General features: G+C 40.8%; 1 protein-coding gene across 1 annotated transcript; it reads right to left on the reverse strand.

Moving 5' to 3' along the window:
* Positions 1-2,455: 2,455 nt before the first annotated feature.
* Positions 2,456-5,673, reverse strand: LOC138593703 (transmembrane protein 100-like). Its single transcript, XM_069664789.1, has one exon. The coding sequence runs from the start codon at positions 5,671-5,673 to the stop codon at positions 5,200-5,202; it is 474 nt and encodes a 157-aa protein (XP_069520890.1). The 3' UTR covers positions 2,456-5,199.
* Positions 5,674-72,089: the final 66,416 nt, after the last annotated feature.

The raw sequence follows: 72,089 nt of genomic DNA on the forward strand, positions 1-72,089 counted from the left end.
TATCAACACCTTAGTTACATTCGCAATTGGTTTTAATATGTCCATTTACCTGCAATTATGCAGAGGAAAATTGTTAGGTGCAATTGAACTGTTCCCGCTTCCACTCTAACAGTCTTCTCTCAAGCAGACGCCCACCCCTTTCACTGCCTTCTCCCTTGCTTTCGACATCAGCCTGGGTTATTTTTAGCTCAGTCCGGGGGGAGCAGGAGAGGGAGAGAGAATGACACAATCCTTTATAAATGGGTGGATGAGAGGAGGAGTACGAGGAAGAGGAGAAAGCGTGGGCGCATTCAAGATGGGTGCTCATTTGAATATTCATAGAAACATCTGTGGTCACAAAGGTACAGAGATGGAGATGAGCTCGTATGCATCGGTGAAAATCAATAGAGGGCTCTGCTGCTGAGTGTTTTGGAAAATGGGCCTGACTAATAATTGCAGCATACTGATTTGAAGTTACATGGGACATGCTAATGGTTGGATGGAAGGATCCATGAAAATAAGTAACAGCAGAAAATATTGTGTTGTGATGTAAAAGTGAAAAACCGTATTGAAAGTTGTCAATATATTGTATAGTAGTATATCTCTTACGCCAGAGGCCTGCTCTGAAGCTGTCTTCATATGTCCTGAGACACCCGGAGCCTTTGTACACTGAACAAAAATATAAACGCAACACTTTTGTTTTTTGCTCCCATTTTTAATGAGCTGAACTCAAAGATCTAAGACTTTTTCTATGTACACAAAAGGCCTATTTCTCTCAAATATTGTTCACAAATGTGTCTAAATCTGTGTTAGTGAGCACTTCTCCTTTGCCGGGATAATCCATCCACCTCACAGGTGTGGCATATCAAGATGCTGATTAGACAGCATGAGTACTGCACAGGTGTGCCTTAGGCTGGCCACAATAAAAGGCCACTCTTAAATGTGCAGTTTTATCACACAGCTAACTGCCACAGATGTCGCAGGTTTTGAGGGAGCGTGCAATTGGCATGCTGACTGCAGGAATGTCCACCAGAGCTGCTAAGTATTATCTCTGATTCTTCTTGAGCTAAACGAGAAGGTTTGGCGGAGTTATGGTAAACAGTGACTCTAAACATTTCATTCTGTATAAGTGACAGATTGTTGGTCTGTCCATCATTTGGTCTGTCCTTCACTTTGGTCCAGACTGAAATATTTAAACTAGGCTTCTCCATTCATCTGGATTCTGGATCTGGATCTATTTTTACCTAAAGGATAAATCCTAATGCCTTACTTGACTATCTGAGTTTCCTTTTCGTGCCAACATAAGCTTAACGTTTGTGGTTTTGAGTGAAGTGTCACAACATTCATATGTTCCTTTAGGTGTATTGTAATGATTCTTGTGATCCTCTGTCAGTTGTTTTGTTCATTAGATCAAAGTTTGAATCTGTGTAATACCAAATACCTGCTAAATGACGGCCATTTGTCAGCCTCAGCTGTACTGTGTTAAATGCTACAATTGTTTTCATGCTTACATAATATTAGGATTGCAAAATTCAATGAGCTCAGACTTCAACGTGAGTCTGAAGCTATTGCAAAGAAGTCCAATGAACTTAAAAGATTTCTAACAATAATAAAAGTACATATTTTAATACTTTATTAATGTATTTGTGTGTTGTAGTGTATCTTTAATGTCAGGGGTCTCCAACCCTGCTCCTAAAGAGCTACCTTCCTGCATGTCTCAGGTTACTCCGAACTCTAACACACCTGATTCCAATGTTTTGCTCGTTATGGATCCCCTGAGATGCTTCAGTTGGTTGATAACGAGCAGATCGTTCAAATCAGGTGTGTCAGAGAGATACCTAAAACATGCAGGAAGGTAGCTCTACAGGAGCAGGATTGGAGATCTTAAATTTAATTCCAAATGCCATATGTGCCACATGATATTTAAGGAATGGAAGAGGTTTAACATTTCTGGAATTTGAAGTCCAAAAGGGGAGAAGCCAGTTTGAAGGACACTTCAATGTTATTTATCTTATCTATATATAATATTTAATCATACATCTACCTAATAGATTAACATAATATATAAATGAGAACAGTATTTTTCACTGTAAATACAATAAATAACTATGTTGCACAGTGAATTGTTAATGTTAACAAGTTTAGTCTTTGTTCCATTTGGTCCCCATTGCTGATCTGGAATACTCAACAAAAATCACTTCAACAACTGTACTGTATCTAATGCAGTGTATAGTAGTTAGCATGTAGTGCTGTAAGAGCATGATGGCACCAGCTGTGGCTTGCACTGCCCCTGCTCTTAACTAGAGAGGATGTTAAAAGGTCATCGAGTGAGAAATGGTCATACCATCAGGGCTGCTAACTCTTTCCAGCCTCTCTGCCTGAACGACCCTCCTAATGACACTAAACAAAAGCACTCTCCCGTCATAGTGAAAAGAAATGACGACTGGAGAGCTTGTTTCCAAAAGTGACATTTGCATTTAATCCAGTGCTTTAGCATCTTACAGTAAACAACAAAAATGTACACACATTTAAGAGACAAAAAATAAACTTCTGGATAAATATATTTGGTATTTCTGGTTATTTACAAAAGGAACCGTATCAAATCGTGACTTACAATTTCCATGCCCATTATAACACTCACACAAACTTGATTAAAATAAACATTTTTTCTCCTCTATTACCGGCATCAGTCGGCCCTGCACAGCTTACATCGACTGCACCTTACAGAGAAATATTGATGTTGCAAGTAAAAGGCACTCAGAGAAAAGCTGGGCCATGCCATTTAACTCAAAGCAAATTGACCACAACCACATAAGCAACTGAATAATTTCATTCCAAACCCATGTACATTTATCAAGTGTGGCTGAAAAAATACAACCTTAAATTAACCTGTTTGAAATGTTTAAAAACAGCATGTTTTGGTCTTTAAACTAACTATAATTATAACCCATCAAGTACTTGCCTTTAATTGGAAATTTCACTTTGTCTGTGTCAGTTCTTCAAATGGCAGATGTCTCATTTTGGAATGAAACGATTACAACACACACAGCAACTCACTTAAAATCATTACAACCAGAAAGCCATAACAGCTGACATAAAAATGGCAGTGTAAGCAACTGTGTGAAATAGATAAATACTGCACTGAAGGTCTAAATCTGCTCTGTCTACTCAAAATAGAAGATACTTAAATACTTTACAGTCTGTACAACGATGTTCATAAGACACTCACTGTTGGAGGTACATTCAGAAATGTGGCTACACTCTCGATAAGAATCTGTACCAACAGCATTTATGATATGTCTTTTAAAAGGAATACACAGTATTTCAGAACAAAAACGTGTGCGCATGAATGAACACATCAATACTGTGAGGGAGTCAGCTTGGGTTTTATGAGCAGACTGTGAAAGCTCCCCGTGAAACAGGATAATCGATATGGAGAAACCAAGAGAAACAGAATTAAGTGTAGCTTTGGTGTGCACGCTCCACATGGTAACAGTACTCGTAACTCCATGCAAGAGATTGGACTGTGTGTGATGCCCAGTAAACATTTTTACCAGAGATAGAAATCAAACATTATTATTTAAAAACAACAACTTTGCTACAGCGGACAAGAAGCTGCTGGGTCTTCCTTGAAACCACATTACCTGCTGCTATAGACCACACACTACTGTAGTGATTGTGGATGAGATACTGCTACATTTTGGCCCCACAACAATGATTTTAATCTTCCTTAAAGAAAAAAGTTACTAAAAGAAAAGAATTGCTTAAAGCTAGTTGATAAAAAAACCCCATCTCACTTGGCCTATAGTCTTCTGATTCTAGCGTATGGTGTTCAAGAAAGTACAATATCCAGGACAAATGCATACAGACAGGATTTTACAATAGCTACTACTCTGTTATATAGCTAACCTGATCCATTGGGAATGGCAGAGGAAAGATTTAACCTAATGTCCATTTCTCGCACCCTTCCTTGGAGAGCAGGGAATGAAGGGGAAAAAAGGAGGGAGAAATTAATGTCCAATGGTGTCGCCTCTGTTTGGTTCAAGGATCAGAGGAATCCAGTAGAGACGAGAAGAAGGCTGTTGTGTGCTTTTTCTTTGTTGGTATATGTTCGCTGAAGCATATCTCAAATTGGATTTCCTCGTCATACAATCAATGAGTGATTTTTGACAAGGCCAAGTGTGCTGGGGAAAGCTATTTCATCCATGGAGACTGAAAAATGTAGCCCATTACCTTCAAAGCTAAGTACTTCACGGAGTGGTGGTTTCTATTGATCCAGCACTGCTGGATTATGTTTTTCCACCACAAAGCTTGGTAGCAGGAAGGAGACGTGTTGACCTATGTGCCACAAAATTGGCACTACAGACAGAAACATAACAGAGAGAGTTTATTTGTGGAGTAGTTCACCAGGGGAAAATTGGCTTAGCATGCTAGCTTCTTTCGCATGATTTTTCCGTGTTTCCCTTTCAGATACAACCACTGACTGCTGCCGGGCACTTTCACCTAATGAGCAACAGCACTGGAGAAGTAAGAGACTGAGAGGTTTACGTCCAAAAGGGCACCTCAACAGTGGCTTTGTTGGGAGGGGAAATAATGTTTCATTTGCAAGCAAGGCCGGGTTTCACAACTTATGACACTGAGCTCCTCTATCAACACAAACACAAAAGTCTGACAATTCCTCCCAGACTGTTGCTCTGATCATGTCTACCAGACTCCTGACAGTCATATCTGATTATAGATAACACTTCCTGTCCCACACAGGCGCACCTCTTTAGGGAGACTGCGAACCGTCGAGCCGCAGATAGAAGATCAGGAAGTGTGAAATAACTATTCCTGAGGTGCCTTTCACTCGATCACTCTTCCCTGACACCAGAGGCCGGTCTCCAAGCAATCATTTAAAGTGTACTCTGAGCTCTTTGCAACACTTGATCCTCAAATAAATCGATTAGAGGAAAGAACAGGAGAGGCGAGAGGGAGTTTTCATGTGGCACTCCACTCTATGTGCTCAGGGTGGTGACGATGCCTAAACTAACCTGACATATTCTGACATATCTAACTTCTGGTCTTAGTCAACATTGTCATATTCAGCTCTTCTACCTGCTTAACTACTCTGTCATGATGCATAGAGGAAAAGCATGGATGTCCCTACATCTCATTCTTCTTCAGTTGTTCAAAAAGTCCCGTGACTAGACGGGAATCTGGCAGTAAGCCTTCCCTCCATCACAAAGTGCCCTGATCAGCGCTGAAGAATCCCCCTTCTTTCTTTTTCCTCCTTCTCAGTCTGTGGGCCCTCCAGCAAACAGCTGCCACTAACAGCATCACAACGCCCGCACACAGCAGTGCAACAGACACAACTTTGGTCTGGAGCAGCGTATTAAAGGTGAAAGTCACCCCCGTGCCCGCCATGCCAATCACTAGTGATATCACACCAAACGGGAACACGCAGCGGTACCAAGACTTTTCTGTCCCGCCTGTAGCCTGGGCAAGTCTCTCCAGCGTAGGGAGAGTTTCTGGAGGTTTGACTGGGTCTCGTCCAACACTTCCTTCCCCTTCTCCTCCTTCTGCACAGCCATTCAAACCCTGGTTCTGGTTCTCAGAGTCCTGTGGTAAGGTGTTGGCCTCGCTGCTGTTGCCGCAGTCCAAGTCCGGATGGAGTACCGGGGCCGGGGGCTGGCGGCCTGAGGAACAGCCCATCTCGGAGCTAGTGTCCTTGGGCAACAGTGTGAGAAAGGCGGGTTGTTGGCGGCGGTTCTCTCAGCGTGCGGCCGGTGATTGCTACTGGTGCTTATGATGCTACACGGGGGTTCTCCAACGCTGCTTCTAGTGCTGTCAACTCCAGTTAGGTTGCTGCGATTGTTGCTCTTTATACTTGCCAGCATGTGCCTGTATTTTGAGAGATGAAAAGAGAAAATCTGAAAATAGAGAGAGGGAGACGGGAAGAAAAATAACAGAATATACCAAAAACAGAAAGGAAAAAACAAAAACTGGGGACACATTTTACCCTGGCTACAGATTGAAACAATCATAGAGAGAATGGTTAAAATACAGAGGAAAAAGAGAACACATCACATAAATACTTTTTATTTTTAGCCTCTATCACACATACACACTCAAACACACAGCTGCAAAGAGGATGCACTCACCCTGTATTTTCAATGGACATCAATGGGTGACATGTTTCGGTGCAGGCTCGTCTCCCGAGCTGCTCACGGCAGCAGCAGCAGTGTGTGTGCCGTGATGCCGACGTCCATAGGCTATATAATCACACAGTGAAGGAGGCGGGGCCTATGACTAGTGGTAGACTGGATGCCATGCTCTGATTGGCTCCCTCAGCAGAGTGATTTCAGGAAGGAGGGGTGGGGGTGAGGTTAACTGTTCAGAGGACTCATTCAATGATATTAATTCATTATTTAGTGTGACGAGAAATTCGAGAGGTCCCTGAAGTAGTGCCTCGTTCTGTGGTCTGCAGGATGAAAACACTGCTGTGTATCTCAAAAGCAAAAGAGATCACGTGAAATTGAAAACATTGCAACATTAGAGCTAACGTTATTGTAGTTTTTATTACATCATGCTAACAGCACTGACTTGCTGGTTTGTCTGTATACACAGAATAGGCAGCATATACTGCAAATGTATGGTGTATCATTACTGTTAGGTGGTAATACTATCTCCAAAATGTCACTTTTTTAATGTGAAAACCAGGCTTGTTTCCAGACAGGCCATGAAACATTATACATAAATACATTTTCAAAGCTAATGATGTTTTTTTTTTGGAAAATTAAAAAACACCCACATAGGAATTAAGGGGTGTTCACATATTAAAAACAGTGTCATTCAGTATAGCAATATCTAATTCAGGATTCAAATGAAATCATTCACTCCACAGTAATTGAAAACACGGCTCTCCTGCATTGCCCTTCATCATGTGCGTCATCCGTGTTCCCCTTCAGAAAGGCACGACAGCCAGTCTTGTCACCATCGACAACCTCGTCACTGTTCGCTCCATGTCTCCATGTTGTCCACGCTCGCGTTTCTCCTTTCAGACAATGACATTGAGACACTTGAGCCAGCAGCATGCGTCCCTGGGGATGGCTCGTATCACCAGTACTGGAGCATAAGTGGCAATCATGCATGTGCATGTGCACTTCATGATTTTCTTCTCTCTGGAGGCGATGAATTCTCCCAATCCACAAGACAAGATCTGCACTTATCATCCCATTTCTGATTTTGGCAATAACGTTGGTTGAGCTTCTTTAGTCTGATAAATATAAACCTCCACAAATAGAATCTGTCTCTCCTTTGGGAACATGATGGTTAACTTTTCCAATCACCACCTAATGAAGAAGCCGCGGGCATAGACTTTAAAGCTTTGATAACTAAGCCTATGCCAACCCCTCTCTCCTATTCAGCACCACCCTTACGTCCAAACATACTCACGTTTGGCTCCAGAAACCCAACATGGCGATGACCAAAGTGCTTAAATTAATGCATCAAAAAGGCAGCTGACAAAGCAAAAGGTGTCACAGTATTATTTATGCAGTTTATGGAAATAATAAACAATCTGTTAAATAAGAGATTTTGTATTTTTCCAGCCTCAATAAACAGAGACAAATGAGGTTTGTGTACTGACCTTGAAAGCCGGGTGTCTTTCCCAAACAAACAAAATGCTAAAAGCACTTAAAAGCATGTCCTTTGAAGGAAGGAGAATCTTTAATGTCCCACCTACAGGGAACTGGTTTGGTACAATGGTTGGGTCGCGCGTCATATGTGCAGAGGCTCAGTCCTTGATGAAGCGGCCCCAGATTCGGCTCCCAGCCTTGGCAATTTACTGCATCCTCCCCACTCTCTCTTCCTCTGTTTTCGACTCTGTCAACCTTCCTCTCTGTCAATAAGGCATAAAAGGCCAAACAAATAAATAAAAAAGTCCCATCTGCTTTCAGTCTTAGGCTGTATAAAAAGATGGATGACATGACGGCTCCCTAACAGTGTAGCCAAAATATTTTGAGTGAACACAAGACAGAAGAAGCTGTTCTGCTGTTAAATACACAGATGTACGAGATCTTTGCCTTTTTTTCACTAAGTTAAGAATGTGTTTTGGTCACCGGAAATCATTGCTTTCAATCAGCACTGCAACAGGCCTTTTATTATAGTACATATTTTGACTTCAAGAAAAGCAGTGGTGTTATTAAGAGAAATAATGATAGTTTAGTTCTTTTGAAAGGTCCCAGCATGTGCTAGCACGAACAATGCAAGAGCACTGAAACTAACAGCTGTTATGATAATACGTCATTTACACCTGTGCTCTAGCTGTTGTGACATGCCAAATTGGTTGCGGAAAAGGCGCATTGGGGCCAATCAAGCTTTAATCCTGTGGTGCAGTTAATAGTTTAAAGCCAGGAAGAGATGATGTCATTTAAGAGGTTTTAACAGGTTGTACTGGACAGCACTTTATCTTAAAAGTCATCAAATATTTATCGACATCGGTCAATGTTCAAAGAATGGTGTGCATGGTATGTAGTGTAAAGTGCTTATAATGGTCAGCAGACTTGAAAAACACCATGTTTACAGAATAATTGTTCAATAACTTTTTCAATAATTTTCTCCTATGTATTATAAATATCCATATATCAAAAATTACATTATCATCCACTAAAAAATGAACATCCATCCTTTTCTAAAACTGTAGGCAAACACGTCACAACTCATGAACACACATAAACACTTAGGAGGTCAAAGACACTTAAAGAGAGGGTATTTATATATCAACTCCTTTCATGAACACAGCACTTATGACTGCATTAGAAGGCTCTTAGTGTTACGTACTTGCCCCTGCTCAAATCTCTGTCTCTGTAAGACTGGCTGGCTGACAAGTCTTGCTACTACACCCGTGCTATCTCTGTGACTGCAAATCGAAATATCCAGTTAGAGATGTCTGTGATTCTCATTTAGATTTTCTTGACTTGATACACACTGAAAATAGTCCCAAGTTGTTATTGGTGGGTTAATGGGCCAGGCCTCATTGTCACCGCACAATATCCAGCTAATGAATCTTGTAAGGCAGAAAGCTCATAGAGTAGGGGAGACCGGGGCATCTTGTCACATTGTCAATATTTTCACCATAAGAGGGCGCTACTTAAAAGTTGAATACTAGTTTTGTGCATCTACTTGGTCTGATGTCATATCTTTTCTGTGACAAGCAAAGCACACTGTTAACTGAGGTGAGGGCTGATTTACCAGTTTTCACATACTTTTGCTAATGACCTGCTTTAGGCTAGCTTATATAGATATAGCAAACAATAGCCAACATGGTGGTTTGGGGTAACTTGTCTCAGTGATTTTGAGACAAGTTAAAAATCACGATGACAAGTTGCCAGTAAACATAGACAGAGAGTCTGCTTGTCAAACTGTTGTCATATGTAATTTTGAATTTTGTGAATGTGTTTTTAAAAAAAGGAAGCAAGGAAGGAAGGAAGGAAGGGAGAAGAGATGGTCAGGAATTATATATTACACCAGTGAAGGAGGCACTTCTTGCCTGCCTTGCCTGTGCTTACCTTTTTACAAGGTAAAAAAGTAAAAGGCAGGCACAAGGTAGAGAGAAGAAGAATCTATTCCAAAAGAAATGTGGGGGGAACAAATCTAAAAATCTATAATCTATCTAAAAACAAATCTAAAACACCAAAGAAAGCAGTTACAAAAGGAAAGACTCCAGATGCATCTTCATCCAATGAAGATGAGTGCCTGTGCCTCTTTTGTTTGGAGCCATTTGCAAACAGCCGTCCAAGATAGACTTGGGTTGCTGTGCCACGGTTCTGTTCCAGGAAGTAAAAAAATAACCCAACAATGAATTGGTTCTTTTTTTATTTGTTGAAAAATCTAGTGTGACATCCTACCCCACATAGTGTGACAATAAGGTGTCACATGTGCACACTCACTATTTATAAGCCTATAACTCTGTACTGAAATAAGATATGAAAATGAAATGAATACATAATATATGCCTGAGACTTTGTTCTCTCATTTGGTATACAGTTTTTAAACACTATGATGTATTGATCCCAAGATATATAAAAGAGTATGAAAAGTGTGACAAGATGCCCCGGTCTCCCCTATCTAAGTCCCCTTGTACTCAAGAGGTCACCTTATCACATATTAATGTATGACAACAAGACAATGTGTGAGGCCTTGACAATATCAACTGATGTAATCAAAGCTCCATGTTCATCCGAAGGTACGACGGTACTTTTTCAGATTAACTTGAACTTAAAAGCTGCTGTGAGTAACTCTTGGTTTGTGTTGATTTTGGCGCCCCCTGTGGACAAAGCTGTACCTCTTATCTCTTTGCTGTTTTTGTCCTGTACATGTTTCAGTTGTGGTTTTTGACAAAAAATGTCATCCTGCTTTCTTTAACAGTCATATGTATCACTCACTTAAAATTTTTGCCGTGGAAATTGTCAACAAAGGCAGCGTGCAGTTAATCGTTTCGCCTGACACCTACCCCCCGCCAGCAGTTTCAGGCATCAAAAATAACTATATAGAAATGATCAATCTTTGCTTTTGTAAGTCATATAGAGTAATCAGAATTAATTTCAGTGTGTTTCATAACCAACAAAAAGCTCTAATTTTACTTATGTGTTGTTGTATGTGTCACAACATGACATATGCTTTATTTTAGAGCTGTAACTCATTACATTTTATCATTTAGTGAGTTTGGTTGCATGTAGATAGCTTCCTCATATTATTATTGCAGTCAGGATCTTAAGCTTTAAGTTTTAGCTTTGTTTATGTTCGCACTTTTACAGGAGATCTTGCTGGCCTTTGAACCATTATGGAATTATATAATTGCCGGTTTTAATAGTGCGTGTTTTAAGTAAGTATGTTTAAAGATATTTATTATAAGATAATACTGTTGTAATATTTGTTCATTAGCAATGTGTTTCAATCGTCTTAATGAAGTCTTATCTGGCGTATTGCTGAGGTATCCAGCCTCCATAGGTGTTGAGGGAGTTCAAACCAAATGCAGCCAATCTGCTGTAAAAATGCTGACAATGTTTTTAATGGGCCTTGTCTGACGCCTTAGGATATTTTACCACTGGTAACACTGTGGTAAATGTCCTGAAATGCCCTAACATCCTTTTCCAGAGAACAATTGTTCGATCCTGCCTTCCACACTGAATGAACTTAGGTGCTACAATGTAATGGGTGTCTGTGTCATAGATGCACAGCAGCCTTTAAGCAGCAAAGCGATAATTGAGCCATAACCTTAGCGTAAAGCATAAAAGCTTATATGCGCAGTGCTAGTTGTTTGCTATGTGTTTGTTACCATTTGCGAAAGAAGGTCAGTCAGATAGCAGCCTTCAAGAATGGATTGTGTGAGTGTTTCTACACATGGTGGGAAAAAACGTGGAGAGAGATGTAGGAGGAGGCGGGGGAGGAAAGGATGAAAGCTATAGAAAGATCTTACACGCTACTGGCCGCTGTGCTGCCATCACCCGTTCACGCTTGGTAACAATGGACAGCTTTGTGCAGGAGATAGGCATGAACAAAGACACATACCCACACACTCGCACACATAAAACCACCCACTGTACACACATAGACACATGAACGCAGATTCCTTGCGGGTCAGTGGAGCTTGTGATTGTTTATGAGAAGGTGAAGTGAACAAGGAAAGAACATCGCAGGGCAGGAAGTTAGCGCAGTTGTGCTCACAATGTGTTGTATGTATGAAAGCATGTGTTTGTGTGTTAATTAAATGAGTGGCTGACAGAAGTAATATACAGTATTTATAATCATTTATAATATATATTTTTGTAGATCATCTCATTTCAGTTTCAGTTCATATATGGGACATTTTTATTTATTTATTTGCACATACACACGCACACAAAACAGACGATAACAATATTAGTAAAAAAGATTAACATTGTGCCGGAGAGGTTAGAAGCCAAAAAAGGCTTGTGAAGATTCCTCCCCGAGTACATACCACTAAAAGATAAAAACAAAAATTTCCTGAGTGATCAAAATTTTGAGACTAGGCAGTAGTAATACAACATTATTGAAGATATATTGACTAGACTGAGGCTTATTTTTACAGAGTGGAATGCATTGAAATGGTATCTATATAGTGTTAAAAGTCTTGGCTAATTAGAGTCCTTTTCAGATGCTTTTGATGATGATAATGTTGATGTTGATTGTAGTGATGGAGGTAGGTTGTTCCAGAGAGATGCTCCTCTGTATTTCAAAGAAAATTGATTAAGAGAAGTCCGACAATACGGAAGATGAAAGTCATATGAGTGTCTTGAGGAATATGAGTGAATATCTGATGAAATCATAAAGAAAATTCTGGAAAGAGCTGGGCAGGTCATGCGTTAAGTGTACATATTTATACATAAATATACAAGTCTGGTATTTGTTCACATCAAAAATTGATAGAAGTTTGTATTTTCTGAAGAGAGGAGCAGATGAGTCACATCTTTTAGAAAAGCTAATCACTCTCAAAAATTTATTTTGGATTAGAAAGATCTTATTAAGATGAGTTGGACATGAGGCAGCCCAAGCAGTATTAGAGTACATAATATGAGGGTAAATCAAGCTGTAATAAAGGGTTAACATACAGGATTGAAGGTATTTGGTAATTGATTGAAGGTATTATATAATTTTTTTTGTAAACCACATTTTATATATATATATATTACATTTTGCAAGAAACAGTTGTGGAAGAAAAGTATTGAAATCACAGATATTTAGAGGAAATTTCAATGTTGAACAGCCTGACCAGAACTGATCATATTCTTAATCAGAATGTGAACTCAACAGACTAATATGGTGTCAACACAAGGAATATATGTCTATAATATAATATACTGTAAGTATTTGTCACATACAGACGAGAAGAGAAAAAAGGAAATGGAGGGACTTTTTTGTTGTCAGTGATTTAGCTGTAACAAATCCTAATCTTCATGCAGGATGAAAAACACAGGAAACCAGCCTTAACAGCCTTCATATGCGATGACTAATTAGGAAAATGGAAAAGGGCTGTGTAGGCTTTGGAGTTGGTGGTATCTATTTTTCATAACTTGATGACACCTCACTGTGATAATGATTATACAGTATGATAGTATTTGTGTGTAACTCCCATAGAATAGTGATAGGTATAGGGCATGTTGCTGCAACGGATACTTATGCATCATGTGAAGAGAGGATGATGTGCAACTGCTAGAGCCTTGTAAATTACTCCTGTATTCTCAAGTCAAATGTTGAGAGAAAGTTCGGATATGAATGTAATGTATGCCGCAATTTGCAGAGTGACCGCTGCAATATGCCTATAATCATTGAAACTTGCTACCGCAGGCGTGAGAGCGGCACGTGTTGCATAAAAGATGGGCTGGTCTTCTATTTATATTTTTTGTGCAAGTAATTTGTGGGTGTGTCACAACAAATGGGTCATATAGTGTACATGTATTTAAGTACCATCATCAAGGACCATCATACAGGAAATCACTCTTTAATATTAGAAGTTGGTCTTTAGGCGTTTTCATTCATTGTTATTATCTACTGTCACCTGCGTCCTTTGATAATAGTTAAAAAGACAGACTGAAATAGCAAACTGAATGAGGAAGGAAATACCTCAAATCACCGTGTCAGTTTAAAAACATGTATTAATTTTTGGCTGACGCCGGGGTCAGCCCTACACACGGGTCTGTATGTGACTGACTGACAGTTAGATAATAAGGTTATGAATGGGAGGTTATAGTTTCAATGGACACGGCATGTTGTTGTTGTTGTCAACTGCATTACCATTAGTAATTTTACTAAACATCTTGCTCATTGAATCTGTAATGAAAAACATCAGAAGAACATTATGGGGTGATTGAAGCATACGGTATGCCTGCACACTTTGTGTATGTGCATGCATGCATGCTTGGTTTGTATTTTGTCACAGGCAGACAAGCAGCTTGCTCTCTTGTCTGTTCCCTCTCTGTGCTGGGAACTAGCCAGTATACACTCTGTCCAAAAAAACAGATCATTTGTACTTGTGGTGGTGCTCCTGTGGCTCTGGGTCTTTCAGGAGGAAGCATTGGAGGGACACAGCATGTTCCTCGGCTGAAGACAGCAAGGCAATCTACACAATAATAAAAAGAATAATATTAACTGAGACTTATACAGGGACCCAAGGCCGGTAAATAACGAACAGACAACAAAACAAAACAAGCAAACAAGGAAGGCAGAAAGAGGTGAATAAAAATAGAACTGAAATCAAGGGAAGTAAAATTTATGGGTTTTGAGGGTTGTTGCGTGAAATGAGATTGCAGTTTTATTCGCCAAAGAATATCAAGAAAAAATTAGATAATCAGATTCTGCCACCAAGAAAAAAAGAACAATAATGACAGAGGATGTGGGAGACAAAAATAAAAAACTTATCTGACTATAATGAGAGAGGTAATAATCTGTAAAGAACTACAGCTGTAGCTAAATGCCCTCAATGAGGTTTATATCTACATTAAACAAGACAAATTAAATAGTTAAAGGAGCACATGTTCAATATGAACAGTTTTATTACTAAAGTATTAGTCCTTCTTAGGTTCGTTAACAATCTGCTGTCAGATTTTTTATAAATGATCTTGAAGATGAATGAATCCTAATTGAAGCCACTGAAAAGACAGTTTGAAATTAGTGGAAAAAACATAACGTTACCCTGTTGAAAAATGATTTAGTTTCCCCCCAAACTATTGTATTGTAAAGCTGTCCCCTGTGTAACACTGGTAAACTGAATAACACTGGGTTTTCTTCAGGTTAATTATAAACTTTATATTCTAAATTAATCACACCTTCAGGATGTGGGTAAAAGCAAGAGCACGGGGACAGCTAATGCTGTGTGTCTTGGTACAGCTTTAATGTCCATCTTGACCGGACACCTGTGATCACTGTCATAAGCAATAAAAGTAATAATCTAGAAGATTTTAGATTATTTAAATAAATGTCTGTTAAGCCACTATCTATAGCCTAATGAGGTAACACAATAGTGATTGAGCCTATGGCCCACTGATGAAAGCCTTTGCATTTGCATTATTACGGACAGGGTGTCGGTGGCGACTTTTGTGGAAAAAATTGCAAGCGTGCCCAGTTAGTGACGATTTCCATCACCCAGCAGTGGTTGGTCTGCTAGAGAGGGTAGGCGGAGCTAAAGCAACAAACACACTTTTCCTCTCTCTGTAAGTGTTGCGAGTAAACAGTAATCTACTATGGCTGAACAAACGAAGAAAAGATGGATGACTACAGATACAACTTCAACAATAAGTGAAAATCCAAAGAAAAAGAAACAAACTCGACGCTCAGATGAAGCAAACAGTCTAAAAAGGAAAGCGACCGTCAGGGAGGAAGTTCAAGAGTTACAACCGTTGCCAACCGTGGACATCACACATGCAACACTGTTTGAAAACTGGGAAGTGTGCTCCCGCAATTACCGTTTATCGCCACAGGTGCCGCCAAAGAGAACTAAACTGAGATCTTCGAAATACCACTTTAATCAACCGTAAAATTACAGGCAGGGTGCACCATGTCAAACAGTAACCTTTCTGAATTATGTTATAATACTGTTAAAATATATAAATGCAAATCTCCAAAATAAATCTTCACAATATAAATCTCATTGTACAGTGAAAAAATGTGGACCCTTTATTTAACCAGGAGAAGGCTCTTGAGATTAAAAATCTCTTTTTCAAGAGTGTCCTGGCCAAGACAGGCAGCAGCACATTAACAAAGTTTTAGACAAACAATGAGCAGCCATACAAACAAACATAACACAGAATATGATAAGACAATAAAAACATGAAATAAGAAGTAAAACCATTCACAGACTAGAAGAACTTGATTTTGACTTTGACAGTTATGGCTCAGAGACTACTGACTTGGACTTGATCTATTAAACTTGACAGATCTGCTAAACACAAAATGCAGCTCAAGCTAATGAAAACATTATTAGTTTGGTCACATATCAGAGTATCTGACGATGAAAATGTTTTACCAGATTTTAAGTTAAGGAATCCTAAATAACATAAAGTTATCAAAGTTTATCCTACGGGGGCATGAATGTCTGTTCCAGATTGCATGGAAATCCATTCAATAATTTTTGAGAAATGTCCCACTGCACCACAAATGTTCACCTCGTTGCGACGAAAGAGGAAAAGTCAGAAGGTCAGCAAAGTCAACAGAAATCATTCTCTGCGGACCCTGAATTTTAAGGTGACTGAATGACTTTTGGAACATGTTTTCAAAGGTCACCGGTGAATATTACTCCCAGGTTTCTGTCTGCAGGTTTGTGGACAGAAAAAAATCTTGTTGGATGTTTTAGTAACCTTGCTTCTTCAAACTCTCTATGCATTATGTATGCCCTATTTCCTTCAAGAACCTATAAAGCACAGAGCACACAGAACAGCTGTGGCAGATTCATACTGTTTTTTGCCTAAATACGGGCCAGCATCACATCATCTCAAACCTATTTGTGGGATTCAATCTCCCTCGCTATCTCTTGCTAGATAGAGATTTTTAATATATTCGGGACATAAATTGTAAACTCCAACATTCCTAAACATCTCTGGATGCCACCTTCATTCATTCATTCATGTATTCATCATCAGCTTGAGTGGTGTAAAGCATGCCACAGCTGGACTCAGGAGGACTGGACTCAAGGTTTCTCTTAACGCTACAAGATAAGAAGACATTTTAGCCCTTACCTTTTCCAGCATGGCTGTGTTCTGTGCACAAAGCAAGGTCCATAAAGATATCGGTTAGATGAGTTTGGTGTCGAGGAACTTAAATGGCCTGCATGGAGAGCTGACCTACACCCAATTGAACACCTTGTGGAGACACTACAACATGGCATTCTTTCATTAAGCATAATCAGCCCAGTAATCTTGTGGCTGAGTTGGCCAACAATTTAACTGACAATCTCCAGAATGTTGTTGAAGGATTAAGCTCATGCTCGTAGTTGTGAATTATTGTTATTTCATATTGTGTGTTTGAATGGAAAATAGCAAAATTTCCGGTCTGTTACTGTTAGATTAGCTGACAGGGATCTAAACAAACAAACCAACAGAATATTGGTGTGGTAGTTCTACTGGGATGGACCTTGGCATGTTGCCTTTTGCCTTGAGGTTCATGCTGCAAAGCCCATCTGGCAGCGACAGGTGCCAAATCCTGCCATGTCGGCCACTCCTATGCTGCCGCCCACTCACACCCTCATGGACACTCATGGATGTAACCTCTATTCTGTCCACTTCTTGTCCATTTCACTTCATGCAATGATTTTCTGCCCCTTTACGATAGTACAATGCCAGCATAAACTAATAACTGGTTTCTTAATTTCTTAAGAAGGTACCTAAATTCTTCAAAAAACTAATTTGTCTATCTTGTTGGAGTAGTATCTAGTAGGGCTAACATTGGGGACTCTTAGGTCTCCCTCTTGGTGTTTCTGTAGGATTTTAGGTTTTATCAAATCCCACATGTGGTTTGCATGCAATCTCAAGTACTGGAAATGCTCCATTTGAACCAACATTATGAGTCCAACGAATGTGCATTGGTATCTGCATATACACTCATCCTCTCTATGAAATGTATGTGTAATATCTACTCTGTATTATAACAAAAGCTGTATATTATGCTAAGGGGACAGGTGGCACCTGGGGTAAAGCATTTGGTGGAGGACTCTTCATTAATGGTGACTGCTTTTGCATTGATATCTTTACAGCATGATGTCAGATGTATCTGCAATATAAACGTCAGAGTGCGAAACATAATCCAGGCAACTGAGGCCAGAAGAAAAGAGTAAGAAGCAGAACGTGTGCAACGTAAAGATGTCATTAGCACGCCCACTGGCTAGCCGTGAATGGTCCCGAAAATTACTTACTTACTTACATTGGACATTTAACGAGCTTTGAATTAGGGGCTGACAAGTTTGGGTCCGTTTAATGTCCTGATCAACAGAGTCCAATATTTACATTCTCACATGCAGACCGCCACATTTTCAGGATTGCAGTTTGTGTTTGAAAGAGGCTAAAGAATACTCTGCTGCATCATCAGTAGTGGCTTTAGAAATACAACAATGATGGAAACAGAGATGAAATATACAAGGACATAAATGAGAAAAAGATGATATATAGAACAATAAATATATAGTAGGAGAGACCAGGGTTGGTTGTCTCACGGGTTGGTTGTCATAGTGCTTATTACAGCCAATAAATAGGCCACTGTTTCATCATGTTCATATCAAACATTTAGCCTGATGCAATGATCAGTTCTGTAGTCATTTTGTGGAGATCACACAAGACGTTGAGGTGAGAATTTTGTGTTTTTTTATGGGTCAGAGTAATTTTTCATGTAGATGTTTTTGTGTTACAAGATGAAAAGCAATTTTACAATCAAGCCTAGTTTCACTAGCTAGCGAAGGCCATGTGGTAGGTGGGGATGCTTGTCTCAGCTCTGGGGACTGGTTGTCACACAAATGTTGGACATGTTATGTAGGCTACTTGTAAGGCTGTCTTTTAACTTATCAATTATATCTTACTCTATGTATCTTACTTCTGGTCATCTTCTTCTGACAAATCAGTTCAGAAAGACAGCAAACACTTATGTCACAGTCCCTATGTTCTTTTTTTTTCTTCTTTTTTTCTCAAAACAGATGGTTTTGATTTTAAAACTTATTTGGTGTCTCTAGCTTAAAACTATAGGGACAACCAATCCCATACACTGTGACAACTGTTGGTTGTCTTTGATGGTTAATAACTTGCTGTTAAAATAATTTATAAAAATGAAAGGGACACCCATTTCAAGGCAAGACTTTAAGCTTCCATCTAATTTTGGAATGACCACTGTAAGATGTATTGATCATGAGTAATTCACACAAGAGTAAAAAGTGTGACAACCAACCCCAGTCTCCCCTAATGCATAATACTTAAGGAACGAAGTTGAAAGTAATGCCACAGGCTGAAATATAACAATTATAATAATTGTAATATAACATTTTAATAAAACATAATTGTAACCTCAATGTTACATTTCAAATGAAATCGCAAAGGATAATGAATAGAAATTATCATTTACATAATCAACTATAATCTCCACCTACAGAGACTCATAAATCATAGGAGGGGAACATCACAACACACCCCCACTGTGGAACAATTGTGAGGTGCAGAAACACAATGGAACTAAGCATGACGCAGAGAACAAAGTCTGTGGAGTATCTCTTAAAACCTGTCTGAACCCACCTCTTCATGCTCCACACTACAATCAATAAAACAAACTGAGGAGCTTTACAGTACAAAGTTTCCTGGAAAAGGCAAACAGAGATTAGACATTCAAACTGTGAGGGGGAGGCAAAGTAACCCTCTGAGACGTATAAAGAAGGCTCTACACCGAAACAGATAATTAGACATAAATGAAGCTGGCAACGAGAGAAATTACAAAATAGAGGGATGATGATCACACAAACCACTAATGAAGAAGCGGATCAAATACAATAAAGTTGACATAAAACAACCCTGATGCGGAGAAGAATAGTGACAGGGACGCTGTTGTCGGTAAGAGTGCAGCAAGAAAATGATTAGTTTGACATCCGGGTGTGGGCGTTGTGTTTCTCAGGCAAAAAGTTTTAATAAGTTTAAATCTGTATGTGAAGCTGATGAGAGCTGCTCTTTCATCGCCGTGGATTTCACATGGTTAGGTCAACTCTCAGATCTATAGCTCCTGTATGTTATGTAAGTGCCAACAACACCTACACATGACAAACAAGAAGGTACTGGAAGCTACTTCCTGCTTCACTTTCTGCACAGCAAATCAGAGGCAATTAAGATTTTCATTGATCATCTATTTACAAATATTTCTAAAGTCTTTAAGGGAGAAATAACCAAAGTTACTAAGTTGGACAAGATTTATTCTGACGCCATGCTTTCATGCTCTTCATATTTGCTACTTGAACTTGTCAACATATAATTTAATTGAAGTCTAACAGATTTAAGAAGGAAGCAGAAGCTGTGGAATTGCTGTCTTGGGGGACTTTCAGATGACAGGTGTTGCTGAACCATTGCGGCAAAATACAAAGGACAGGAAATGTTCCGGTGAGCAATAACCGTTGGTTGCAAATTTCAGATTATGTAAGCCAATTCCCACAATGCCATAATGAGTTAGTCAGCACATCAATACTCCAACACTTGTGAAGCAAAATAATTTTTAAGCAGCTGGGAGGCCCTTTTAGAAAAGATATGATCTGAGCTGCGCTTGCTGAATGGCTGTTGTGCTGCTGTTGTCCTCGTCAGACTCACTACTTTTATGTTTGCCAACATGGAACAAAATACTGTCCTTTAAAAACAGCTTTTCATACTGAGCTACACGTCAGAGGAAAATGACGTGAATATTGTGAACTGTTTCCTTTCTATGAGCAGTCAATACTCTTCGCTTCCCTGTGAAAAAAACTGTTTTAGACTAGTATTTAGTGACACTCTGGGCCTGCATTATAGTCGATAACCATTCAGGTCAGTTTATCATGCCTACCACTGGTTGTTTGTTGTGTCTTCCATGTGATAATTCTGCCCTTAATTTATTTGCCCTGCTACTCAAATAATCATTTATGTAATTTGCAATTTCATTGGGTTTCTATTAAATGTTCTGCCAAAACTTAATGCACATTAAGTTGTTGAGATGCATTTCTTACCAATATATTTAGCTTCCGCCAAAGATTTTCTCCATGTCATGCCTAACATTTTTTTTCTAATTAACTTTAGTACCATGATTCCTTAGTTTAAAATATTTTAAATATTTCAGTCTATTAGTTTTGCATCCACATTTTTGTCCTGTTTCCTTTCCTGAGAAAGTTCTTGTCAACCCAAGGCACTCTAGACAACTGTCAGTTTTCCAACAGGTGTTTCTTTGTCAATAGCTGGTTGAAACTTTTAAAGAAGAAGTTCTAGTGACCCATCTGGCTCTTTTGTATTGAAGATGTCCAATCTGGCCAATCCTAATATCCTCTAATAAAGCTTTGTGTAAACAAAACTAGACTTAGCCTTTGGTGCTTCACTTTGTCTTCAATAGTGATCACTACAACCTACTGGGACAGCTATACCGTTGGTATAACAATCAACTCTGGCAAACATGAACACCAATCAGCCTGTAGTTTGCAAAGGTGTGGCCTACAAAGTAGCTACTATATTTGAATGAGGACCAAAAGAATATATTTTTTAATAGTTAAACAGACCTTTGATTATCAAGTAAGTGCTTTTTTAAATGATTTTAATAAAAGTGCAAATCTAATCTTGACAATCTCCGTGCAGATATAGCCTCGTGCACCCCCAGTGATCTTTGGCACCCCCCTACGTGGTTGGGATTCACTGAACCAAGAGATCAAGATGATTTGTTCAAATCCTTGCAAGGGCTCAGTCTAGTTGGTTGAGTCACCATTTTGGTTCATTTGTTTCCATGATGGTTAAGATAACATGTAAAGGGGTTTAAAGGGGTATGTTTTGGCTGTTTTAGATTTAGTCTCAGTCTTAGTCTTCAGACGAAAAAGCTTTTACCATTAGTCACATTTTTACCCTTTATAATTTTAGTCTAGTTTTAGTCCACGAAAACTCAAAACATTTTAGTCCAGTTTAAGTCAATAAAAAGTCATCACATTTTAGTCTTTACTTTTAGTCAAGATGTTTTCTTGTCTCAATATGACCCCCCCTCCCGTCTCCCTCTTCATGTTTTTTCCAGTTTGCTTCAGGTAAAATTAAGACTTTAAATTTCAGCAGATCATCCATACAGTAAAAGAACGATGAAGACACCGCATCTAAAGATTACTTTTCATCATTGCTTCTTATTTAAACAGTCTGACTGAAGCAGACAGCCGGTGATCGCTCCTTTTTGTGCGGAGTCACATGACACATAAAACGCTGCTTTTTCTGTGAGCACGCACAGAGCCTGAAGCAGAAAGCCTGGATATACAGAGACAGTACCAGTCCAACCAGATTACCCAGTTACAGGAATTAATTATTAGATGCACAATTGGGGAAAATATGCCCGACAGCCCACCACTAACATTTTAGACCCGTCTTGTCTTGGTAATGAAAACAAAACATACGTGTCGCCAGAGTTGTAATTATCAACGATGTATTTTTAGCTCGTCAACGTCTTTGTCATGGAAAAAAGATTGTTGACGAGCATTTATATTCCTTATTTTCGTTAACAAAATTAACACTGTGTTTAAGTCTCTGATAAAAAATACTTACATATTCAGTTACACCCTTGTCACCGCCCCTCTACTTGGTACGCTCTACTGTTGTTTTGCTCTCTGTCTCCAGGGCTGCAGACTTGGTGGCAGGCTAATCAGGAGAATGGGACACACCTGGGCCAGAGAAGGAGCCAGTCTTGGGCAGACCTCCTATCACCACACACCTCTGCGTTGCTCTTTTGTTTGTTCCTCTTTGTTTTTGCACCACAACATCCATGCGACATCGTGACACCCTTCAGTCAACATCTCATCCATAGCTTTTGAATAGTAACAGTTTGAGCCTGGTGGCCTCGACAGCAGCCCACAAAAACAGATTTAATATGAGCTTGAGGCCATTCTACTTTAGCTACACATAATGTGTAATTAAATTCTTTCATCAGAGTATGATCTTGAAAAGAGGAAGCTACTCAGCCCCATACTTGTCTTATACAGCAAATCAGTTTCATTAACCTTTTGCCTTGAACTACAAACATTCAAATGAGCAATTTTTATACTTTTTTAGGAAGTGAAGAAGCAGTAGACGGATACATGAAACGTATTTCCCATCCTGCTTTTACCTTTATACTCTATATTGTATTGGTTCTATGAAAAGTTCTCTCTTTCTCAGTTAATGAGGATAAGCTCTCCTGCCTTTAAAACACAGTGGGCCTTCTTTCTCTGGCAGCTTTTATCTCAGGAAGCAGCTCCCTCCCCTGCTGTCAAAACTGACTGACAATAGTCAGAAGTTATCCTCCTTTTACTTTCTGCCCAAGACTTCAAATTTTCACCATCAGAGGTTGAGTTCTGCCAGATGTGCCATCTGCTGCTATTAGCATTTTAACAAGGTCGTTTATCCCAGCAGGTTGGGGAAGCAGGTGTAGTTCACCCTGTGACAGCACCCTCTCCTCTGGTTCTAAACACTTTTGTTTTCAGTCTCAGGGATATCATCCATAATCACATTGTGACACTTCTCCGCGGCTTTGGAATCTATTTTATCTCTGATTGATCCGCCTGTTTGTCTGTGTCGGCTTCCTTTGATGAAAAGGACCAGCAGCTTTCAGTTCACCCACCTCCTTTTGTGCAAACTGAAGGCTGACTTTAAGTCTTGCAGCTCTTTCAAAATGACATTGGTTATTTTGTTTGTATTGTTCATGAAGGGAGCACACAAACTTTAAATTGTAATTGTGCTGTTGAAGCATTTGTTCATGACAAACTTTCGGTTACTGCTGTTAATACAACCGTTCCTGTAAGAACGTTTGAACATTGTCGTGGCATCTTTGGTTCCCGGCAACGACTATTCTCTCCTTTGTTTCTCATCTTCTGTTTAACGCTTATGTGATATCTGATGTGAAGTTGGGTCCCAAAGACAATCTCCACATCTCCTTACCCAGAGTTCATGGTGAACTTGGTGACGTATACACACGTGATTGCCTAGCCCCCCACTTACTGTAAACAAATGTTTGTACATTGATGTTCCTATATTGAAGTAGTATTTAATAGTTTGTTAAAATGTGTAAACACTGTAAGATACACCATTTTATTTGTAGTTTTTATCCACTTGTTTTCCCCTGTTCTTTACTTTGAGCTGTTGTAACTAGTGAATTTTCCCCAGTGGGGGATCAATAAAGTCTCTCATGGTGGCAAAGGGGGGGCATTTGTGACAAATGGAAGTTTAACCAGCAACGCTACCTGGGGACTTGCACCAGGAAATTCTGAGTAAAACCTTGATAGCACACAGACTAAGACTGCAACATCTATTAACATCAGTCTTCCCCATAGTATCATTATTGTTGCTAATGCTAATAGTAGACCTGTTGACTTCAGATGTTATAATTACTATTATCAGCCTCTTATCATGATTATGCTGCTCTTGCTAATCCTTACACTTGTGTACCTTTATTATTGGTGATGGTTGATGTAGCAAGGACATATGTTGTTGCTCTCTTTGCCTGTCTCTATCCTGCACCTCCTTCCATCCCATTTTTCGGCCCTTCCAGTCGAGGCAGATGTTCAACATGAGTCTGGTTCTGCTCGACGTTTCTGCCTGTTCAAAGTTTTTCCTTGCCAATGTGCCGATTGTTGCCATGTGCTGGTCATGGTGATTCATGTTGGGTCTCTTTAAATAACAAGAGAGTATGGTGTTGTCCTGCTCTTTTTGTAAAGTGTCTCAAGGTAACTTATGATTTGGCACTATACAAATACAATCTGTTTGATTGATTCTCGTTACTAATGAGGCAGAGACTTGGAAAATAAATCAAACTAGGTACACTAAAATTGAGCTAAAATGATTCGTATTATAACAACAATTACAATTTAAGATGAAATGTAAAATGTTTGACCTAAAACGTACAGCTGCCAGTCCCAAACTAAACCAAACTGAGGCCACTAGGGGGGAGGCAGACACTAAGGAGGGTGCAGGGGTGCTACCACAGGGTCTGTTGCCGGTGACCAAAAGTATCATTGCAGAACACTGTATGGGATGCAACTTGAAAACCACAGTTTCCCCAACAGCATCATCTTTTTACACTTTTTAAATTGTAGAAACAACTTCATTAATAAAGGGGACTATGAGTCACATCATTATTGTGATCAAAGAGAGTTCATGTTTGCAAAGCTTGAAATAGCTCATCAAAACCCTGAAATATTTTAGAAATACCTTGAATATATGTGTACAGTTTTATGCATGACTCAATAACGGCACTTACTAACCCTATCCACTAACCCTGCAGAAATTGTGTGTGTCCATCTCAAGGCAGTGACCTCAAGCATCAGACAGTGTGGGAGAGGAGTGGAGAAACCAGCACACTGCTCTCAACTTCCCTCATTTATAATGAGTGATGGAGGAGCACGATTCCCCCTACTGGAGCTCAAAGGCATTACTTATAGATTGACAGATAACCAACCAACACAGACAAGGAGTGGTATCAACTATCTGGTTATGGTGTGTTTGGAAAATGTCAGAGCATGACTCTGAGAAGGGAAATAATCTTTCCGGAATGAAATGATTTTATGATATGATTTCTTTGCTGATATCTAAAGCACAAAAGTGGTTCCACACACTTCTACACGGGGTTCAATGATGACATTTTTAAATGTGTAATCTGCAGCCTTTCATGTTACCTCTCTCTTTGAATAAAAGGGCAGTCTTCTTTCGAGCTATTCGCAGGACGGACTAATAAGTCTACAAACGTATCTTCTGTACGAGACGGCGGCGGCACAAGGTAATAACGGATTAGTTATGGTGTCTTCATTTTATGAAAGGCTACTTATTGTTCCATTATGTATTATCTCGTTGACTTGGAAATGAGATTCAGTGAATTAAAATGAGGCTCGAGCAAACAAAACAAAGCACACATATCTCACAGACACGCACGCACGCACAAACACACTTGCAGAGACAGTGTCCCCATGAAATCAGCCATCTCTGTTTCTCTGTCCACACTGTGTCTGACACACACACACACATTCTCTATGACTCATTTAATACTTAGAATTTTAAGCACATGAGTGGTCACGACTAAGATAAGGAGAAGATGGGGGTGTCTGAGAGCAAGTGTCTGCAGCTGACACACACATTCACAGAGATGGAGTGTGTCCCTCACCACGCACATTTTGGGCACAGGGTTCAGGCAGCCTGTGAGTACCGTGATGCTAGGCCATTGCAGCCTGGATGCTGCTGCTTGTGCTGTAGACTAATTGGCTGGTTTTCTATTTTAGGCTTTCAGCCGACACTCACAGAGCAGTGGCTGGGTAAGTATCATTATCTGTGTCACAAACATCTCAAGCAGCATATGGGCGAGGAGTGTCAAAGTCATATGTGCTTCATTAGACCTCTTAATTTGAGGAGTGAGGAGAGGCTGTGGGGTAAACAAACACTTCAGTTAGTAGGGAGCTGAGAATAAACTAACTTCAAATAAATGTTGACTATTAACACATCTAAGCAAATGAGTCCAAACCAAAATCAGGTTCCAGAAGCAAAAGAGGAGGAAGCTTCCAAAACAGGCAGTTTCTGGCAAAAGGACAAAGCCACGTTGTTCCATTTAGCAAGAGCCAAATAGAGCATCGAATGCATCTGTGAAAATGGTGAGATAGAGGTGTGAGGGCGTGCTGTAGCAGGAGCCAATTGCCATTGCTGCTCTACATTAGGAACCTTGTCACATAGAACTGTTTCCTGTCAATCGTTGTATTCAGGGCTCTATATTAGCACCCACCCACCTGCCAAATACAGATAGAATTCAGCAGTGGCAGATACACTTAGACACTCAGACACATGCAATGATAGAAAATTATGATTCTAAATTTATGAGACAAAATTATTTTGAGGAGGACTGCGATGTTCGATGCTCAGATGAAACGACCTGCAGTGCCCTTGAGCAATAAGGCTTTTACCTTGTGGCTTTTAACATGTGACCTCTTGCCTTTCTCACTACTTCCCCCGTATGTACATTTACATATATCACATTAATTAATTAATTTAGCTTTGTTTGTGTGATCATTATGTTACAGGTCACATCAAAGCACTTGAATAAGTTAAAGCAAACACACAGTCATGAGTTAGTTTCAGTCACTTTTATTTAGTTGCAGGTTTAAAGGTAGTTTCTTTGTCCATACTTACCTGTGTTTGTTCCTTTGTTCAGGTCACTACGAGGTACTGCTGTTATAGGAAGGGGGCCGGCCCAGCATTTATAGTGTTGGTGAACTAATCGGTGACATCATCAATTCAGGCATTTTGACATGACTTACCCATTTAAATCACATTAGGTTGAGTAAATGAGTTTAAATAAGGATGAGTTTTTATTTCTATGTGTAAGTGTATGATCTAGAAGAACCCCATGTTGGTTTTTGGTGCAGGCTGATTCAAGTTGGGTCTCATTTGAACTCCCGATAAAGGCAGTCAGGTTTGCTCCTGCAGGAGAAAGATGAGGCGGTGCAGCCATACACACATACCATGTCACTTTAGATTGTCCTGTTTTATTTTGAAATCACTCACCCCTGTCTCTGTTTCAGGTCTGTGTCCTGCCCCTCCCCCGTCGTGTGCTCACCTGCTCCTGATTGTGCTCTCCCCAGCTGTGTCTCATCACCCTCATTACCTCATGTATCTTACCCCCTGTCTTCCCCTGTCTCATTGCCAGTTGGTTTTTACCCTTGTGTCGCGTTCTAGCACTTTGTTCCTAGCTCTCGTGTATGACCTCTGATTCTGACCCTGTTTGCCTTTTTATCTTGCCTTTTGCCTCACGTCTGTTGGATACCTTAGCCTGATTTTTGACTGCCTTTTTGTGTACCAAACCTTGCCCAGCATTAAAACTCTGAAAATCTGTCCACTGGTCTGAGTTTGCATTTGAGTCTTTCATTCTTGGTCCCCGGTTCATGACAGTTACATGGTTAGATTTCATTAAGATTAACATAAACTTGAAAAATCAAAGGCTCTAAATATAATGCATGTAGTGTCAAAGCTGTAGGAGTAAAAGAGAGAAACAATTTAGGAATGTGTTATTGCATGTTAAATGTCAGTTTGTGACTCATCGTTTTCGCAAACAAAAGTGGGATATAAGATCAATATGAATAAAACATAATCCCTACAAACTACAATGTTAAAATATTCAGGGTGCATTATCTCTTTAACAAAGTGTCTATAGTTTCAATTTTTTGTTGTGTCCAAATGTGCATTTATGCTCTTTCTTTTATACTGCTGGTGATTTATTCCACCTCAGCTACATGAAGACGAGCCTGGTCCATTATTGCAAATAAAACCCTGACAGAAAAGCTTGGCTCAGACAGAGTGGCGACACTTTATCACTACTGATAATAATCTGATGAAGCAAGAAAGGGTGCAGGGCTGCAGGTTGGTTGATGAGTCATACAGTATGGCTAGAATAAGACAGTTATACTGGAGCATAATAAGATGGTTTCCAAACAAGCTGCCCACTCCTCTTTAAAGCTCTGAAGAACTACTTGGCAACACATTAGGATAAATGAAAAGGGAAAAAAACTCTGAAAATCATCCAGTTCTGTCAATTTGTACATTGGCTAAAAATGGCAATGAAACTCACAGTGAAGATTGGACTGTTATAGACGTGGCAACACACTCAGGAGGTACCGAAATCTAATCTAATAAAGCGTCTCTGTGGATGTCTGAGGGGCTCTGCTACATAATTAAAGCCATAACTACCAGTTTGGACAGATGCCCATGATTTTGCAAAAGAGCCCATTACACCAATTATGCTACGTCTTCTTGACTTGATTGCTTTCCTCTGGAAATAGAAGAATATAATTATCCATCCATTTACCTGATTTTTCTTTATTCACGATAGCTGGGGGGCTGCAGATGATCTCAATATGCTCTGGGGGAAAGACACATAAGCAACCATTGCTGCCGACAGGTCAGAGCAGTGCCCTCAATGCAGAGTTTGGAAGTGTACAGACTGTGACAGAGAGCCCAATGGAGAGGGAAGACCCTGAGTAAAGCAGGCTCCCTCTGCTGGCATCGAGGGGCAAAGAAAATCACCCTGCTCTGGACTTCATTCTTCTCTGCTCATTTCATATATGCAATTATGTCTTTCTCAATGTATGGTGTGTGTGAGACTTAAAACATACACGTGCACAGCCTTAAATCATGATACATTTGATCATTAAACTGACCCAGGTGGCAGGAAAGTTCACAAAGCATCAAATTATTCAGCATGTGCTGATATAAGTGTGTTACGGCTGTATGTGCTCCCTCTTCTGTTTGTCCCTTCTCCCCTTCTGTTCTCAACTCTGCAGGTGAACCTAATTGCAACGAGGTGCACCTGGCCTTGGATCAGTAGCCTATTTAAGACACCAGCACTGACATCAAGAGAGGCTTCTGGAGTGGGGACTGCTGTCAGACTGGGATTCTGTGTTGTGTTCTAGTTGCTTTTGTTAGACTTTAGTTAATGATTCAGTTGTTAGTATTGTCTTCAATAAATCCCTTGGTTTTGACTTTTTTAAGGTGTTTCCTGTGAGTTAGTTGGGTCAAATGTGGATAGTTGTTAGCTCCATAAGGTGGGGCGTAACAAAGTGATGTAGTCATTTTTCTTTGGGGGGACAGAGTCCACCTGGGGGGTTAACTGATTTCAGGTCTTGTGCAGAGTGACAGGTTGGAACTGACCAAAATAGGCAGGTGAAAATCCAGTGGCCCACTGCTAGCCTCAGTGTTGATATATGCTGAAGTACGCACCTTCAAAATCAAACCAAATGTTGCAGTCACGTAAAACATGGGCTAATATTTGATAAAAACAGATAAGTGCACCGACACTAGCTATAGCTACATTACAGAAGCCGTACAATTTAATGTCAATTCTGAGTCAAAAGGTTTTCTTAATAAGAAACGATGTTAAAAAGTGTGTAGATGAACTGATAGCTTCACCTATTGAAGTGATTATATGTAAAATGACTCAAGATAAGGCTAGACTAACTAGGCCTACAAATATTCAACATTAAGTATGCACATACTGCCTACATATTATCTGTGCATGTATGGGTAGCAGTCATGTCTCTTTCTATATTGCTATTCTTTCACTTCTCCTTATACGCGTGCCTTGAATTGTTTAAACAGACTGTAGCACCTCTTACACAACAACATCCCTGGTTTGAGCTATATATAGTCCTCATCATCCCTTGCACTGTCCTCTAGGTAGTTGGCGTGCTGCGCACAATGGAGGGATGATTAGTGGTTAGCTGTGATGTGGTCTTTTTTCCAGGCCATCCTCAATTACAGGGTGTGAAGTGTGTCAAATCATTCTGTCAGCACAAAGCTGCGTGTCTGTCTATGGCTTCGGCATAGCTGATTGTTGTTAATGTGTACTTGCGACAATTTGTGTAAGGGATAATTTACGTTTGTAAACATCTTGCTTTACATTTTCTTCTGATTCACAAATGCCTTCCCAAGTCTGAAGAAGAGCATGTTGGCTCGAAACATCACTTTGTGCTAAATAAAACCCTTTATGGGAGCTTCCTGGTGTGCGGATCTTGATATATATTTTTTTATATACTTGATTGTTTTGGATCCAGCACCCACTAAGGGATGTGCGTGTCTGTATTAGATTTTTTACATTTTCTTTAACCATTTTTAAATGTTCCTTTCTCATCTGCTGTTAATTCCTTCACTTAAAGACATAATCCATCTCTGTAAACATTAATCCTGTATTAGCTCTGGTCAGGGTTGTTATTTATGGTAACTCTGTTATGTTGAGCGTTGCTATACTTTCTAATCACATTTAACACCCTCAAATTAGTCAATGTCATTTTGCCAACTTCATTGTTGTGTCCTTTTATAAAGATTGCCTTTGAATGGTTAAAAGATTTGGGTTTAATTGGTCACATGCAAAACATGCTACAATTAACATTTAAAATTATTGGAACAAAAGTCAAAGTGTTTTGCTGTTTTAATCAGACAAACACAAATCATTTGTCATTCCTCACAACAGTTAATTTCCAAATGGGATTTTAAGACTAAAATGAAATGAAAAGGTTTTTATATCCAACAAAAACGCAATGTTGTAATCATTTGGAGTCTCTGGCAACTTGCTACCTGCATAATACTCCCTTGTTCACTTGATCTAATGCTCTGTTAGCAGTTAAATGCTTCCCTGTACTGTGTGTCTTAGTAAATAGTATACAGTTCAATCAGGACAGACAAATAAAATAAGTATTTATAAGAAGAGATGATAAGGTTAATATATTGACAGAAAGACGTGACACTTGGACTCTGTGGGGACATTTTGTGATCACAGGATGTCTGCACTGAGATGGATTCCCCTGTCGCCTGAGTCCAGTCACTTGTGGTGGCTGATGACCAGATAGATGATGAAAAGATGGCTGATTATTCTGCTATGACTGGATGGTGATAAGGAGGTTGAGTGTCAAGCATGACATCAGTGTTACTGGCAGGAAATACAGGCAGAAAAAGAATCATGACAAAAAGATAGCCAAAAGATGATGAGGCTAACAATGAGGGTGTGATGCAGTGCTATTAGATAGATCTGACCAGCTGATGAGACAGCTGATATCCCAATGACAGCAGAAAATATAAGTGAGCATGCCTGAGAGGAATGTATGAGAATAATCAATGGCCATGAATGCAACATATAGGGCCCTGTTTACACGGCAGAAGGTGCACAGTCTAAGAGATTTAGAGCGTGTCCGACCGACTTCTGCTAGTTACACAGAGTGCAGTCTGGGCGCAAACCGAGGCGCAAAAACGTTGGCTTAAGTCCCTGCATTATTCATAGGTGTGTTTCAAACCAATCAGAGTGTCCGTTCTCATTCCCTTCAAGAGCCCGGTGCGCCTGCAGGCAGGCGTGTTGTTATTTACATGGCCGATTTCAGTCATTTTTCATATATAAACCGGACTCAGACTGCTTTTATATTACATTTACGCACGAGGCACAGCATTAATCTGGCACTTGGCGCTGGGTGTACGATAGTGTCAGGCCTGGACTAAAATGAGGACTCAGATGCAGAGGATATCACGTACAAGCACACTTTATTGATTTCAGATCCTCTTTGAAGAGTGACAAACAATTGGGCTATGAAAAACTCCCTTAATAACTAAGTCCTGGCAAGATAACTCGCGGAAGATAAACTTCCTAATAAGGAAAATCTCCAATAAAAAGGAGAGACAAAAAACACACTAGAAACAGGGAAAATCCTAAAACATAAATCGCTCCCGAAGGAGGAAAACCAAAACTACTGATCAACGGGACAAAAGAAAAAGGCTCACCTAAACAGGAGGCTCTACAACTATCTAATACTTATTAAACACAAAATCGCTCCAAAAGGGAGGAAAGAAAACAGTTTACAAAATAACACAAAATCGACGCTAAACTACAAAACTTTAACAAACGAAAAATCACTCTCAAAGGAGGAAACAGAAAACAACTTACGTGGCGTAGCAAAAAACTCTTGGCAAAATCGACTATGACTGTGGATAAGGGCTTGGGTGCACGGACAAGGACGAAACACTTTGGCAAAAGACAAAGGGGAGACGCAGACTATAAGCACATGAGGGTAATGGGGAACAGGTGGAAACAATCAGGGATCAGGGGAGACAATCAGACCGGTGACACACGAGGAAGGGCAAGTGACCGCGGTGTGACAGATAGGGCCCAAAGTCTTCCTGACTGAACTTAAACTCGAGCTTGATTTGGTTTGTCAGGGCTTTTTCACTGCCTGGATAAAAGTGTTGATGAGAGTGATGTGAATTAAGTTATAGGTTGGAAAACCAAAATATTGAGCTAAAAGATGCAAAAAAGCACCATAGTACCTGCAGCATAATTTTCTGTGGGTTCCACACAATGAACTTCTCCTTTGAAAAGAAAGAAGAAAGAAAATGTCCAATGTTGTGGTTTAAATATTGGAACTGATCCTGAACATGTGTGTGTGACATGGTGTAACAGTCAGTTGTGATGTTGCTGCAGTACCAAGTAGTACCACCAAGTAGTACCTAGAGTTAAGTTGTGTTCAGTCCTGATATGATACTTTGACCAACGTCCACAAGAGAGAACTCTCATCAGTAACAAGTTGGTGCAGGTTATGCAGTCCATGTTCTGCTCATGTATGATTAAAGAACACGGCACCGTTGAGACCTAGCATTGTATGGTCGATGTTTAGCATTATAACATAAAGTCCATTCATTTGTCTGTCAAGTCTTTAAGCTAACTGGCTATTCTGAAAGCCAGCTCTCTCTCCCTACACCCACAACGTTACAATGGGAAACTAATAATGTGTTGACTATGTTGCTCCTGAACAAGTGAGGGATCAATGTTAAGGTAAATTATAATGATTAGCCTTGTATGGTTGATCTTTTTCTCCATCTGGATGTCTCTCCCTCTGCCCTGTTTTCCAAGCTTCATTCATGTAAATAGTTCCATCTTAGTGTGCTTGCTCATTGTGTAGATCTCCTGAGGGTGTGTGCTTTGAAATCGGCGTCTCACCTCATTTGGTAATATAAGCACATTTCCCACTTGTTGAAATAGTAGGTAAGAGATAGAGTAAAGATGGACTGGGTTTTCGTGGAGATACAGATTGAGCTGTTAAAGACGAACACTCTCTACACTCACATAATACTTTTGTCATCATTTGTCATGTTCTGAAGCTCAGAATAAACAGGCTGTTTAGTGGGGAACCGTGGCCCTAGACCCTGGGCTTTCAATAGGACCATGCGACCACACATGGCATTAAACCAAGCAATAGAAATAATAGCCAGAGCCCTATGTGATATGGGATTTCAGCATATAAATGGTTTCTTTGCCCTAAATGGCTTCACAACACACTAAGCCAATCAGGAAAAAGTAAGCACACAAAGCGTTTATTTCATACTGACTCATGTGCCTGAACACTGCAATACCTCAAATAAATTCAAACATAGCATAAATGAAGACACAAAATTGAACAAAGTTCAACCTAAGAATCAGAGTTACAGGTCTAACTACAAATTCCAACTCAGTGACAATGTTCACAACGGGACCAGCACAGTTAACAAAAACAACCAGCAACTTGTGCCCACAAATTAGTCAACAAAGACATTCTGCTTCCCCATGGCAAATTAAACCAACTTCACAAACCCTTAAGTTACTGACCTTTTGATATTATTGCTGTTGGTTTTACATCTTAAATATGATCTGTGTTTACAATTGATTAGTTTTTTTTCTTTCCATATTTTTGAGCTGTTGTAACAATTGAATTTCTCCAAATGGGGGATCAATAAAGAATATCTTTAGCAGTTGCACTATACTTGTTCATAATAAGGCTGCCTTAATAATGAAGTATACCACCACCTAGTAGCCAAAATGAGTCGGTGTCTCTCTGCAACCTGTGATCAGTTTTTCCCCTCTAGGCTCCTGCAGATGCACGTCCTCCGTGGAAGAGGACCCAATCTAAGCTAAATAAAACACAACAATCCAAGTTTGAAATGATTTTACAATAACAAACACTTGAGAACAGGATTTTAAGACCCACTATCAAATAAAACACTAATATGTTCCTCTCTCTTCAAGTACACAATATTAAAACAAAGAAATATAAGCCATACAAAAATACCAAATCCTGTGGTTCCTGAGGCATCACAAATGAAATATTGAAACAGTATTGGTAAAAAAAATAAAATGAGTTACTGTGCCAGCTTTACAATCCCACTTCTATCCCTCTGTTCCCTCTGTTCCCTCTCCACTGAGGCTGTGGACACGGGGATGGTCAAGACCAGGCAAGTGAGAAGGTGGAGTTGGAGCATACTTTCAATCAGTCCCTTCAGCTCGAGAAAGCGGAGGAGATCTGAAGGGCTCCGTCCCTCAAAGTCAGACATAGCATACATCACACCAAGCTCAGTCTTCAGACGGGATATGTCAAAGTGGCACCCATAGCTATCCTCCAGAGTGGAGAGAGACGCGTTGGGGAAGCTCTGCCTATATGCAGTAAACTGCTGTGGGGCAAGAAACATCAGTCTGCCATGGTCTTTGAACCTGTCCCTCACCTGTGGTTGCAGATTCTCCATTATCCCACTGTGTAGCTGCTGGTAGTGAGTGCGCACATCATCCTGTGCCCGGCCCTGCCGCCTTCTGGGTTCACCAGTGTCCCCAACTGTTTCCTAGTAGATGGCATGAAAGCTCACCTTCTCCCTCTGGATTGTGTCACAAAAGTCACTACTCCTCTTCAGACAGCATGTCAAACTCTTTCATCTGAAAAATGTCAAAAAGTACAGAGTTGAATGAAGCCAGAAGGAAACAGAACTCATAGCTGGACATAAGGTTGACATACTCAAATCAGAAAAATCTCTTTTGTGCTGAGTTTCTCACGTCGGTTGTCTCATCAACCATGACTGCTACAAATGGTGTGCTCATCACTTCGTCCTTCATTGTATCACTTAACACATCTAAAGTGGCACTGATCAGGTCATTCTGGATTTTGTTAGCTGTACCAGTGAACAGCTACGTTGCCAGGTGGCATCTCAGCTCACTGTAATATTCAGCCAAGTAATCCAACAACTCGAAATAGTTCCCTTTGTTCACCGATTCTTTCCTCTGAATGGCAGCTCTTGCTTCCCCAAAAACACCACAGTGTGGATGAGCCGTTTCAGAATCTCCCTATTTTGTCTCACCCTTTCGTTGTGTGCAATGGTCTCTCTCCGCTGTTGCTCACTCAGCTGCAGGTCAATCCATGTGTCTCCAAAAGTTTTCAGAGAGACAGTGGCACGCAGGTGTCCAGGAGTGCACTGGTGCTTCAGAGCTGCTTTAATTAAACAACTCAAGTTGTTGAAACCAGTGTTGGACCAGGGCTCCTACTCGGGATTAAAGAGCAGGCAATCCCAGCAATACAGGACAGTGCACGGGCTGCCAGTTAGCCACAGATAGAGGCTGTATCTGCTAGCTTGACAGTGCCGCTGGTCATGATTACCAGATTGCACTAATCCTGGCAAAACGGGCATTGGTCTACCTAAGTTTTTCCTGAAAAGACAATCTTGAAAAACCTGGCCACACAATCTTCTTCACTCGCTCCCGCCATCTCATACACTCTAAATTAGCTTCTTCTTCTGCTGTTTTCTCTTTCTGTTCACCTCACTCACTGACAGCTTATGCTGGTCACGTATTCGCTAAGTATTTGTGAATGCCCGTATGATGTAGTGAAATGATCCCACCCACAATTTTACACAATATGATTGGCTAAGTCACCTATCATATCAAACTGATGCTCTTATTCACTTGCATTACATGGGCCTTCGTATCAGTTTCTGATGGCCCTGCCTACAGGGGGATTCACTTTTTTGCCCAGATACAGTCAGACAAAAAATTGTGATTGGTCCATTTACCCTTTTCGTTATAGTAACCTTGTGTTTGACAAAATGACTGAGTCCAAGTTTATAACAGTATTGTTATTACTATTCTTTCAGTGAATAAAAAAAAAAATTATAAATAACAAAACAATTTATTGGGAAGAAAATCACTAATCATTATAACAGCTCTTCAAACATGTTATAGAAAGAGAGCAGCGTTAGATGTAACAGTAATCGTTTGCTACAGTTTTTTTAACAATCTTACCATTACTCTGCAACATATCTATCACAGACAGAGAAATAGAGGGTCCCACATTAACACTCAGCACTGACTAAGTTTCTATAAATGTAATGCAAAAATGATTCAGTAGATGGCACCAGTGTCCAGTTTGTATTTATTGTTGGTTAATGATCACAGCACAGATACATGTCCGTGTTTAGTCATCACTTTAAAGAATAATATGATCACATTAGCTTGACCTTTATATCACATATCAACATACACACACATGCTACTGCTTCACTTCAAATGAAGTTGCAAAACTTTAATGGCTAAATGTGTGTCAGTTATTTTCATCAAAACATGCACTTTTACTGTCTGATGGCTATGTGTAATGGCTCTTTCTGCTTATCCTTTTCACTTTCTTGCATGTAAATGTATTGTTGTGGTTTACCACCACTGTCACTGTTTTCAGCAAGAAAATCTGCCCTGCTAGTCCAATAACTACACACCTCTTTTTTTTCAATTTCTGCTATATATATCAGTTTGCAAAGACAATTATCCTTTAATATCTCAAGTCACTAGAAATGAAAAGTCGACACAGACATAAAAAGTAAGCGCAATACAGGTACTGCTGAGTACAAAGGGCAAACTGTAGGCTATTTAGAGGAAACCTTCAAAAGAATGCATGCACATTCAAACCCCTGCAGATGATCCAGAATGCAGCAGCACACCACTGTTCATATCCCTCCACTGGCTCCCAGTCGCGGCTTGCATCAAATTTTAAACCCCAATGCTCGCTTACAAAACAGCAACAAAAACTGCTTCTGCCTACCCGAACGCCCTTATCAAGGTCTACACTTCATCCCGCCCACTACGCTCTGCCAATGAAAGGCGCCTGGTACTTCCATCACAACAGGGCCCCAAGTCGCTAACTAGACTCTTCTCTTCTGTAGTCCCCCGGTGGTGGAATGAGTTACCAAACTCAATTTGATTTCCAGAGTCGATTTCACCTTTAAGAAAGGTGTCCGGTCAAACTTGAAGCTGTTTGTTGGCACTTACTAACTTTGCTCCCTCCTGTCTTGATCGTTGCTTGTGTTGCATTAATTCTCCGATGTAAGTCGCTTTGGACAAAAGCATCTGCTAAATGAAATTGTAACATTGTAAATACTTTGTGCAAATGTCTTTGCAGTGGGTGCTCCTTCATTATATGTTCCTTTAGTGCAGGGGTGTCCAACGTTTTTTCATCTGAGAGCTACTAAAAATTAAAGTGGCCAAGAGCTACTTGCATTACATCGCTGTAACTGCTGTTGGTTGATTCTTTTGTTGACTGAAATGTTGGTACCGCAGATGAGGCACACACACTTGTCCTTGGCATTCGTGAAAAAGAAAAAAAAAACTTTCCCACTCCCTTTAGAAATAGTATGTTCTCTGCTTTTTCTTGGCGTGGCCTCCTTCATTGTCCATCATAAATCTGGCTAAACAGGCTAACAGCTCCGAACTCCTCACTTTAGCTCAACTAGCGTACAGCATAACTGACCCGACCTGTCGATGGAGGTTGCTGCAACATTGCTGTGATTGGTTAGGTGCAGACGTTAACAGACTCTCCAGGAGCATCACCGTTTTTTATTGACTGATAGGCCTATCCTTTTGTTTTGTATTGGAGAGGGTGGGACATCTGTGTATTTGAGTGGGAAGAGGCTTTCAAGGTGCATTTATTGTCGTCAGATTTTTTTTACAGAGTCTGTGAACCTCTTGACGAGCTACTAAATCCAGGCAGCGATCTACCGGTAGCTCACGAGCTACCTGATGGAGATCCCTGCTTTAGTATGTCCAGGTATTTTGCTCCTGCTACCCCAAATAAAAATGTCTGTCTTCACAACACATGGTGGCAGCAGCGCTCCACTATCAGACAACAGATTTAATCAACACTGTTACCCACATCAAGGCCCAAATCAGAGCTCTCCAGTACCCATTAAATACAAGCTGAGCTGTTTAATCAGCAGAAAAAGCACAGGACAAAACCATGACAGCTGTTTTCCCTCTGTCTCATGCCTCTTGAATAACACTCTTTCTATCACATTGCTCTTCTAAGCAAACAATAATTAGTAAAAGTTTGACAGGTAAGGACCACTTTCTCTCTGTAAAGGTGCGGTTGTATATGAGATTTTTTTTCCCTCCTGAAAAGTTAACCTCAGTATAAATCTGTCTTCCATCACTTAACATGATAGGTGTTTATGTAGATACCCACAATCCTTTTATTCAAAACATGTTGCCACACGCTGGGAGAATAAATGGTTGGAGCTGGGAGGCTCTGCTTTGTTGAAGTGTTTGTTGTTTTTTTTCTTTCGCCAAACCTCAAACATTTTCAGTGTTTTTCTCTTCCAAATATCTTGACTATGTTGCACTTTCCTTCCCTCTTCATTCTCAAACTTTCCTGCTTTCATTTTAGTTACCTTGCACTGGAATGTGCTGCAGTCCTTCCCTGTGATACCATGGCAGCTCCAGTGATGTGATTGTGAAGGGATACACAGAACATCACTAGCCTTGTTTTGAATGTGCATCAGTATGTTCTTGGCAAATTTTATTGAAACAAAAATGTCATATATCTTCCTTTTACCTGGCAATAAACAGAATATAAGAATGTTGCAGTCAAGAGTTGTCCTGCCTGTATAGATACCTGCTGGGTGTGTTTAAGTGTCTGATGAGTCTACTTTCTGTCTAAATGTCTGGTTGAACCTAATAAGAAGTGTTTGCAATTAGCAGGTTTTGTAAAGCTTCTGACTTCCCAGGACTTGGACTGTCTAATAAATGGTTAAGATTTCCCATGGATGGTATCCCAAATCTAGGAAACTTGTGAGACTGGATTAGGCTGTTTTTAATGACCAATCTTGCCCCTGCATCTCCTCCTGGTCATGGTTATTTATCTCTCTCTCATTTCTTGCATGTCCACGTGCTCTCTCCCTCTTTGCAATGTTACTTCTTTTAATCTCCCATCTTTTCTCCTCTCTTCTCCTTTCCTGGGGGGGATCTCGTCCTCTCTCTATCCATCCGGAACGTTCCCTGGCCTTTGCCCAGTACCCTGCAGCTGGTCCCCATTGAGCCTCCCTGGGATTTTAACCCCCTCATCTCCTCTTCATCCCCCCTCCTTTTTTCTCCCCCACCATTAACTCACACTCTAAAAACTAAAATAGGAGTCAGGGAACCATTTGGATCTTTGGGGTGCAATGAAATCCTACAAAAGTTCTGTAAAGAACTCTTTACAAAATGGATTTAGGAACTCCAAAGATGCGTTCAAGAACATAAATATGAGACTTTTTGTTGGACAGTTTTGTATGAACCTTTTAAAAGTCTCCACTGGTCAGAAGGAACTCCTCCAAACTTGTTTTAGAGGAACCTATATGTAATGTTTCGTTGTTATGTGTGGAATCTTCATGTTTTAGAGTGTAGAATGAAGAAGAAGCTAAAGCATCTGAGAGGGGGAAGGTGGAAAGATGTTTCCGATTGAAGAATGTAAGTAATTAACCCTTCTTCCTCTCAAAACAAAAACACTCTCCTGCGGCATGTGTGGGGTGATTGATCTTTGGGCGGTGTGTGTGTGTGAGCAAAACATACATACATGTTTCTGTAGACAAGGTCATGATTTAAATCCATTTTGTATATAAGTACAGTTGTTTGTAATATGCAAAGGCCCAGTTCAAAAGGCTAACACACGCCTAACGCCCTCATTCTCTGAGCCCTCACACCACAAGAGACTGCGACACCTTCTAATTGGGATGGATGGATCTCATTATGAAGCATCAAGAGAGAGTGAGAACAGTGATGGAGGGAGTGGGAGGAGAAAAAAAACACAATGTGTTACAATAACAAACATTACAGAGAGCTGCAGCTCCCTGCTCACTCCACACACACTCAGAAATGACTTCAGTTCCAGTATGACGTACATGTGTTTACAACGTGGCCTTTAGCTGCCGAACGCTGCCTCTGTCTCATGTTTTATCTAACTTCAAATGCCCCGTGGGCCCCCAGGGGTCCACCAGTGACTAATAAAACTCGCCTTTTCCTATCCCCCCTACACTCGTCCCCTCCCATGTCACTTAACTAATGGCGCCTCCTTCCCTCACCACAAATCCTCACAGCTGATGTTGCCATTTAGCTAATCACCCAAAAAAATAACTGTGAGAACGATCATCAAAAGCAGCAAGGACAGTTGTTGATGTGCTGCCATTTGGTCAGCATTAAAGCGTTTGTGTAGATTCTTTTCTTTTTAAAACAATATCTGACACAGGCGTAACATCAAACCATTTGTCTCCATGGAATATATGAAAGTGAATATCCAGTGCCAAACCACGAGCACAGAGAGGAAAGTTACAAACACTATGACAATGTCATTTTTGTGCTTGTTTAGTGTACATGACAAATTTATAGACTCCAGTGTGAAGTTCATTAACGTCCCGAGGAGAATAGGTCAGCTTTATTCCCTCTGTGAATTCCTCTTGCACTTCATATGACGCAGCAATGCAAACTGTCAGCAGGGCCGTAGCCAGGCTTTTAAACACACTGAGGTAATCAGCCACCCAAACACCCCCGCTCTTAACAAATAACAAAGATGCAACACTTAAAAGATCTCCCTCTTTTTATGCAGTTAACTGTTCAATTAAAATCTGTTAACCAACAGGATGGTAGGCCTTGTTGTTTTCAGGGTAAGAAACACTTAAGACTTGATTGTTTCCTTTAAATGAACATATAATAACCAATAACATACAAAGCGTGGGAGAGACTTGTGTAGCACGCCTGGGCTGGGCTCTTGTCTTGCTACAAATCGCTGCGTTGTGTTGTGTGGAAGTCCTTATTTAAGTAATACATTAGAACACTAATGCAGGGTAATGTCACAGCACTTCACATTCAACCAGGTATCTGATTCTGACCAACTAATCACTTACTTATTGTAGTAACTAGTTAAACCAATCCTTGTTGCAGTGATATTTTAAACCAACTGGTTGTCTATTTTAGGATTCACTGTGTGCATCTCCGTGTGAATTTAACGATCATTTGAGGTTTTTGCATGTTTTTCACATCAACTTGATGCTTTTTGCAACTTGTTTGATCATCTTTAATCGGTCCATTATATTACAGTTTATGAGAAAGTAGCACTGATCATCTACACATGATTTGGGCTTTTAATGTTCATGGTTTTGTTACTGCTAATTGTCAAAGAAGAAGTCATGTTAGACATTTTATGGTGTCATGAATAGGCAGGTTGATTAGCTGTAAAAGAAATAGTTCATATTAATAGATAGGTCATCCCAGATCCACTTGTCCATCCTTTTCAGTGGTTTGCTGAAAGGAATTTGGGTTTTTGCTTCACTCTTCTGTTTTGATTCTAATTTAAACAGACACGGTGTATCTCTGAATATGAATTTTGTGTAGATTGGTTGTATTTGGCTGTGTGTGAGAAATGCCTGCTCATAGAGTAGTAAATGTACATTCTGTTGGGACATAAATGCAAGAACTGTATTGATGTGGGTAAATATAGCACAATGTATAGTTTGTTGATAAGGCCACGCAAACAGATTTAGGTGTCTTAAACCTTCTCCCTCACACACACACACATACAGCAAACACACACACACACAAAGTGGGATTAGAGTCCATTCCATAAGAAGCGAATGTAAAAGAGGCTGCTGGATCCGGCCTGGGCTCGTTTCCTGCATTGTTAGAAGTGGGAGTTTGGACCACTCAGAGTGGGAGGGTTCTCAGCAGCTCCATGCCCTCAGTGGTACATTAACTCTATCCTGCCACCTGAGCAGCACATCCAACACCATTACTCTGGCTTTCAGAGTCAGACACGAGAAATAGCTTCAAATATTTGGCAATTTAATATTTTCAGTCAGATGTACCATTATGTGTCTTGCCCACTGCAGACCTTTTTTTCTGACCTTACTGTTTGTGGTATTGTAGTTTAGTTTTAGACAGCAAAATAATTGCAGTTTGCTGTGTGTGCAAGATGTGACCAACATTAAGTAAAAGACTGATGCTAATGTTTACAGATGTCCTTATCATGTTTTTCTTTTATGCAGATTACATTGTACATTTTAGAAAAGACAAATTAATAAAGTTACAGAGCACACACTGAACATAGTGGAGTGAGCCAGATTAAACACGTTTGACCTCAGAATATTTTATGCATTAAGAATATCAAAGACAGGGATGTCTGGTGGCCTTTTCTTAGAGCGGCCTTTTGTTAAATTATAGATTGAAGACCCATCCATCCATCAAATATCCTTCAGGGTCGTGGGGTGCTGGAGCCTATCCCAGCTGTCATTGGGCGAGAGGCAAGGTACACCCTGAACTGATTTCCAGTCAATCACAGGGCTGACACATAGACACAGACAACCTTTCATACTCACACCCACATCTACGGGCAATTTAGAGTCACCAACTAACCTGAAATGAGCATCAGTACAATCTGTGGTCAACCTGATGAGCATGTCTTTGGACTGTGGGAGGAAGCTGGAGTACCTGGAGGGAACCCATGCATGCACGGGGAGAACATGCAAACTCCACACAGAAAGGCCCACTTTGTCCGAGCAGGGGTTCGAAGCTGTGTGCCGTTGCCCTGTTGCCCCTAAGAGGTAAATTTGGCCATGACTCTAAATGACAAACCTGGATTGAAATGTGTTACATTTAACATAAAGTAGGAAAAGTGGATCCAACTAAATCAGGATATATTCAGCTTAAACCATCATTAAACATTATCCAATGCTTCCTAAAAAGCGCAGAACTATTCTTTCTTTTCTGTTTCCTCATAACTTTTGCATGCAAATCATATATAAACCAATATACTGTTCCTGTTCAGTTTAGCTACAGAAAAAAATCCAACAATTACAGATGGTTGTCGTAAAAATATCTGTGTCATTGTTTGCACATTATACTGGATGAAACCATAGATGCCACAGATGGGCCTAAAAATCTGCCTGCCTAATGAGGTCAAAGAAAATCTGCTCATACCTTGTAAAACACAATATAGCAGTCCTGCCATTTCAGCTATAACTCTACAGTTTGTATGAGTTAGAGCTTGTGATTGATGTGACAAACTTTGACATTGTCATGCTGTTGTTTCCAACAGTTCACCTACACTTCAGTTCTCGTTTAGTTCTGCTCATTTAGCCGAATGGTGACGCAGCCATGTAATATAACACAACATTTCTTGTGTTGTTCGAGCAGAACTGCAGTCATAAATTACCTGAAACAAGATAACAACCCAGAAATACAAGGTTCTAGGAAGACAAAGACAGATGATCCCCAGCAGTTCCTCATGCTTGGAGAGCCGAGCGTATCAAAATGAACTGAAGGCAAACCACAGTTTGGACTGATGCTCATTTCAGATTCAACTGTTAACGTGTCCTCGAATGGCATGTCTCTGCGTCTTGTTGACTTTTTTTTACTTCTGCAGGAACAGTGAAACCTTGTACGCGACAGAGTCAGAGTGTGTTAGACATGACTACTGCTAGTGTCCACATTGCTCAACAGCTGTAATAAGTGTGCCCAGCCTGCTGTCTGCTCAGTCTACTGTGTAATAAGCTGTGGTACAGGGAGAGCTTATGTAAACACAAGGTGACTAGAGGGGATGATCTGAGTTTGTCTGAGCGAATCACATCCTTATCCAAACTACCACATTAAACACATACATACACAAACACACTCATAGTAAATGACTGTGTGAGCTTCCTCTCAAACTTTCATTGGTTACTGTTTCAGGGATCTGAATCAACTTCTTGTGGTCTCTGTGACCACTAGCTGTGTCTCTGAAAAAGTGTCCATCTGCTACATTTAACATCCGGATCAAACAGCTCGATAGGATACAGTTATGTTAATGTGTGTATGATCTCCAAGTCCTTAACAATATAAATAGATTAATCGTGGTGGACAGTTGAGGGCCATTACATTGGTGGTCATTTCTTAAAATGCTATTTTATTGGTGTTGGATTAGATTCTTCTGTATAAGCTTGAAGTAAGGCATCTGCTACTGTGGCATTTTCATCTCACATGAGGTAACATGAGTCAGTGATGAAGCTCAGGTCATATCCCACCATGGAGGTTCCTTTCTCTTTCTTCTGACCTGGGGCTCATCCCCCTCTGATCTCTGTATGCCTTGGCAAGATCCTCAAAGCCTCCCCTGGCACAAAGCTGCTATCTCCTTTTATTCCTGGGATGAAAAGGAAAAACCTCTCACCCAGCGAGCATCCTGGGAAGCTCGGGAAACGTTCTTGTTTCTCGTCTTTGAAGTACTCACTTCCTGTCGACGGCATACAGCAGGTGGAAGTGGCTCGGAGATGATATAAGACAATGTAAAAATGCTGGTCAATGGGCTCTTTGATTCAGTGTTTTGGAACATTAACATACAGCAAGCTTTTACCTCTTTGTGGCAATGAATCCCACCCAAAGAGAGTGGCCAATGATCTTCAACTAAGATCCTTGGTGTGTTCTTGGAATTCCATGGAAAAACAGATTCAATGATTGAATCTAGGAAGCAGCACTTTTTAATTAAACTATATTATATATGTATGTATAAAAAAGCTGTTGTGGAAATATTGTGTTTAATTCGACATTACTTTGAATTCTAAGATGCAGTCTGTTTTTGAGGGTATTTTTTATTTGCATTTAAAACACATTCAAAAAACACTCAAATTATGGACCACCACCTGTTCTCGCCATGTCGAACTTGTAATCCTGCTGGCTACAGGTGCGGTAGCTAGCTGCCTATGTTAACGTTGACTGTTGTGAGGCTAGCAGCTGCACTGGTGGGTATGACATCACATGTCCGGGACGAAGCTTTAGCTAGCTTATAACGTAAAGCGTTATGGGTAAAATACAACAGCAACCTCCGGTGTTGAAAAATGAAGCCAATGCGGAAGTGCAAAAAACTGCAGTTCCTCGAGTGGCCACTTGAAGCTGGCTCCAGAAAACAAGAAATAACATTACAGCAGATGGGAAAATGCCCATTTTTACAGCAGAAATAAACATGTTTACAGCCTGGTACAAAAAACGGTTTTGTTATAAATAGCTAATTTTATTGTTCAGGATAACTGTACGGGGGGTGAATTTTTTTATAACACACTCGTTATAATTATATTAAGCCTTAAATCATAGGGGCCGGATCACTTGATTGACAGGTGGATCCTGCTGGCTGTCTGCTAGACGTCAACACAGACACAGACACTGAGCTTAACTTCACCTGTTTGAATGAAAAAATCCTCAAAAGTCTTCAACTGCACAAAGTTTGATCAAATAATTGGTCTCTGTGGGATTTATGGAACTTTATGGCTGTGCAAGAAGTCTGAGCTCCAGCTTTTCGGTGAGTTAAATGCTAGTGTTATTGTATTGAAATATTTTTAGCACTAAGTAGCAGGTATACTGTGCTCACTTTAGCTGCTTGTTAGCCTGTACAGTGTTCATCAAACATTTATTTAATCATCGGCCAGTAAATAGGAGTCAGGAGATAAAGAGATTATAGCGGACTGCAGTGATGAGAAGATCGGTTATTTTTAGTTTCCCGTTACGTGTCGGCTCGCCGATCTCTCACCGGGCGAGCGAGCAGCGAGTCCGCTACTTCTTTAGTCTGATAACTAAACACCTGCAGTCAGTCACCGACAGAATCTCCTCCTGGCAAACTAGAAACATAAACATAAACATACATTATTTATACAGTCTATGACTAATAACCGCTAGCTACGCTGAGGAGCATATAGCCTAGCTTCATAGCCGTAGCTGGCTGATTCATGCGGCCTGCCCATCGAGCTCAGCCATAGGCTGTAGCTCGGTCGCGCTCCGCCTCTTTGCCTGCCTCTGGATTAGCCGGCTCTGGCATTTCCAATATGGCGACCCCCAGCGGAGGCGCAATTCGGGCTTCAAGACGCTGCTTCAGAAACCAATGGGTGACGTCACTGAGACTACATCCATTATTTATACAGTCTATGGTAAAATACCATCACAAAATAAAATACTTCTCTCTGCAATTTATACTGGTATATTGCTCACGCTGGTATATAGGACGCAGCCCACTTTTTAGATGTTAAAAAACAGTATTAAAAGTGCGTCTTATACACTGAATTTGATGGTACATTTCTTTAACCTCGTCAATCAGGAGTGATGAGTTAACAGGACTCAGCTTTTTGTCTTTCTTATGAGATTGTGTTCTCTTACAAAAAAACATTTTTCAGCCTTAGAAGCTGTACAGACTGTATTCCAGATGTACGACCATACACCTTTGTTCAGGAAATAGTGTCTCTGAGTATATATAGAGGTTAAACGTTAGAGAAATGAAAGAAATAAGGGTGGGTTTTATTGTGTAATACAGTGACAGCAGCCAAGGCAGCGCAAAAATAGAAGCATAATGTGATCCACCGGTGTTACACAACTGGTTATGGGTAGGGGACTCTTGACATGTGTTATTAAGTTTTGTAAGGGTGCCACATCCAGGCTGTGTTTTGCTGCTGTTCAGAAGTTTGACGTCAGAGGGAGAAGGAGGGAGAGGGGGAGAGAAAAAAAAGGAGACCTCATATTTCACTGGGATCCGGCTTCACCAGAGAAACTAATAACAGCATGAAACAAGATACCACCGCACTAAATATCTCTCTCTGTCTCTCTTTCTGTCACTCTTTCTGTGCCCTGAGTTTGTATAAGCTTATGTTAATACTCTCTGTGTATGTGACTGCATATACAGTCTGTCATAATGTGCGTAGTATGGTTCTTATATGTCAACTAATGAAAGCACCTGCACTTTAAGACTAATCTGTTGGCATTAAATCCAATTTTAATAAGCATTTGATTGTATACAACAATATTGAAGCAGTGTACTTAATGAATAATGGTTCGACTTGTAATAACTGTCTGTGTAATGTGAGCGAGGTCCTTCTTAATAATAAAACCACAGCTTATTATCACCCAATTCTGTCGTTTCCCTGTAGCTCTGCTCAGCATTTTACCATCTTTGTTTTGGTCTTAGCCTACAATTGAATCAACCCTGTCTCCCGAGAGACATAAATTTAGCAGCGTAAGTCTATCTAATATCTACCTCAATGACCAATGCCAGTTTTCTAAAGTGCATTGTCTGTATGAAGGTAATCTCTATTTACAGATTCTACATAGATATCTGTAGGCCGGGATGTGGATTTCCAGGACGGCAAGTGCTATGATTTAGCTCCTTGTTAATCTCTATAAACAGGCATCTGCATGCTAACAGCTAACAATCCGATCTAGATTCAACTAAATTCCCATGACGCGGTGTCACGAAAGCCGTTCAGCTTTCAGATTTCCTAACATCCTCGAATGCATCAGATCGATCCGACCTCTGTTCAACAAACATTTTAAAAGTAGTTTTCTTCTCTTCTCGACGACAGACCCGACAAAGCTTTACGTTTTACTAATCTGCATCATGATGTTGAAATTTTCAGCAAAGGTAAGACCCGTTAATTAAAGTAAATCACACGAAAAAGGAAAAGTAAGTCGTTTATTGCTACATGCCCAGGCATGTTCAACGTTGTGCCCAGAGGCTATATCGTTGTCAGAGGGGGATCCGAGATTGGCATGAAGGCAATTATGAGTCAAAAGAGGATTCACACACACAAATGTACAGTTCAAGGTATTAGACCGCCCTCCCACTGATAGTTGTCAAGGACAGTAGACAAGGCTAGACAGCTATTCTTCTGATTATTCTCAGCAATATCTAAGCTGACACCAGCCACAAGCAAGCACTGCATGTCACCTATTATTATAATTAACAGAGGAAAACATAAAATCTGTGAAAAGGAAACATCTAAAGAACTTATATAACCACCTACAACACGCTGTCTAAACGTTCTGCACTCAACAATCCTTTGAAACCTCACTTGACCTCTGTGGACCACAGTGGCTTCTGTGTACGCAGGTGTACATACAAGAAACACTGCTACATGGACATGAGTCCATAAGCATTCACACAGTCAACCTGCTTATCCCCTCTTTGTTTACATTGGCTCTTTGGAGACTGTGTGAGCTGCAGAACCAGTGAGTTCCTAGCCTGTGAAGTCATACTGACAGTGAGATTACAGGCCCCCACAGGATAACTGATAGCTAATATCAAACACAGTATGAGTTAAGAGATTTGACTTTGACACGGTTTTATGCTTTTTAGTGTTTGACAAAGACACACAAGACAGGAAAAGAGGGAATTCTGCCATCAGGAAAAAGTGCCTTCATTCTATTGGCCAATGTAGTCACATACATCCAATGTACATCCAATGTTCTAGATAAACATGGAAAATTAATTCAAATTCAATTCAAAACCTGACTAACATGGAGATTTTAAATCATGCACATCGACTTCCTTTCGATTGTTTTCACTCTTCTCTCTCTCTGAGTCCAAAGCCATTATGGTTAGATGAAAATGTGCTTATTACACAACCCACCCCAACGCCTGCCCCCCCACCGCCCTGCAACCAGACATTATTGTCTGTCATAAAATACAGCATTAATAACCCATCACACGTTGCATCCCCAATGCTGTATATTTATCTTAGCCTTTGCCGAGCGCGCAAACAAAACAAACATGTCACTGCGGTCAATCAGGCGGCGCTGGAGAATGGAGAATGCGGCCTCGGGTATGTTCGATATGCTGTGAGTGGTTTGTTTTGAGTTGCAGGATAACAGTGATGAACTGAAGCGCTGCCAGGTTGACTGATGGATTCCTTACCAGCAGGGTCAGCTGTTTTTTTCAGTTCCAACTAAATTGGATTTGTTCCCCGGATAATATTTATAAAGTGCAAGTTCAATCATTTTCAGCAGCTAAAAAAAGACTGCAATGCATGCATTGCAAGGACATTTTTCATATAAATTACATATAAAATAGTGAAACTTCAGTTGTTTTCTGGGCTATTAACTGTCAAACTCTGAAAATGGATGACAAAATACTTTTTTTTTCAGACTTTATCTGCTTAAAAATACAACAAAAAAAATGTGGCCACAAAATAAGACAAGACAAGACAAGACAAGACTTTTAGATGTTTGTTTGCAAAGCATGCACAACAAGTACAAGGACCAATCACTTGCAGCCTACCACAACTTTTATATGAGCCCAATAGACCATTTATGAACCTGTATCTTTGTCTATAAACCTTGTAGGGAACATCAATTCAATAGTTCCAAGAAAGACTGAATGGAAAGTACATTTCAACATTTTTTTTTGCAGATAAAAGTAGAATTTGTGGCATCAGACTGAATTCTCTAAATCTTAAAGTTTTATATTCTCCCTATCTTGTTTTACTGGAGCATCTCTTCTCCCATTGCCAATGATCAATAAAAGTTACAGCTAAATACAACTTCTCAATGCATGTCCCAATGGGAGTCTTTGGTGATGGAGCATGCATCCCTTTCCTCAGACGCACTTTCCCTGCTGTTCCCGAGTTCTAATTGGCAACAATCTGGTCACAAACCTCTTCATCCAAGTCTCCAACATGCCATTGCCTCATATTTTCATTTGGTGGGTGATAGTCCACCAACGCTGTGGAGCAAGGAGGTTGGAATACTAACATATCATTACTGGTCCATTGGGAGAGACTTGAGAAGATTAATGATCGTTTCAGTCAGTAGAGGAGTTATGGCTGCTGGCGTTGTCTTGGTAACAAACTACAGTTGAGCGTAGGTGGGTAAACAGTGTGGTTAATGTTCTGGATACGCGCAACAAGGATCCCACGGTGTGTGTGTGTGTGTGTGTGTGTGTGTGTGTGTGTGTGTTTGAAGTGAGTTTGTATGTGTTAAGTGCATGCACAAATAAGTAGAATGACTGAAGTGTTTTTGTGCTTGTGGTGTATTTGCATGTGCACCAGTGTGCAAGCAGGGACCGCCTGTGTGTCCTTATCAAATATATAAATGTTCTGGTTCTGGTGTGTGTGTGTGTACGTGTGTGTGTGTGTGTGTGTGTGTGTGTGCTCCCTGGTTTTTCTCTCTCCTTAGACCCTCCAATTCTTGTCTGATAACAGTTTTCCCACAACTCCCCAACTTTCCAGGATTCTTATTCGTATATATCACCTGTCCAAATATAACACACCATGTTCTGTAAGTCTCGACACAAAATAAAAGCCTACCAAGTGTGGGTTCCCTTTGTAAAATTACACAGATCTTGAAGTTGCAACATTACTTACAATACTTCTACCAAAGAGGTACAAATGTAAACTCCCATCAGTGAAGCTAAAGAGATGTAATAGTCTCAATTAAGGCCATGTCTACACGTACACAGGTATTTTTCAAAATGTAGCTTTTTCTCTGTGTTCTGACCTTTTGTCACCACACAAATGCCGTTTTAGATCACTGGAAACAAATCTTTTTTAAAACTTCGGCCAGGGTGAAGACTTTTAGAAACTGGCGCGTGACGGCAGGATGTGCACCGTGGTGCGCAGCTCCTTGCAAAATGACGGATGTGACAAAAACTGATTCTTCTAATCGTGCTAACAGGACTTTTTACATGTTTACACATATATGTACAATTACTCGTCCACTATATTGATATATTGTCCTCCTTCCTCAATGCACCATTGCAGCCCGCCAGGCAGTAGATTTTTTCAGACTTTTGATTGGCCGTGATTTCTTTTTCTTCTTTGCATGACTGGGTTATGTCGGCACCTGTTGGTGTGGCATTCTCATGACAGCGTTTCTGTTTGGACGGGGATTTTTTTATAACCATGCTTGTGTGGACGTGGTTTTTTCTGGAAATGAAGGAGGGAAAAACTCTCTTTTGAAAAATACTTGTGTACGTGTAGACATGGCCTAAATGGTGATGAATGAATATGTACGTATGTGTGGTGGGATCCAAGTCAGAGGGCATGCAAAGGCAGGGACCTGGGGCTGCTGGCAGCATGACAACAAGGGTTTCCTGAAGCAGCAAACAGTTAATGGGTGACCAGTTGTGAAAGCAAAAACTTCATATGGAGAAGGCCTTTTTTTGGTTGGCCTCAAGGATGTCCTGGCACTCTTTTTGAAAATTCAGGAGGGTATTGCTGGGCTTAGCTTAGGCTGTTTTCATCTGGGACGATGACAACTGTGGATATTGTTGAAAGTTGTTCGAGGAACTCTTGAACCCAACCAACAAGTTCTCTGAAGAGGAGGCCTCATCCATACCCTTGGCTGAGGTTGCCAAGGTAGACAAGAAGCTCCCCAGTGGCAAGGCACCACGTTTATGAAATTTGCCCTGAGATACTGTTGGTTCTACATACTGAGAGAGAAAAAGGGAATGTAAATAATGAGTATAATAATGTATAAGCTTCCAGACTATCACTAGATCCCACTAAGCGTCACTGCTCATTGCCAGAGATACATTATCACATGTTATCATTGTGTGGTAAGTTGCAAGCAGGGACTATTTTGGACTGACCCAACATCGAGATTTGCCTACACTTTTGGCTTGTGTGTTTTATTTATCCTACAGCTCAGTGCTTTTTAGGTGCCAACACGTCCTTGAATGCACCAACAAGGAACCCACAGCTTGTTTAATGTTTAATGAAACTTTGACAGAAGTTAAAGCTGAACGGTTCCACTGTGATGGATTAGGAAGCAAGTTTGAATCTCTGCATGTTCATCTTTCTTTATACCTGTTGTGTAATAAATGGAAATCTGTGGCCAAACCAAATACACACTGTTCAGTGGAATATGAGGGGAATTTATTCCTACTTGACACCTTGATACCTTATACAAATAGAAATAAAGAAAGTGAAGTGTGTTATTTAGCGGTTTGACAAGACATGAATCAAGTTGCACATATGAGAGCTAAGGAGACAAGTTTCCTTCACAATATTTATTAATTTACGATTTTGTACATTGTATTCAATTTTATATTCAACTTTTTTCTATGTTTTATTTTGTTTCTGCCTTTTTTCCCAACCGTGCTTAGAGGTGGCAATGATCTTACATACTTGGAGTATTTTGTTTATACACACATTATTAAAGGGGCACTTCAGTATTTTAGTGAGCACTACAGTTAAGTATTTAAAATTAAGTAGTTAAAATTGATGCAACTGAGGTTGAGATATCCTGACTTTCATCCTTAGCTCGGGTAACGGTCCAAAAACACTGGATCCTACACTTCCAGGAATGGAAACTGAGAGCATTTATTTGCAAGATTCTATGTTTAAAGTGCCAGTTTGCTGATTTTCAACCTCAGTCCTATCATGCTATTATGTGGAGCTAATGCCATTATGGAAGGGAAAAAAATGCAATTTCGCTCTGTGCCTTTGGAGGACGCTATCCGCTTCTCCAATGGGCCCTGGAAAGGCCAGGGAGGCCAGAGAGCTTGCTCAACTACACTTCCTCAATCTAGGACGACCGCCTCCGATGTCATGTCTCGTTCAAAATCGTCAGGTTTGAAATGTAGACTGCAGTCCCGAAGATTTTTTATATGATCCACCGGAATATTCTCGTCGTATTTCGGATTCTGTTCCGCTCTGAGCCATTGCCTGCAGTAAAACAGTAGTAGTTCACTCCCGCATCTCTCACTGGGCCGTTCCTTTCAGAGGGAGGGGCACAATGCACGCTGGGTGTTGTAGGAATGTAGAATGGGCGAAACCACAAGCTGTTTGTGTAACTTCCTCTACAGCTATGGCGCCAATTTCAAATATTATTGCTTCTATCGATTACAGAGAACACCAGCTTTGACTGACGGCGGCTTTTTCCAGGGGAGAATTGCTCCTTTAACAGCCACCTATTCTAAACTCTATGCACCTAGTTTGTGATGCAGGTTTTTAAGTTAAATGTTCTCTGTTTACAAACACATGCACACTCTGTCTGTTTGCACACATGCTAGTGGGTGAAATATTTATACATTTCAACAAAATAAATTAAGTGTGGTTTTAAAGCTGCAGAATGCAAACATCACTCTGAAGCTCAGTGCAAAATCTTTAATCTATTTCCGTGCAGCACATTAGGCCACTAAAATCCTCCCACCCACCAAATGACAAGCAACCACATCCATTTTGCTGGACATGAAATGTCAAGGCAACCAACTGGTGTAAGTAACCAGCAAACTATTGTCCGTGCTGCTCAGCAAATCATATCTGAGTAACAGAAAGAAACATTAAGGAACAGGGGCACAAAGACACATAGAAACCAGATGAGCCTTGTACTTGAACCAAAATTATAATGAAACGATATGTACTGTAGCTTTAAAGCCCACCTGCTGCAGGAATACGCAACCCTGGCAACGCTGAATGCTCCCGAGTAGAGGTTAATACTGTTCTTTTGTTTCCCCTTGGGGGATGAGAAATGTACTTAAAAAAACTTCTGTGATGCCAGAAGTCGAAAATTGAGCCCGAGTTATATCTCAGTTGAGCCCTTCATTTGTCAGAGGAAATTCACTAATAGGCTTTGATTACACAGTAAAAACCAAAAATGGCAAATGGAATGGAAAACAATACATTTGTAATTGTGCTGATTGATGATGTAACCCGTTTTTTTTTTTTATAGTTTAATTGGTAAACCAAAAAGGCACTTTATGCTTTCTGTTTACACTTTTATCACTTTACAGAGAGAAAACAAATATATGGAAAAGAATAGGAGGATGGAAAAGTAGCAACTGACACGATAAAGAAAGTTAATCGTTGCTAATAGATGCTCAAAGTAAAATAAATACGAGAAGAAAAATAAGGACGAAAAAAGACAAAAAGAAAATAAGAGTAAGAAGTTGATTGGCAGTCTCCTTCTATCTCTCAGTATCTTGCTCTCTCTCCTTTTTTCCTGTGGTTCCCTCCCTCACTCCTTTCGCTGCCATCATAAACAGCGCTAATGCTAACAGAGTAGCCCCAAAGCTTGCCTGCAGGGTCTATCCCTATGGCAACAGGGCCAAACACAGAGCCCTGACAAAACCACTAATATATAGCAGAGGAGGATTTTCTTCTGCAGAGCTGCACGAGGGCACATACACACACTCGTACGCACACACTGTCGAGCCAGCCTGTTAATCAGACAATAGAGGGACACAGATAGAGGGCAAGTGATCAAATGTAACGATGGCATGCTGAGTTTGTAAAGAGTTTGTGAAAGAGAGGGGGTGAAAACGTGTATTTAAAAACATGTACATGCACACGCGTTGTGTCAGGGAGAGCGCCTGTGCATTTTCTCTCTTGTGTACAATGTGTCCATATGTGCATCTGTTTGTGTCTGTTTATGTGTGTGTGTCCATGTGGTTCCATTTAACCCTTCCTTTCAATGTGACACCATTTAACCTGTGGGCCGCTGCAGTTAACACCACATTTCCTGTTCGCTCAGCTGCATCTGGATGCAGATGGAAACACAACCGCGCGCATACACACTCAAACATACACTCACACACTTCACAACTACACACACTGATCAGTGTTATTACCTTTGACTTAGCTGCATCTGGAGATGCAAATGCAAGCATGATCAGTCCGCCAATATCTGACTCCCACACACACACATGCACACACTAATCTAAAAAATATATCATTACTTTGCCCCTGAAGTTTGATATATTTTTACTTGAGTAAATCAATCATCGAGCAGGGATGATAAATGACTGCTTTATTTTGAAAGCTGTTTTTAAATGAGACCACGACAAGTTAAATGTGAACTTGGCAAATCTGATGGAAAAATAAACCCGCCCGTGGAAATGCATCAGAAAGAGCGTCCCAACTCTACCAATTATCGTAAGGAACACTTGGTTTGACTTATACATAGTGTTGTAAGTTACCACATAAGTCTGCCTCTCTCCTGGTAAGATTGTACAGCAGTAGAGAGCCATAAAAACATCTTTAGCTGAAGCTGGTTGTGCTTTTTTTTTTAAAAGGAGGCTTGTAAAATCTGTCAGTCGCATCATAAACAACAGGATTGGCATTCTCTGCTGCTAAAAGTCTACCTTGTTCTTCTGTTCTTGTGGGTTTTATGTGTCAATGTGTGTGTTTGTTTTCTTTATCACCTCACACTACTGACAGTTAGGAGGAGGCCTGGTGTTCGAGCTGTCAGCGTGAGGCCTATCTGTCATCACTGTTTCAATGAAAGCTTGTCATGAAACCTTGTTGAGTTTTCAACCAAGGCCTTCCTCCCTCCAATCCTCCCCCCCCCTGCCCCTCCTCTCCCTCCCCCGCTCTACTTTATCACTCCCCTGCCCGTCCTTGGCAGGTGTCAGCAGCAAAGTATTCAATTGGTGGCTCTTTGCAGCGATCTGTCACCATGCTCGTTGTTGCATCACTGCAGCTCTGGGAATGATATCATGGTGGTTGTTGACAGTTGCCATGGCCAAGACCATCAAGTAGGTTTCAACTTGCACCTAACGATGATTTATGAGTATTATCAGCACATACAAACAGGTTTTTGTTGCCTTGTTTGTAAAGGAAAACTTACTTGGTAACACTAGGATGCCTCTTGTTGTGTATTTAAAGTTGTGCTCTTCGTCTCCAGGTGGGGACTGTTGGTTGTACTGCAACAACTCTGTGAATGTGTTAACGACCAGAGTTTTTCCACCCTTATGAATGCTCATCAGAGAGCAGATAATATCGTTAGGGGTTGAAAACGAGTGAAAGCAAACAGTGTTGTCCAGCCGCCGGTTCCAATATAAATAGTTTGTTTAGTGGCCTATGCAGCATCACTCGCAGCAACCCATTGATCACATTTTAAACAGTCTTAGAGATGGAGACAGACAGAGTCACAGCTCATAAAAATGCTCGGGTCTGTTTGGCTCAGAAGTTATTACCACTAAGATGGCCTTTTGCTGACTGTGAATACTTATTGGAACAATGCATTTTAGAGAAAAGGGATAAAGGGATAAAGGGGAAGACCAAAGACAAAACATGCTTGAAAAGGACTAAGACTAAGGGTCTGCTGGTGGCAGTGAAATATTTTCAGCTTAATGTTTGCCGACATGCACACGATAACAATGCTAACACTGCTGATGAGAAGCAGGTACTACATCTAACATGTATACCCTTCCCGTAGTGCAACGTGTCAACATGCTAACATTAGCAAATTTGCAAAAAGCACAGCTGAGGCTAAACATAACTTCTTTCGAAAGCAAAGCTCATCTCATGTCTCTCAAACAATTTTCTCTCTCCTTCCAGGTTTTCCTTGATTTCTCCGTGCATTCCTGGTGGCAGCGATAGGATGCAAAGAAAGGATGCAAGTGAGGGAAATGTGGATGGATTTTAAGGGACCTAAATCAAGAGGACAAATTACAGCTGTACTGCACAATGCAGCTAAAACATGATACAGTCTCGTGCTGAATCTGGGTTTTAGTAGGAAAACTATTATTTCTGCTGGCGATTTTAAGCTTTTTACCCCCTGCTCTCCAGCCAAGTTAATTTTTTACACACTCTGCAGAAGCAGAATCTAACAGCCAGGTTTTTAGTGGACCTTCACAGTTAATCATCACTATGCGCAGAGGTGTCAATACCTGATTAAATACTGACCATAAAGCCAGATGTGGTCAGAAGAGGTTCAATAACAACATGATACCATAAATCGAGTTGGCGAGACAAACCAGGCCTGGAAAACTAAAGAATTGCTATTGTTAGCTAGCAATTTAGGCATGCTCATTTTACAGTGAATAAGGTAGCTAATGTTAGCTAGTATGAGATAGCATACCATGGGCCCTATTTACAGTAGAGGGAGGAAGGCGCACAGTTTAAAGTGCATGGCGCCAGGTGATTTAGGGCGTGTCTGACACACTTTTGCTTGTTAGACAGTGCATGATCTGGGTGCAAACCACGGTGCAAGGTGCAAAGAGGTTGGCTTAAGTCCCTGGATTATTTATAGGTGTGTTTTCGGCATAACATAAATCAAACCAATCAGAGTGTCAGCTCTCATTCCCTTTAAGAGCCCGGTGACCCTGCAGGCAGGCATATTGTAGTCATGTCTGAGGATTATAATAAATTAACCTCTCAGTTACGTGTGTGTGAGTGTGTCTGTTTCTGCGAGTAGAGAGCGCGTGTGTCAGAATGAGCACGCAGTATGGAGAGCTTTGTGTTGGTCTCGGTAGTGTTTGGCCGGTACGTGGCTCGAGCAGGAATCTCCCTGAGGTGAAGCAGCGGTGAGCGTCCTGCACTTCTCACCCGATCGGTAACAAACCGAAAGCAGCATCATGATTAAAGGAGACGAGGGGAGCTTGCAGTTTGTCTCATAAACAACGTTTTTTTAACTGTATCTGCAAATACACTGTTTTCCTCATGAGTCAAAGTGCTGCTGTGCGTCCCCGTGTGAGTCACAAGCATAGACTCGAGTTGTGCACTCTCCGATGCATGTCCATAATGTCACAGTGTCATGAGTTTCTAGTTTAGTTCTGGCTTTGTCTGGTATTTTGGTGTTCAGTTATTATTTCTTGTTTTACCTTGTCACTTTGTCCCTTGTCATGAGTTCTCATCGTTTAGTTTTGTATTTAGTTTATTCTGTGTTCTTGTCAGTATTTAGTCTTGTTAAGTATTTCACTTGTGTCTCTTTGGTTAGATCCTCTCCTGTTTTAATTTGTCACCTTGTTTCTCGTGTTGGTCCACTTCCTGCCTTTGTGTTTCCCGCTTGTTTGATTATGTGCCCTGCCCTGATTGTTTTCACCTGTGTCTGATTAGCCTCACCTCCTAAATTTATTTATTCTCTGTGCTCCCTTGTCTTTGGGCTGGTTCATTGTCTTTAGGCTCTTCTCATTTCTCAGTTTGTACCTCCTCGAGTCCTTTCCTCGACTCCCCTCCTCGCGTCTTAGTCCCTCCCACCAGAGATGCGAGCAGAGGAGGCGAGGAAGAGAGATTTAACAACATGAGACATCCCTGCTTCAGAGCCGTCATTTAAAAGCGACGTCAATTAAATGTGATGTTTGGCACAGCTGCATCATCTGTCTATTTTGTTACAGCCTGCTGTTTTTATGATCTCTGTCAGCAGAACAGTGTTTATGACAAGTAACTTTTAATTCACTTCACAACGTGGCATAATGTCACGCGACTGTACGGGTGTTAATTTAACACTCACACTCACACAAATAAGAGGTACATTTATTATAATCCCTAAGCATAACTAGGTGGCACCAACAATCGTGCCCACAGATATTAACTGTCCAGTGTCCGTTTTATGCACACATGAGCATACAGCCGTGTGATCCAGCAGCATAAATAAACATTTACAGCCGACCTTTCATTGATGGTCAGCACACAGAACTTTAATAAACATGAGATCCTGTCCGGACCTGACGGCGTGTCTGCAGAGTTAAATAATTAATGAGTTACCTGCTGTGCCTCGCGCGTAAATGTTATGTTTTGTTTCTGCTCAAAAACTGTCAATACATGAACATCAGGCTGTGGAAGCTAAAAATAAAAAGTCCACGCCTACACCTGTCCTTATTTTGTAGGAGACAATTTGTCTTCTGGTTTTGATGAAGAAATAGCAACATGTGGACATGCTGTGGGTTACTCTGGTGCGCCCTCTGTTAAATGTGAGACACGCCACGGAGAACACCTGCTCAGACGGAACAGGTGTCCCAGGAGCAGAGATATGCAACAAAAGGCTCCCGCCGTGGTTTGTATATTCCAGCTGTGTTTCACGCCTCTTTTTACGTCACGGTGCCGAAAAGACTTCTGCAAAGGATACACTGGTGTATCCTCGCTCATAGCTCTTCCGGCAAGTCTCCTCGATCCTCAATCCTCTCCCCTCGAGATGCATTTTATGAATTGAGACATCCTTCAAGATGGCGTGCTGAGATCGATTTCCGGGTCACAGGCAGGAGGCCCGAGGAGCGAGGAGACGACGAGGCACAAAATAGAGAAATGAGAAAGGCCTTTTGTCTGTTAAACCCAAGGTATGCCTTCCATTTTGATCCCCGTGTTTGCCTGTGTATAATTTTGGATTTTTGATGACCCGGTTCCTTGTGTTTTCTCCTGTTTTTGCTGGATTTTCAGTTAAACTTTCGTTTTCCCCGGTTCTGTGGAAGTAAGCTTTTTGCTCTGCCTTTTGCTTTACCTTTTGTCTTTTGTTGGTGTTAATACTTTGTTTTTGCCTTAGTTTATTAAACTCTTTTCCATTGTCTGCATCTGGGTCCTCACCTGTTTGTGAACAATGAACCGTGACACTTAGACTTTAGAGCAGCATTTTATTGTCTATGGCGCAGTCGCTTTCTGCTCAAGATAGCAATGCGCCACCCGTTTGCCTGGCCACACCTCATTTCAAAACCAACACTCCCATGGGCGCCAACGATGGTGCAAGATCACTTACTATTTACACAACGTGGGCACGGGGCATGAAAATGACGACTGCACCGGGTGGATGATAGCAATGACACTTGTGTGGATGATAGGGCCCCATGTCTCCATAAAGGATTCAAAGCAAAATCAATACTCTGTAAGCCATGACAGTGCAAAACATACCTGTTAAACTCAACAAGTTGACATTTAGCAGACGCTTTTGTCCAAAGCGACGTACAACTGAAAGTTAATGATCTATGCATTCATACCCGGGAGCAATTTAGGGTTCAGTGTCTTGCCCAAGGACACTTCGACATGTGACTGTAGCAGTCAGGGATCGAACCCCCAACCTTCCAATTGAGAGACGACGACTCTACCACTGCCACAGCCACCCGAAATAACAACTTTTTTTATTTTTTTTTTACACTTTATTTTAGCACATAAACCTGGCCTGTGCACAAACACAGTGCACATAAAGCAATAAACAGGTTTTTTTAGTTACATGTCTGGTGTTTTTATCATGCTAATGAAAGGCACTATTAAGACTACTTAAATTTGCTGGTTCAAAGGAGCAGCAGAGTTCAAAGCATGGGACCTAATCCTTATGTGAGTTTGTGGCACAGATGCAAACTCAGTAAAGGCATACAATGAGGCTAATATTTATAGATTTGCTTTAGTTGGTGCAAATGTTTGTGACGTTCCATCCACTTGGTTTGAAGAGAAAGTTACTGACATGTTAATGGTCCTATCCAGAATAGTCATTGTAACTTTTAGGGACTTTGGTTTAACATGGTCCCACGATTGCTTTGTAAACGTTTTCCTCTGCTGAGTCCATCATACTCCTACACTCCGGTCTGAACTGTAAATCAGTTAGAGCAGTATGCTAACGTCCTCCCTGAGATATGTCTGCCCCTTATATCTTTAGCATTGGAAGGTATCAAAGCTGTAGGCTAAAACATTTGTGTAGCTGGCCTGGTCAACTACAACCACTGATCCAAAATTAAAGTGCATGATGATTTGTTGAAGTTAGTCTAAAAATTAAGACACGAGGCAGTAAAGCTCCATTTGGAAAATGGAATGGATTTGCTCGGAAATAACTACATTCATTTCCAACTGGTTTTATGTCCTTCATTAACTTCAAGGATGAAAAAACAAAAAAGAATCTCTAAACGGAAACTACATTTTAAGAATCAAATCTTTCGACACCCCGAATAATTCAGACCAGCTACACTTTAACTCTTGTTGACGTCAGCCGAAATTCTGTTATTGCAGGGATGAAGTATTTTGGCGGATCACTTCTTAAAGAAAATAACTGGGAGCTATTAAGAAGTTCTCAGAGGAAAAAAAAAACAGTCGCTTCACTCAAGCTGGAATAAAAATGCCCCCAATGTTTCTTTATGTGTCTCTCTCTGATATACGTTCCTCCTAATGATCTTGTCGTCTTTTTAACTACTGTTTGTTCAATATCTCTCTTTATGAATAATAAATGCATGACTATGTTTTATGTTGTAAAAAAAGCGTCTCAACAATCATTTGTATGTTTTCAGGACCGACTTGTGGCTTGTCAGAATATCAGCAGAGGTCAAAGTTCGAACCAGAAACTTCTCTCTGCAACCGTGAGACATGCGGCAACAGCTTACTGCAACAAACGCACAGAAGAAAAATACACTTCCTAAAATTCCGACAAAGGAATATCGGATTCTTGGCAGCGAAATCTCGTGTTGATTGATCTTGACATGTGCTTCCTATTGAGGAACACTATATAAATCCAAAGTCAAACAACAGGTCATGCTGTTTGTGTTTGAATGCAGTCATAAAGGAGACTCAAGCATGTACTGACATGTGCAGGCACAATTCATCTGTTTAAAGTTGTTACCATTTCTGTTGCTTTGCTAAATGAATGATGAGGAATATTGTGTTGCTGATGGAGCGTTAAATTGATTGTGATGTGACACTTAAATCACAATTTCTCACAAGCATACAGCACATATTATAAATGTCAGTGCTATTTTTATATCAGTGTGGATTTTGGTGTAATGGTGTATGTTTCAGAGGTTTTTCCAACTTGCCAAGAAACTCTGCATAAAATGCTTAAATCTTAAGTTATCGAATATCAGCAACTGAAACTTCACAGATCTAAGATACATTCATAATGGGGACAACAATGGCTACTGGACAGTTATGTATTAACTTGTATGTGAATGTGAGTCTGGATTGTTTCGATACCACACGTGGGTTCAAGTAAAATTTCAATGACAGAATAATGACAGAGGGGGAAACCAGCGTGACTCATACTCACCACTCTATCAACCTCCCTGCATCACACACCAATTATTCTCTTTTCTTCTGAAGGATCTTCCAGACCTCTAGTTTACCCTGCACAAAGCACCAAAGAAGTTTTTATGGGCTAATTAGGCGAATGCTAATCTCTGTTTACAGATAGTTCATATAAAAGTAGAATCTTTAGGGAATGGGACAGGATTTTTTTGGTATGAGAAGGGGTCTGGTTTCCGTTTGTAGTCCCAAAAGTATTGGTTTTGCCTGTGTGCATGAAAACAGTCTGTGTGGAGAACAAAAGACACACAACACATTGGCCATAAAGTAATGCTATCTTGTGATATCACCTGTATTTTATTAACCTCTATAAACATGCAAGTGCAGCTCTTTGACGTCTTCCCTCAACTCTAACTTGATCATATGTGGATAAAAGGGTGGTGCTGAAGAGGAGCGAGGGGTACATGCCAAGTTTTCAATGGTTATACCTGTTGCTGATTCATTAGCTGCTGAATGAGCTAGTTTGTGTGTTTCCCACAGAGAAGATGATATTTTTGGTGGTCTTAGTTATTTATCAGACTAAAGAAGTAGCAGACTTTTTAGCTCGCTCGCCATTCATTCGTCGTTCATTTTCATTTTAAATGCATGAAAACAGATAAGAGTCTTCACGCTGTTGGCGTGACATGCGCGTACCTCACGCAACTCTCGCCACGGCCAAAATACACGGTGAAAATGAACTGTGATGAGTCCTATTGATCTCTTCCTGTAGTAAAAGTCACAGGCATGGAGAGTAAAGTAGGTCAACACTTCCGGTATGCTTTTTATAAGTAAAAGCCCGATCTGGAATTCTGACTCCCCTCGTTTGTACACAATGCTTTTATTTTGAAATGTTCCCCAGGTCGTTGTTGTAATTTTTTTGACTTTATTTTAACTTTTCTAGGAAGTTATTTGATCAATAAAGTCACTCACAGGCTCCTTATTGCGGTTCCTGCCTAACTGTCTTTGAAATAAAAATGTAGTCATAAGTCTCCTGCAGGCCATAAGTATATATGTATATGTTAGTAAAAATAGATAAATAACATCATGTTACAGACGTAACTTGGGTGCGATCTGACCCTCTCTCCCCCTAGCTCGCTCTCCGTCTCTCCGTCTCGGCTCATATGGTTGTTTTCGCTGTGCGTTAATTAAGGTCCCGTTTCCCCAATGTAAATAAGATCGTTTTCTGTTAAGACCAACCCACAGAAACTTTTAAAATTCAGACCCAAAAGTACCCCTGGATATGCGCGCTGCGGAGGACAGTGGACAAGCAGCGGAGGAGCTACAACGTTAGCCACGAAAATCGTCCGTTGCTCCTGAGGCTATATCGTTGTGACGTCCTCAGGCGATAGCCGACGGGCAAAGTTGGACAGCTCTTGTTCGTTTGTGCACTGCACAAGAGAGGCCACAGAATTTGGGATTGCAGGCTTTTTCTAGAACCAGGATCAGGATTTAGATAAGATTTTATTGATTGCTTTCTAATAGACAGTGTGATCTAAACAGCTTCATTAATGATAAGATAAAGGTTGAAACATTATTTTTTCTCTGCACAATGACTCTTGGAGATCAGCACTGACACACACATTAATAAAACATTTTGACTCAGCTCAATGCATTATTGGAATGACAAAGTAGACAGCAAACATTTTTTTGGCACAAAAAGTTTATAAGTAATCACTGGACGACATAGAGTGTTGGATTTATCATTATTGACTTCAGAAATAACTATAGTTCGAGGCTGGATCAGAAAGCATCTGAAAGAGAGATGGTCACACAGGAGCCCTCATTAGAGAGATGCAGCCGTGCTCAGTTTTAGGCCGCATGCTGTACTGGTCTTGCTTTATCTAACTGGTAGATATTCTGTGTTTTGGGTTGTGTATTTTATCAATTTAAATATTTAATTATTTAACCCTCAGAGAGAAGTATTCCTTAAAGCTCAAGAACAGTGCTGATTTCTGCGGCAGACTTTTTCCTCATCTTTCCCGGCTGTCAGCTCACGCTCTCACGGTTCTCCCTGTCTCTTACCCGTCTTTTCTTCTTGCACCAACTCCCTCCCTGTAGTGTATGGAAAACCTATGGCAGGTAAAAGTGTCTTTCATGGTAAACTGCACCTGGTATATATACATATTACATCATTGCATCCATCTTATTGTCGGATCAGCAGGATATGAAAAGGGAATGCTCATTTACACTGACATACAGTTTGCCCACACACACACACACACACAGTGCAGGGAGTGGCAGGGCTGTACGGTGCCACTGAATCATGTCTCCCGCTCTGATGATCTGCTGGTGCAGTCTTGGTGCTGATTGCTTTATGTGCTGGATGGATGGTGCACAGTGTGTGACCGTCTACTGCTGGCTTTCACAAGTACCAGTCAGTACCCCGGTGATGGCTGACGCTTTTTATGTCTGTGAAATGTTCTGGTACTACGCACATCAGGACCAAATGTTCTCATGATGTGTACAGGTTTAATGCATTGGATTTATATAGGAACTTCTCTCCAGAGGCAGGAATTAAGTCATTGCTTGAGTCAATCCTCAGAGGGCCGCGCCACATGAACCACAGTGTTTAGCTTTGGTATTTAACAGGCAAATTGCATAGAGTAATGGGAAGGAGAGAACTCAAAATATACAACCACCCAGAGACGTATGCAGGCATATTAAAGGGCAAGGTTCTAACTTATATAAGGACTTTATTTAAAAATACTATTTTTGAATATGTTCTTTGTTTAAACCAATTATTGTACATATAGATGGACGACGCATCTCCATCTGTTGTACAACAATGATGCCGAAATAGCCCCCGTGATAGGCGCTGCCATCTTGAGATGGTGACGTAGCCCCTTCCTCAAATCAAACCACACACTTACTGAAACAGCCGCAAGGACAGCTTCTTTGTGTTGGTCAGAGGTTAATGCTCACAGTGATTGTAGTGATTGTTGTTGTTACGTTTCCTCTCGAGGATCGTCCTCCACTCTGCTAATCCGGAACTGATTGGCTGCAGGAGCCGTGTCGGTCAACAGAGCTGTCAATCATCCTTTTTACAGCTTCAAATAACTAATTTAAAAAAAAAGAACACTTGGATGTAAATCAGCATGATAAGAACTAACTATAATGACAGAAACCATGTTTGAGAAAAATTTATTTGGCGTGTATTTTGATTTTATAGTTTGACTCATGTCCCATCTGTTAACATGGAGGAGGCGGGCTTTATGACCTATACTACAGCCAGTCAGCAGGGGGCGCTTGTAATGTTTAACTGTTGGGGAGCTGTCATGTCGTCCATCTTTTTATACAGTCTATGGTTTAAACCACTAGTTACTGAGTAAGCTAGCTAGCTTGCTGACAAAGAAGGCTGCCAAGTATTGCGATTTATAGGCTAGATCTTTGTTGTGGCTAAAGTTAAGACCATCACTGATAATGTTAAATGGACTGTACTGATATAGCGCTTTTCTAGTCTTTGCGACACACTATATATCATATTCACCCACACGGCTGCAAAGCAAAGTGCTCAACTGTTAATCAGCTATCACATTCGGGAGCAATTCGGGGTTCAGTGTCTTGCCCAAGGACACTTGTAGCCTGAGGGAGCTGGGGATCGAACCTCCGCTCTTCCGATTGAAAGACGACCCACTCTACCACTGAGCCACAGCCGGTCTGTTTTGATTCACATTGATCTTACTTTGTGAATCATTGAGCTTTATTTCTGGCAGAATTCAAAAGCAGTGAATTCTAGTTTAAATTTTTATATTAAAGGAATAATAAGTGGGATTTGTAGGTTGTGGTCGCTAAACATTCAAAGTTCGCATACCAACACCAGTAGCTTTGTCTTATGTCGGGATTAGACTACACAATGTTTTTTTCTTTCACAATGGTCACCATGTCATATTAATCAGTCACAGGGGCATTAAGTCATGCCGTGTCTTGGTCGGGAGACTGACAACACAAGTACGACTCCGACCAATCATTGTTCACGACTCTGCGCGAGTGCATAGGTCATCGGGGAGGCAGGACAAGAAATTGTCAATCACGCATCAGAGCACTCTGTCATCCTACTGGTCAACGTCAGAGAACACGCCGTAGGAGATGTCAAACTAGGCAGGAAAATACAAACAATTCTGACATGCTACACTTCTTTTCAGTGTGTCGTGGAGCATCCCAGACGCTGCATTGCTGTTCTTCAGTTATGTTACACTGCACGTCCATTCATCGTGTGCGACATTCATAATTGGGCCTGAAGCTGGAAATTTGTTGGCCATGAAATCATGTAAAAATTGGCCTGAATTTGTGTAGTCTGATCCCGGCATTAGATGCATGCTCTTGTGTAATCCTAACACCCTACAGGGCAGCTGTGGCTCAGTGGAAGAGTCGGTCATCTCTCAATCAAGAGGTTGGGGATTCGATCCCTGACTGCTAAAGTCACATGTCGAAGTGTCCTTGGGCATTACACTGACCCCCAAACTATACATTTTTTTTGATGCATTTGTTCTGTTCGGAGGCAGGTAGTCAGTCTGTCCCAGGACTGCTGATGGACTGATATGCAACAGCAGCCATGTCTGGACATGACACTGTTTAAAGCAGCGTAAGACCTTAAGCTACAACAAGGGTGTGACTTTCAAATAGCCCCTTATATTTACTCAAAAAATTACCTTGTAGAGTGCCGCAGCCTCTTGTTGTACATGATTGTCTGAGGTCAGCCTGTCAGAGAACCTTGCTAACACTAACAGCAGTAACTGTCTCTGTTACTGTAATGCAACAAGTTAACAATACACTTGTGATATCATGTTTCAAACTACCACTTATGCTAACAGCATGCCAGCAATTCACTATTCACTCTTGTTTGTGTAGCCAGATGTAGAGACAGAGTAGTGACCAAATTATACACACGACTTGGATGCTGACTTTCTATGAACACTATCACCCATCATTTATGGCTTATGAGTTTATGGGCCATAAACTCTCTAAACTTAAATTCTTTAGAACAATAGTGGAAACCCCTGACAGTCACAGGCCCTTAGATTCGTCCTAATTTTCCTTCCCATGCAGCGCCACTGGCCTGTATCAGCAAATGGTTTGGGTTTACGGCCAGCAAACGTAACTGTTTTGATCGTCTCTTTTAGGGTCATTTTTGCCAGCAGCTGTTTCTTTTAAAAGAAAAAGAGCTGATTAACCAACTATACAGTTCCTTGGCAGCACCAAAAGGAGAACACCATAGACTGTATAAAAAGATGGACGACATGACAGCTCCCTAAAAGTGAAGCCAAAACATTTCGGGCGCCCCCTGCTGACTGGCTGCAGTATAGGTCATAAAGCCCGCCTCCTCCATGTTAACAGATGGGACATGAGTCAAACTATAAAATCAAAATACACGCCCGATAAATATTTCTCAAACATGGTTTATGTCATTATAGTTAGTTCTTATCATGCTGATTTACCTCCAAGTGTTCATTTTTCTGACAATTTTATTTTTAATTAGTTATTTGATGCTGTCAAAATGATGATTGACAGTTCTGTTGACAAATTAGGCTCCTGCAGCCGATCAGTTCCGGGTGAGCAGAGCGGAGGACGATCTGCGAGTGGAAACGTAACTAAAACAATCACTACAGTCATTGAAGTTTACATACCTGTGAATGTTAACCTCAGACCAACACAGAGAAGCTGTTCTGCTGTTAAACACGCCGGCGTGCGGGATCCTTGCTGTTGTTTCGGTAAGTTAAGAGTGTTTGGGTTAGCGGAAATGGCTACAGCCGCTTCACTTGCCGATCTCTACTGCGCAGACTCTGGCTCCGTATGACGTCACCATCGCAAGATGGCAGCGCCTATCGCAGGGGCTATTTTGGCATCGATTACGTACAATGGGAGCAGATGGAGACACGTTGTCCATCTATATATACAGTCATTGGAGAACACTGACAAAGCTATGACAATATGGTAAAAGCTTATGAGCCAGATATATATCTATGAACATGGAGGGCAAAATACTGGACACGCCACATCAACTTGTTGTTATTGTTGTGTTTAACCCCCCCCCCACCCCATGCAAAAAAAAGTAAGTGACGTAAGTTGGTGAATCATCTTTGTATATCTATAAGCATGCGTATGCCTATATTATGGCTATAAGTGCTTGTATGTGTGTATTTGCACATGTGTTTGTGTGTGTGTGTGTGTGTGTGACTAGTTCCTTCATAACTGCCAAGCTAAGAAACCCTGCTACCCACTGGAGAGCAATAGGAAAATGATGGCTTGTTATAGCTTACCGGAACCATACAGAATGTAAAATGGAAGTAGAGAGAAAGCTGCAAAAAAAGACAACTTGATCCAGAGAGTCTCTCTGAACAAATGAATAAATCAAGTTCACGGCGTGGAACACTTCACACTAATTGTCAAGCCAATACCCCAAGCTCATGGCGAGGAACAGCATCACTCCTTAAAAGAGGACTTAACTGTGTTATTGATGAATTTAAAGGTATGTGAACAACCTCAGCATATGTGTGAACACTTTCTGCAATGCATGGTAATGTCTTTGCACGGTATGAGGATCACGTGTTTTCAGTGTGTGTGTATGTGTAGACAGAAGTCACAGCAGACCGAGTCACCTGTCACTTCTGTGTATTCGCTGTATGTGGGAATGGGCCAGTGGAAAAAGCCCTCACTATTTTAATGCTGCTTATTTCCCAGCACCTCACACCGGTCTTTTCCTCTCGCTGCTTTGGCATGAGACTGAGGAAAACCCTCTGTATGTGTGTGTGTGTGTGTGTGTGCGTACGCCCTCGCACCTCGTCACCTCTGATGCTGCAGTGGGAAGCCTTCGTTGCCAGGAGAACCCCAGACTGGCAGGCATACCGAACGCCTACACACACACACACGCACATGCCTGTTAGCTCTCACACATGCTTTAACACACACGTGAGCTGCACATATGCACATTTACCAGGGTGCACAAGCACACACATGTATAAATATATATCACACACACACACGCGCGCGCGCGCGCCTCTCTTTTCCCACACTTGTGTTAAACCTTTTCCATTATTTTACTGCTTCTTCTATAACAGTGACAGTGAAGCCCACATAGCCCAGTCCACACTCCAATGTAAACAGTAGGACTTGAATTTGACGCCCAATTCTGAGCCTGGAGTCTTGTAGCAATCAGCGGACCAGGTGGTGATTCACACCACGGCTGACAGAAGAAGTTGCCTGTACTGCTCAACTTGTTAAATATTCCTAATTCCTCACACTGGAATCTATTCATCACTATTTCCTACTGTGGAAACATCGGAAAATGCTAAGATGCCAGATCCAAATCACGCAACCAAAATTTCATCAATGAAAATATTCATGCCTGTTTGATTTTTCCTATAACCTTTATTTATCTGGGGATATATGACTGTGCTGGATCTTTGCTGGATCTGTCAACGTTTCTGACTCAGTCACATAGATTCAATCCTGGTCACAGCTTGCTTCTTTAATCCATCACTGCGTGATTCTTAATATAGCTTTCTTTAAGAATAATTTGGGGAAAGTTTTGGGTTAAAACCTGTCCAACACAAAAGGCGGACAAAGTAAAAATTGCCTTGCTGGCCGCAGCCCACTTCATGTTGGAACAGACCATCTGATTAAGGGTTGCATGGCCCCAAATAGGCTACCGACAGGCAGGTGCAAAAAGCACTACTGTTGTAACCCCCCACCCCCACCCCTCGAGTGAGTCCGTCAATCCAACAGGGCAAGCAGGAAATAATCAAATCATAATCAAATAAAGACGGAAGAAAACAGAGTCAGTGAAGAAAACAAAAAAGAAATGCATACAAAAAAGAGAAAAGGTGGAGCGCAAAAGGTGAGAGAGAAAAAAGGTTGAGGCTGATTAACCAATTTATTACGCAAAATCCGTCTGTTAGCAAAACGTTAGTGCCTCGCTGCAGCAGTGATAACAGTCCCCCTGCACCAAACGGTGAGGAGAGGGAAAGAGTATGGATGCATTAGGGACAAGACCAATAGGCCGAGGCTGAGGAGAATGAGAACAAGGACGACGAGCGACATGATGACAACCTCCCAGCAGCAGGTGAAAGTCATCCTGACAGTGTTAATGGAGCTAGCAGAGCTAGTGGAGCTAGGCCAGAGGGGATTTAGATTCATGATCATATGGCGCCTGCCACTAATTATTTCCAAAGCCAAATGAGTTTAATTAGTTCTTTAAGTACCACCACCAGGATACAAAAAATACACTTGGAAAGAAAGTGTTTGAATGCAAACATGGCACGTTCACGTTCATGGCTTACATCCAGAGAACAAACACACACAGTGTTTTGTTCACTGTATTTAGCTTTTACCACACAAGAGAACCCTTTAACAGTTGGAATGAATGACTGGCGACACATTTATCAAAGAATTGAGGAACACGAGAAAAGTGCAAAATGTAGAGAAGTGTTGGATTTATCATGAACGATTTATTTCACAAAGTCTCCAAAAAAGACACCGCAGCTCAGGCTGGATTACAGAGCTTCTGAAAGGGATATGATCGCACCGGAGCGTTAATTGGTACGGCACAGCAGGAAGGGTCTGCTCTTTTGGTATGCGACATTCTGACAGTCTGGCATACAATGCCATACAAACTTATTAGCTAACTAACAAGATCGATAGCCTACGTAACCTGTGGTTGTTAACCAACAAAACATAACTCACTAAGAGCGATTTTGTAGTGCAGACACATTTCAATAGTATCCACTCGTAACATCCATCCATCCATTACCTATACCGCTTATCCTGTTCAGGGTTGCAGTGGGGCTGGAGCCAACCCCAGCTGTCATTGGGCAAAAGGCAGGGTACACCCTGGATCAATCACAGGGCTGACACATGGAGACAGACAACCTTTCGCACTCTCACCGACACCTATGGGCAATTTAGAGTCACCAATGAACCCGGAGAGAACCCACGCATGCATGGGGAGAACATGTAAACTCTGCACAGAAATTTGTTTGAACCAGTGACCTTCTAGCTGTGAGGTAACAGTGCTAACAACTGCACCACCAGCTGAAGCAAATTAAAATGATCTTCAAACTGTTAAAGTCTGGATGTGAACCAGAGAATGTGTAGATAATTAGTACAATCATGTCATGATTCAGTTCTAGTTTAGTTATGTTTTAGATTTGTATTTCGGTTTTCAGACATCATTTCCTGTTTTACTTAGTCGATTGTGTCTCTGTTGTTCCACCTCCTGCCTGTGTGTGTTTCCCCCTTGTTTGATTATGTGCCCTGCCCTTATTGTTTTCACCTGCCTCTTGATTGTCTCACTTGTGTCTGATTAGCCTCACCTGTGTGTTTAATCTTTGTGTTCCCCTGTCCATGCGTCAGTTCGTCGGTTGTCTTTCGTCTAACCCTTGTGCCTTGTGAATTTGTTCCTTGTGGGATTTCGTGTGTTTCACCGTGTTTAGGACCTTATGTAATTTTGGGGGATTTTTTGATTCTGCTGCCACGAATGGAGTCTGTAAGCTTTGGTTTGCCTTTCTTTTAGTGTTTAAATAAATCATAAGTCTGCATCTGGGTCCTCTACCTTTTTGTTTAAACCACAAACTTCACAAATCATACTTTTCTCAAAAAAGGTGGCAATATGAAAAACGTTTTTTGTTCAGGGAACATAATTCATTACTTACTTCCCTGATTTGGTCATGTACTTTGTTGTCAGCGCGACACAAAAAAGAATTGACCTGCTCAACCTCCTCACCAACAGTCATAGAAAAGAAATGATAGAAAATACAAATATGGAACACGGGACATGGGATTTCAAATGTATTTAACAGGAACTACAACTTCCTCTGTGCAAATTCAAACCTGTGGATGTCTTACTGTTAGTGTTTACTTGAGGTTTAGATGTTCTCAAAGTCTGCTTGATGCAGGAACACTAAACTGCTCCTTCCTGATTCTGTCAACCCCACTGCACCTGTAGTTCAATGAGAAAAAATAATTGTAAGGAAATCTAACTATAAAATGATGCATACCACTCAAGATGAGTTGACTCTATCTGTAATTGAGGCTTAAAGTTGTAATGAAATGTGTGAACTGGGTGTCCTAACCAATCATTCACTTTCCATTAAAACTAACATGAGTGGATAACGCAAGTTGAAAAAAAGGTTTCTAATAATGACAGGAGCCAGGAGTTATACGTATATTACATGCAACTTTGGATAAGGTTTGGCCCCATATAATATTGAATTTATATGATCAGCGCCTTATCGTTATCCACCAAAAAATTTAACTCACAGGTTGGACTCCATTCTGAACCATCTCCACAAAGTCTGCCACTTCCTTGTCCTTTGCCAAAATTGCTCCGTCAAAGCTTTTTCACTCGTCCTTAAC

Source organism: Semicossyphus pulcher, unplaced genomic scaffold (genome assembly GCF_022749685.1).
Source record: "Semicossyphus pulcher isolate SPU_LCO1_2020_fin unplaced genomic scaffold, fSemPul1.0.p SCAF_16, whole genome shotgun sequence".
Lineage (NCBI taxonomy): Eukaryota > Metazoa > Chordata > Actinopteri > Labriformes > Labridae > Semicossyphus > Semicossyphus pulcher.

Coding starts and splice junctions, on each gene's coding strand:
- LOC138593703 (XM_069664789.1), bottom strand. CDS start 5,673: ATGGGCTGTTCCTCAGGCCGCCAGCCCCCGGCCCCGGTACTCCATCCG.